This window comes from Solanum verrucosum, unplaced genomic scaffold (assembly GCF_900185275.1).
Source record: "Solanum verrucosum unplaced genomic scaffold, falcon-dt-bn FXZP01000142.1, whole genome shotgun sequence".
Classification (NCBI taxonomy): domain Eukaryota; kingdom Viridiplantae; phylum Streptophyta; class Magnoliopsida; order Solanales; family Solanaceae; genus Solanum; species Solanum verrucosum.
The window spans coordinates 1,211,662-1,283,750 of record NW_026020259.1 but is presented as its reverse complement, the minus strand read 5'-3'; the positions used below and the strand labels follow the sequence as shown (position 1 = coordinate 1,283,750).

General features: G+C 32.3%; 6 protein-coding genes across 9 annotated transcripts; 2 read left to right on the top strand and 4 right to left on the bottom strand.

The window, feature by feature from the left end:
• The first annotated feature begins 12,179 nt into the window (after window positions 1-12,179).
• On the top strand, window positions 12,180-14,769 carry LOC125833401 (protein trichome birefringence-like 3). The gene is made up of 6 exons (XM_049512541.1): window positions 12,180-12,395; window positions 12,463-12,700; window positions 12,806-12,977; window positions 13,083-13,282; window positions 13,386-13,544; window positions 14,434-14,769. Exons 1-6 carry the CDS (start codon window positions 12,212-12,214, stop codon window positions 14,765-14,767), a joined length of 1,287 nt encoding a protein of 428 aa, XP_049368498.1. The 5' UTR covers window positions 12,180-12,211; the 3' UTR covers window positions 14,768-14,769.
• A 3,259-nt stretch (window positions 14,770-18,028) lies between these two features.
• Window positions 18,029-23,175, top strand: LOC125833416 (protein SCO1 homolog 1, mitochondrial). Its single transcript, XM_049512564.1, has 7 exons — window positions 18,029-18,206; window positions 18,303-18,515; window positions 18,963-19,053; window positions 20,527-20,739; window positions 21,361-21,450; window positions 21,540-21,672; window positions 23,043-23,175. The coding sequence occupies exons 1-7, from the start codon at window positions 18,054-18,056 to the stop codon at window positions 23,158-23,160; spliced, it is 1,011 nt and encodes a 336-aa protein (XP_049368521.1). The 5' UTR covers window positions 18,029-18,053; the 3' UTR covers window positions 23,161-23,175.
• An 852-nt stretch (window positions 23,176-24,027) lies between these two features.
• LOC125833392 (uncharacterized) lies at window positions 24,028-32,839 on the bottom strand. 4 transcript variants are annotated; one of them, XM_049512532.1, is made up of 3 exons: window positions 32,824-32,839; window positions 29,562-31,237; window positions 28,879-29,483 (listed from the first exon to the last, which is right to left on the bottom strand). In XM_049512532.1, the coding sequence occupies exons 2-3, from the start codon at window positions 31,198-31,200 to the stop codon at window positions 29,047-29,049; spliced, it is 2,076 nt and encodes a 691-aa protein (XP_049368489.1). In that variant the 5' UTR covers window positions 31,201-31,237; window positions 32,824-32,839; the 3' UTR covers window positions 28,879-29,046. The 4 variants fall into 4 exon arrangements, with proteins under 4 accessions (XP_049368491.1, XP_049368489.1, XP_049368490.1 ...); XM_049512533.1 differs by lacking the exon at window positions 32,824-32,839 and adding an exon at window positions 31,655-31,671; XM_049512534.1 differs by lacking the exons at window positions 28,879-29,483; window positions 32,824-32,839 and adding an exon at window positions 24,028-24,429 and having other exon boundaries at window positions 29,562-31,332.
• Window positions 32,840-34,660: 1,821 nt separating this feature from the next.
• Window positions 34,661-35,014, bottom strand: LOC125833376 (uncharacterized). The gene has a single exon (XM_049512516.1). It carries the CDS (start codon window positions 35,012-35,014, stop codon window positions 34,661-34,663), a length of 354 nt encoding a protein of 117 aa, XP_049368473.1.
• A 19,336-nt stretch (window positions 35,015-54,350) lies between these two features.
• Window positions 54,351-57,270, bottom strand: LOC125833415 (type I inositol polyphosphate 5-phosphatase 8-like). Its single transcript, XM_049512562.1, has 6 exons — window positions 57,166-57,270; window positions 56,481-56,931; window positions 56,223-56,395; window positions 56,028-56,136; window positions 55,733-55,881; window positions 54,351-54,500 (listed from the first exon to the last, which is right to left on the bottom strand). Exons 1-6 carry the CDS (start codon window positions 57,267-57,269, stop codon window positions 54,362-54,364), a joined length of 1,125 nt encoding a protein of 374 aa, XP_049368519.1. The 5' UTR covers window position 57,270; the 3' UTR covers window positions 54,351-54,361.
• A 1,204-nt stretch (window positions 57,271-58,474) lies between these two features.
• On the bottom strand, window positions 58,475-60,208 carry LOC125833375 (type I inositol polyphosphate 5-phosphatase 8-like). Its single transcript, XM_049512515.1, has 4 exons — window positions 60,162-60,208; window positions 59,720-59,804; window positions 59,546-59,626; window positions 58,475-58,557 (listed from the first exon to the last, which is right to left on the bottom strand). The coding sequence occupies exons 1-4, from the start codon at window positions 60,186-60,188 to the stop codon at window positions 58,475-58,477; spliced, it is 276 nt and encodes a 91-aa protein (XP_049368472.1). The 5' UTR covers window positions 60,189-60,208.
• Window positions 60,209-72,089: the final 11,881 nt, after the last annotated feature.

Below are 72,089 nucleotides of genomic sequence, written 5' to 3'. Positions count from 1 at the left end.
ACACAACAATCATAATGTCATAAAAACACAAAAATTGATTACATTGCTTCGTATCACAAAATATCTCTAAAACACCATCGATAGAGTTATTGTTGATCATTTGTTCATATTAACTTTAAAATCAAGGAATATAATAACAAATATTTATTATACTTCAACTCGTATGTATTAGGAAATAATTTTTTAAATTTTTTATTAGAAACATTTTTAATCATTATTTGAAAAAATAATAATGACAAGGTCATATGATAGTTATATATATATATATATATATATATATATATATATATATGACATCTATTATCAGTTAAAAAGAATACAAGGTAATTCTATTTAAATTGATAAAAAGATATTACGAAGAAAAAAGATTACTTTCTACTTTTGGTTAAAGGGATTTTAAAAGAAAAGTATATATGAAAAATGTTCTACAAAAATAATATTTTTTTGGAAAAATAACGTGCTTTAAAATAAAATAAATAATGTTTATTAGGAAAAGAACATTTTTGTCTAAAAAGTAATAATAGGGGCATTTTTGGACCAGACTACTAAGGGATAAGGGTCTGAAAAATACCCCAACTTTGGTCGGATTTGTTGTTACGATACTAAACTTTCATGAGGACCTATTACCTCCCTAGACTATTTAATACCGTATTTTTTACCCCCTGAACTATTTAATAGTGTATTTTAAAGGTATATATGTGCCCACGTGGACACATTACTATTTATAATTTTGAATAATTTTTTATGTCCACGTGGGCAAATATATATGTTTAAAATACGGTATTAAATAGTCTAGGGAGGTAATAGGTCCTCATGAAAGTTTAGTATCGCAACAGCAAATTCGACCAAAGTTGAGGTACTTTCACACCCTTATCCCAACTATTAACGAATGACATTTTTATTCAATTTCGCATAGTTTATTAAAGACATGTTTTTACTCTTTTCCATAAATAATTCAGTATAAAGAGAAAAAAAATCTTCCTAGCCAATGAGGGGCACTATATTTTGTTTATGGATACAAATTTTACACAAAATGTGATGGTAGTGCAAGATCAATAATGAGCAATGAAATTTGTATCTCAAATTCAAATTTTGGTGATTACTATGCATATATAAAAGAGATTATACAAGTGAAATATTGTGAAGCACCATTAAAGCAAAATGTATTATACAAATATGAATGATTTGATCTAACTATGGATGTTGGTGTTAAAGTCATAATCAGTACAAATTAATTGATATTAACCATCATCGTCGATATAAAATATATGAAACTTTAATTATTGTGCTGCAAGCAATTGAAGTGTGTTATGTGCCTATCAAGAAAAAGGACAAGGATGATTGGGCAACTGTTTTCACGACCCAAAAATCAAGTGTGATGCCACGGTTCTTATCCCATCAAGACAAGTCAACCTGAATAACCATCTACAAGGAACTAAGAAAACATTACGCGGAATCCATAAATATAAACATATAACCTTCTCCAAAACTTGGTGTCACGTGAACAAGCGATTAGATAATAATACATATTCGATGAAAGAACAAGTATGAATGTCTTTGGTTCTAGAATAGCATAATGACATAATATAAGGGTTTGTGACGTCTGCCGGAGAAACTAGTAGGTACCTCACGTACTACTAAGAGTAAGCCTCAAATACTGATGCAAAAGGATGATCAGGTAGTATCGGGTCCGTAACATATACAAGTGTAGAAAAGCAAGGGAGTGACTACCAAAATAACATCGGTACTTAGCAAGTATCCCTAGCTGACCCTGAACAAAGTGGTGGCGAACACCCTAAACCCTAACACACCATCCGAACCTCTGAATACTACAATTTTCACAGATATAAAAAACAACTCATCCTAGACATTGCAATAGTATCAAAGAATATAACACAATAGAAGTAACTCAGCAGATAAGCAACACCATCTAACTTCCAACAATATCAATTCAACTTCCTTGATTTACTAGTCACGATAATAACAAACTCACTCATAGACATCAATCATTGATAATGGGGTGCAGTTCGATTTAAATGTCATAGAAAATGATGCATGTCTATTCTATCGATACACACCCGCTGCTCAGCGGCTAGTCGGGACCATGAAGGACATACAATCCATGCACTTCAGATCGTATCTCTGATCATGTCAAATCATATCACATGATACCTCAAATCATATCACATCCTCTTTGTCATTCTTTTTTTCATCAATTCCATGTTGTATCAGCTCATATAAGAGTCTCAGCACCAATGTAAATAACAAGTTCATACGCATAATGATAGGATGACAAGTTTCACATCAATAACCAACCATACCAATCATGGCATATCATCAATAAAGGATCATAATAGTCATTCATAAAAATAATTATTAGCGGCAATGAATTAATTGCCGCTAAATATGTATTTTTATTGGCAATTAGCACTATTTGTATATGTCCCTAAAGCCTTTAGCGACATTGATTCTAATGGCACTTAACTAATACCGGTAAAGACTTTAGCACTCTTTATTAATGTCTATATTTATTGCTGCTAAAATTTATTTTTGTTGTAGTGTAGCTCAATCAGTGCAATTAACCCCACATACTTGACATTAGTGTTTGGGCAGTACTCGCTACATTGTCCAAACATACATCCTCACAATTCATCATTACTCCCAATCACAAAAATAATGCACAGAAAGGCCAACACACTTCGTAAAAGAGTCAAAGAGGTTCACTTGCCTTAAAGTGAAGAAATCAAATCGGGGCTTGAGCTTAGCCTTTACGCTGAGCCTCAGAATTCGCACAATCTAATCAAATATAGAATCCTCAAAAGAAAAATATGAAGAACGATACCTAAAATATTATTTTCTGAAAACCAAGTTCAAAATGATCCAATAGGTCAAATCCTAACTCTAAGGACAAATCTGAAATTTTTATTGGAAAAAATGTTACCCAAAAATTTAGGAACTCACACACAAAATTGCATTGAAAAACGGGTTATCAATCATCCCCAAAATACTAAAACACAAGATCAAAGTTCATGCTAAAAATCCTCAATACCCGGGTTCAAAATTCTGACTTAAATCTGAAATACTTCTTTGAAAAATATCTTACACATGCTTAGGGAAGTTCAAATATGAAATCTCATTGAAAATGGAGTTAAAATCGACCTCGAAATCCTCAATTTATCAAACTTTAACTTTACAAGGAAAACCTCAAATTTTCAAGCATATACGCGCTTCATATGATGAAAATAATTGATAGATCAATAAGTCTATATGGAATTCAGTTTACCCATAAGGATCCTAAATATATTTTTTTTATCAAAAACTGAGTGCAAACCGATAAAACCTCATTCCCCCTCCCCCCCCCCCCCAAGAATCTCACGGATAAGGAAATAAAATTAGATGAAGAAATCATGAGAGAATGCCAAAATGAGGATTGGATACTAACCCCTAAATTAAATCGAGAAGAACTCCACAAGAATCACTTCATTCTGAGCTCTAGAACTCCCAATATGCTCAAAATACCAAATAAACATAGTTTCAAATCTTAAATATCCGTCTGAAATCTTAAATATCCGTCCATCAGAATTTATGAAAACCAACAACTTTAATTTCAATAAAAGGGTTGTAACTTCCTCATACGATAGCAAAATGTCCCGATTATTTTTTCTATGTCTTAAATAATGATACGGATCTACTCTCGCTTGCCTTGTCAAATATTATTTTTGCTCGATAAACCAAATATGTTACTAGCTTGGAAATGATATTTCAGACTCAATGAATCATCAAAATACCTAAACAAAGTCACCTTAACCCAATGTTGACCAAAGTCAACTTTAACTTGATAAATTTCCAAATAAGGACATGAAACTCATCCAAAAGTTTTGGGAACTACATCAAACCTTCAACTAAACTAAATACCATCTTTCGTACCTAGTGGATTCATCAAAACTCAAAAATGACATTTTTAGCATCAAACATTGACGACTAAAGTCAAACTTTAGCCTTAATTATTCCTACATCTCATCTAATGACTCTAAATCAAACCAAAAAACATTGGGATCCAAACCAATAATACATCTAGACCAAAAACCACATTCCAGAGCTAACAAAATTGTCGGAATTCCATTATGAGTTTGTTATCACCAAATGTTGACTTTGGTCAACTATTTTATGCTTTCAACTTTCAAAACACAAAATTCTTTCAAAACTCATCTAAATACCTCATGACCTGAGTGAATAGTCCTACTAACACCAAAAGCCACATTTCGGAGCTAATGAAACTAACAAAATTTCATTCCGATACTTAGAACTCCAAATGTTGACTAAAGTCAACCATTTCAACTTTATATCAAAATATCTTCAGAACATAGAGAGTTGGGAAACTTCTGTATATTGCTCAAAATGTGTTAATCAGTTCTATACAGTACATACGTATATATACAAGTATAAACTGACTTAAGCTTAACTAACTAATGGAAAGAATCTTCTAACAGAATAACAGAATTAATATCTAGCCACTAACTATATGACATCTGTACAAACTATAACCACTTAGACAGCTCAGCTCATCAGCCACTTTCTTTCATATGCTCAATACCCCCCTTCAAGCTAGGTGGTATGAAGATGTTCTTCATTCCTAGCTTGGAAACTAAGTGATCATGTGGCAGCTTGCTCAGGCCTTTGGTAAGTATGTCTGCAGGTTGTTCAACAGAAGACAAATGCAGAGTATGTACAAGCTCACTTTGTATCTTCTCTCTAATGAAATGGCAATCTATGTCAATGTGTTTTGTTCTCTCATGGAACACAGGGTTTGCTGCTATTTGTAAAGCAACATTGCTGTCACAATGCAGTCTCACTAGCAAATTCATTTCAACACCTAATTCTCTGAACAATCCAATTAACCAAACAACTTCAGCTACTGTAGATGCCAAGCTTCTGTCCTCCGCCTCTGCTGAGCTTCTAAACACAATAGGTTGTTTCTTGGACTTCCAAGAGATTAATGAATTACCAAACATAATCATGTACCCAGTGATGAATCTTCTGGTGTTGATACAGGACCCCCAATCAGCATCACAAAAACCTTGAAGAATGTTGGTTTGTTTAGCAGACAACAAGACACCAAAACTAGGTGCTTGTTTTACATATCTTACTACTCGAAGAGCTGCCTCCATGTGTGATGACTTAGGAGCATGCATAAACTGACTAAGACTTTGTATAGCAAAGGCAATATCAGGTCTAGTAATTGTAAGGTACAGTAGTCTTCCAACAAGTCTTTGATAACCACCTGGATCCAGCAGAGTATGGCCATTATTAAGCTTGAAATAATTATCAAAATCTATGGTGGTCAGTTTCTAGTTGACCTCTACTGGTGTAGCACATGGTTTTGATCCACTCATTCTGGAGTCTGATATAAGTTCCATGGCATATTTCCTTTGATGCATAAGTATGCCTTCTGAGTTGCTTACAAACTCTATACCAAGGAAATATCTGAGATCTCCTAGGTCTTTGATTTTGAAATTACTTTTCAGGACATGTTTAGCATTGTCTATCAACTTTTTGCTACTTCTTGTAATCAACAGATCATCTACATAAATCAATACTATCACAATTCTTTCTGTTGTCCTTTTGGTCATCAATGAATAATCCAAATGAACCCTGCTTTGAGCAAGGCATTTGTGAGTTTCACATTCCATTGCCTAGATGTTTGTTTCAAGCCATAAAGTGACTTAAGTAGTCTGCAAACTTGATCCCTCACTGTTATCATTGTTGAATCCTAGTGGTAATTGCATATAGACTTCCTCTTGTAGATCTTCTTGTAAAAAGGCATTATCTACATCTACCTGTTAAATGCTCCATCCATTTGTTGCAGCCAAAGAAATTACAGACCTCACAGTCACCATTTTTACAACTGGAGAAAAAGTTTCTTGGTTGTCAAGACCCTCCTTTTGATTGTAACCTTTTTCTACCAATCTGGCCTTAAACCTTTCTATAGCACTATCAATCTTATACTTTATCTTGAAGACCCATTTGCAATCAATGGCCTTGTTACCTGGTGGCAAAGAAACTACTTTCCAAGTCCCATTATTCTGTAAAGCCTTAATTTTAGACTTCATTGCTTCAACCCATCTTTTATCCAAGATGGCATGTTCATAAGATTGTGGCTCAGTCTCTATAGACATCTGAGCAATAAAATTCTGATAGGAGACAGCCAGGTTATCATAAGTAACACTATCTTCAATGGGGTATAAACAAGAGTTTGCAGATTTTGAACTTGGTTTTGTGATGAAATCTTTCTGCCAGATAGGTGGTCTACTAACTCTTGTTGATGTTCTCCTTGCTGGTGGTTGCCCAAATAGATCTATGGAGCTTCCAGCTTCAACCATTGTCTCAGTTGTAATTGGATCAATAAGTGGTGTACTATCACATTCTTCAAGCCTTGCAACTGGAACTTCTTCAGTAATTTCAGTTGGGAAATTTCTGTATATTGCTCAAAACGTGTTAATCACTTCTATACAGTACATGCGTATATATACAAGTATAAACTGACTTAAGCTTAACTAACTAATGGAAAGAATCTTCTAACAGAATAACAGAATTAATATCTAGCCACTAACTATATGACACCTATACAAACTGTAACCACTTAGACAGCTCAGCTCATCAGCCACTTTCTTCCATATGCTCAATATACTTTAAAACCTTCAAAAATCAAAATCTTTTTCAAAACTCTTAGCTTTTCACTCCGGTTCCCAAACCAATCATACCAATGGACCAAAAATGACTCGGTACAACTTTCAGGAAGGAGTAAAATGATATTTTTTTAAAAAAAATTCAAAAATGACCTTCGAAATCATTATAACTGTATTGAAAATCAAATCTCAAAATGTTGTTGAATTACTCAATGAGGAAGTGGCGACAACTCTAGATTGAATGTTCAATGTCAAATTAAAAAAGTTGAAGTCCACGAGATAAATATGAATATTTTCATTGATAAAAATATACGTTTACATGATCCAAATAAGGGTGTAATTGAAATAGATTAACCCATTAATGATGGGTTGTTATCATAGCATCATCAAATACAAGAAGATTCAAACTGAGGAGGATGAAGAAGCATTCAAAGAAGACATAGATAGTAACTAGTGCTTGATAAAAATGTACTATTGATTATATCTTTATTGTGTTTTGTATGTAGCAATATGTGTTGAAATATTATCATTTTCTTAGTTTTTGCCTTTTAATTTAGGATGATTAAAGTCAAAATAAGTAACTCTTGATTTTTATGTATGTGTGTTCTATAATTGAGCATCATCATCTTTTATTTGTACAACGATATCGATAGCTTATGCATTATTCATTAAGTTATGTTGTTTATATTAGACTAGCTAGCAATATAAGGGAGTTAAACATAATTGGAGTTATATTATAAGAATTATAAGATCCAAAATGATACAAAACAAATTTATTTTCTTTTGAATGAATTGTTTTTTTTCTTTTTTTGCATAAATCATTTATTTTATTTTTGTTTATGATTAATAACCGAACCAATCCGAATCGAAATCGATAACAATTAAATCAATAAATATATATTATATTTGGTTTAATTTGATTTTATGAATTTAAAAATCGATTAAATTAATTTGATTTGATTTTGATCAATAATCGACCTAAATCGATCCGTGAACGATATTGTATTTCTCATTTCAACCTTCAATTAAATTCATTTGAGCACTATTTTATTGAACTAGGAAACCTTTTTCCTACACAGTTTAACTAACTTTGAGTCATTTGGTGTGCCAAATGTCTGGTCGATCTATTCATTGACAACCAATATTAACACAACATAAATGATTATTTGACTATGTTGCATGTATAATTATACGTCTTGTCTGTTTTGATAATACAGAATCATCTATACATTTGGAGCAATAAAAATGAAACATCTCCTCTTTACTAACAAGAAGAGAATTTATTTTATTGGCCACTTATAAGTAAACCGTTAGAGTTAGTCATTTAGATTATAGAGTTATAGTTTGAAATCACTCGCTGAAGTTAGTAAAGTTTTTGAAATCCTATACACTGTTAATTGTGATTTGTACTCCCTTGAACAAGAAATTTTTTTAGTAACAACACTTGATGGATGTGGATTTTTTTAAGAATAGTTGATAGACGCTTGATGTTGTAGATGTTTTGGACTTTAAAGTATATGATTTGAATTTTGCTATCTATTTTGAACTTTAATAAATTAATATTTTATATAAATGTGTATTTTGTTAAAAAATATTTAGTAATTGACATTCAATATGTTTCAAAAGGTGTTTTAAATTTTAAAAAAAATTAAGAAAAATAGTAACAAGGCTGTATTCCGTGGCTATACGTTATTTCTTTAGTATTGGAAAAGGGATAACAAGAAATTATTTGTTCTTTGCATTATCAAAATTAAAAATATAAAAACTAAGAGGAATAATTCCAACATAAACCCCAAAATCTTGAACCTAAAGACTAAAGAGATTATCAATTCCATTTATTTAAATATAAACTGTGATTTACCCCAAAAATTAATAATTATGCTACCTAACATTTAAATTATAATGTAGTTGGTTGGTATGTTATCTTTCTTGTTTTTTCAATCAATTGTCTGCAAATCATGACTCATTGATTCCCCAAAGATAATGATACTGTATTAGGTTACGTTCCACGTTTATTATTATTAATTAATTAATAATTCATTTTCCTTGTTTTTTCTTAGTCAATATTGAAATTTGTACAACTTAGTAAAAAAGATTTTGAAAATTGTTACTTCTATTATATAGTTCAGACGTCTTAATCATAATAAAAATAAACGGAACTTAAAGTGTTTCTATTATGAATAGAGCAAAGAAAGAGTTATATTCTATTTGTACTAATTATAATTGTAATTTTACAATGCATCACTTGATTGTAAGGTTCAAATCTTATTATTTCCTTTCCACATTTTTTTTAAAAAAATCACACACAAACTCCACATTAGAAAAAAAAAACATATATAGGAAGGTTACGTTTTAATTTTTATTTTTTTTATAAGTAGTTAGTGATCAATTTTGACTTGTGAGTTGTGATAGCAAGTTACAAGAGAAGTATTGAAAATACCTCTATATATTTAGTGTGAATTATTAGTTTCATCGGCTTTAAAAATACCGTCTATTTGACTAATTGAACTTAAATACACCCATGATCTTGCATCATGAGTGAAATACACCCCTAAATTCTCGCCAAATTTAGGGGTGTTTTCAACACTTCTCTCATTTTTTATAAAGAGTCTCACGCTCCTATTTGAGACCACTTGCTATGTCATGTGAAAGATCAGGGGTGTATTTAAGTTCAATTAGTCAAGTTGAAGGATGTTTATAGGGTTGTCAATAGTTCGAGGACGAAACTATATAAGAACTCACGCCACATTTAGGGATGTTTTCAATACTTATCTCTTACAACAATAACAATTATATAATTATTGTATCTTATTAGGATAAAAATAATAATATTTGAAGGCACTAGTTACATTGTGTTGCGGAAAAAACCCAAACCAAAAAATTGGGATTAATAAATCAAATGATTTGATTTGAAAATATCAAATCAAATCAATCTATGTACACACTTTACCTACAAGTGAAGTATTGAGAAAGTGAAACGTACACCGACCTTACCTCTATAAAGAGTTTAATAACATATTGCATTCCATATTTAACATATTATTTAATGTTTATCAGAGATTTGCATGAGATTATTTAATAAATGACTTAATTATGTAAATATTTTTATATCATCACTGCAAAATTCAAATATATACAACCTCATAATATTGAATGTTGATGGTGCAACGTCATAAATTGGACCCACCTTAATTAGTTGCTGATTAAGGACTCATATGATCTCACTACACCAATAGAAAAAGTTTATTGTTTATATATCAAACAAATATAAATGCACAATATATATTTGCACATAAAATTTTATCATCATGATTAATTAGTATACATTCTAACCTCATTTTATCACCTAGCAATGATTTTCTTTTCTCAGAAACACCTAACCATAATTGTCGAGATGACTTCAGATAGGAGGGTGTAGGAGAGTGTGAAGAGCGTTGATAAATGTAGTGTTGAAGTGTGACCATCTCAATAATGAGATTCGATTTCAGGACCTTTGCCTGCTCTGATACCATGTTGAAGTATGTGACCATCTCATTTAAAAGTTTAAGCTACTAGAGAGAGCACACTTTTTATTTGTTATTGATATTCTCAACATGTAAAAAGTTAGTAGGTAGTCGAATGTTGTCTTAGTATATATTAATCTTTTCTTGTAGTCTTTGGCTTAGTGATAGTTTAGAGTATCATATCTATTGTATTATTAGCCTATTCATGTAATCTTTGGCTTTTGGTATCTGTTATTATCTGTTGTTTACTATATTTAGGTGGTCCAACCTCGTTATTGATGCTACAGTTCCTTACATATATGGGAAACTAGGGTGTTCCATCTTGCTATGGTTGTTATGTCTAGGTCAGGGCCATGAGGATTTGGTTGAGATGAATGATTGCAAGGAAGAGTGTTTGATTATAATGTCTATTTAATAGAAGATCAAATCAAAGGGAATGATTAGACTGATTCTCAGATTAGGAAATAGTGATAACTTTAATCTGTTAAATTATTTGTCTTTTAACAAATGACTAGTTAATAATTACTCACTAACACTCTAAAAACAAAAAACAAAAAAAAACATATAATTTGCCAGTCAGAATTAGATGCTTCTCTAATAGTTAAGCTCTTTGCATGATTGATATGTGCATCTCACTTGTTTCATTATTAAATGATCTTCAATCTCTAGTTCAATTTGCAAGCATATTCTACCTAATAATACATGGAAATGTTGTCACCAGTGGCGGAGCAAGAAATTTCTAGCTGAGGATTCAAAAACTACAAACTTGCATAGTGTGTGAATACGCCTACCTACGAAGGAGATTCAACGGTTCACATATACACAAAAATGTTTGCTTTATCCTACTTGAATAGTGTAGTTTCCTAGCGAAGCTGATTCAATTGAACCCCCTTCAAAACACTATAGTTTCGCCAATTCATGAAGAACCTACTCAAATTCTGTTTTCAAGTGAAAATTCAGAACCTAATCAATTTTGGTGGACTAAGTTACCTGATCCCTTAACTGGTGAGAGATAGCAAGCATCCAGTGAAATAGTCAAGATGCGCCTAAGCTGATCCGAGATTTCCTAGAAAATTGGCAGAAATACATCCCTAATTATGTCTGTGAATGTCATTCTCCAAGTAGCATGTAAAAAAATACATGTATTGCAGATCCCAAATGAAGCAACAGTTTTGACAAATAAGTTGAACCTGTTGTAGCAGAAACATCTACTAATGCTAATGACTGTAAATGCAAGGCATAGACTTATGAGACAGAATGATGGAGACATACGACAGCTAAAAATTGACATCACTACACCAAAAAACCTTTACGCACCTACTGATTGGTTCTGCTGAAAGTAACACAACAGTGGGTGGACTTTTTTTATATTAGTTTTTCTTTTACGACCGTAGTGTCCGAATCAACTTTCGTGCACTTCAACTAATTCCACAAGATATCTGCCACCAACAACAGGCAGTGGCGGAGCCACCTTACAATCAGGGGTTCATCCGAACCCCCTTCGGCGGAAAATTATATTATTTATACATGGTTAAAATAATTTTTTAGGTATATATAGTAGATGTCGAACCCCCTTTGGCTATTTTGTGTGTCTATTTTTTAGATTTTGAACCCCCTTATTGAAAATTCTGGCTCAGCCCCTGGCAACAGGTACCAAGTAACTCTATCCACCAAGGCTAGGACAGATGGTAAGAAACACCTAGTGTTTTTGTCTCCGCTGGAATTCAAACCAAAACCTCATGGCTCTCAACCACTTTATTGACCACTAGCCAACACTCTTGTGCTTTTTAACTTAGTTTTTTTTTTTTCCATCACAACAATATTTTTATTGCACACATGATTCATAAGAAGGATCAATATTTTGGAGCTTTTTGCCAACTTTCTAATAAATTATAATGTCCAACCATACATGACTTAAACTTTACTCCTACTCAAAAATCTATTAAAACAGAAAGCCACCAAAAGCTTATTTCATGTCAGTCCTCATCATTCTGGTGCACTTACATTAAGCATTCTTTCATCATGGGATGGGCAAAATATGCCAGAGGAAAGCTATCTTTGCCTGTTATCACAGGAATCTTCTGTGCACTAACATTCACTGTTTTATTGTACACTGAAAGGATTACAACTTCTTCTTCTGGTTTTCATTTTGGGATCAAAACTTGTCCGAGACGAAATGCTGCAAAGTTGAAAAAACACCATACAGGTGCATCTGCAGCTTCTTTATTTATTCAATCTAATTTTTTGCTGTAATGCTAAATGTGGCTTAACAGGTGTTAGAGAATTGAAGAGCAGTCCACTAGACAATCCAACAGATGATAGGTTCGTATTTGATCCCGAAGAATGCAGCCTCAATAACGGAAAATGGGTGTTCAATACTTCGATTAAGCCATTATACACAGATAGAACTTGTCCATATATTGACAGACAATATTCTTGTACTAAGAATGGACGAGATGATTCTGATTATCTTCACTGGGAATGGCGGCCTGATGACTGCATCTTGCCAAGGTTGGATTCATGCAAATGAAACAGATATATAGTACTGTCATTAGCTGTTATATCGATTATTGATACTACAACATGTTAAACTAAATTCTTAACAATGAAATGCAGGTTTGATCCGAAGATTGCCCTTAGAAAACTCCAAGGAAAGAGGATAATGTTTGTGGGGGACTCAATACAGAGAAATATGTGGGAATCTTTTGTGTGTTTGGTTCAATCTGTGATCCCAGAAGGCGAAAAGTCTATGAAACTAGGTCGGGTTTATTCCGTCTTCAAAGCTAAGGTAATCAATCATCAAGTCCAAAAAAAAAATCTATGCTTTTTCAAGAAAAGTTTAACTATTTCCAAGAATTTGCTTTTGTTTGCTAAACATTTCGACATTCCTTAGGAATACAATGCCAGCATTGAATTCTACTGGGCACCATTCTTGGTTGAGTCAAACACAGATATTCATATAATAGCTGATTCAAAACAGAGAATCATTAAAGTGGATTCCATCGCGGAGCGTGCCAAACAGTGGTTAGGAGTAGATATCCTTGTTTTCAATACTTATGTTTGGTGGATGAGTGGAGTTAAGGCCAAGGCATTGTAAGTAACTGAATTCATTTTCCCAAAAGAATGTCGAAAGAAATGAACTTCTACTTGAATTTTTCTCAAATGGCTTAAGAAATGTTTCGAAAAAAAAATGCAGATGGGGAGAGTTTGCAAATGGAGAAGAGGGATATGAAGAATTCGATACCCCCATTCCTTACAAGCTAGCATTGAGGACATGGGCGAATTGGATTGATTCAACAATTGATACTAATAAAACAAAGGTGTTCTTTACCACCATGTCACCTACGCACCAAAGGTACGCTTTAAAAGTACTTTCAAGCCCCAAAAATAACACACATTACCTTTTCTCCAGAGGCGGATTCAGGATTTTAAGATGATGGGTGCACTATTATAAAAAGGTTGATCTATGATATAAATTTGATCGATTCGACATTTAGGTTCTTACTACTGAAAATCGTTAAAATTTTAAAATTATAGGTCTAAAATTAATATATATATATATATTGAATTAATTAAAATGCCAAAAGTGCTACCAATTACCACTTAGAGAAGTGTTATCTAATTTTAGAAAGAAAAATAAAACAAGATAAATATAAAATTCAAATTTCTAACCTCTCGGAGAGAGGTGCACCCAGTCATAATCGCGTTATGTGATACTCCGAGTGTGGGTTCACACATTTATATTTCAATATTTTTTAAAAATATAACACTACTATATATAATCTCGGGAGGGGACCATGGGTTCACGTGAACCCGGTGACCCGCTTAGATACGCCTCTGCCTGTTTCACCCTACATTATACTCCGAAGAAACTCATTATTCATACTCTTGTTGTTAGCTAGTCGTCTCGTATTTTCCCTTACCTAAAGTATAATGGAGGGTAATTTTAATCCATTTTTGATGTATTTTACCACGTGCAATCTACCGTCCATGTTGGAGCTCTATTAAAGTCAAAATTCGAGAGGATTGGTTAATAGTAAGGATGTGAATCTCTCCATAGTATAACGGAGGCTAAAATTAAGATATTTCATATAGCAGAGGAGTTAAATTGAACTCAGAAGACCAAGCCAATCTCAATTAAAAAAACAACACTTACTACAACTACAAACGTGAACATATGCTTTCTCATTAGACTATTATATTATTTGAGCTCAAAACTTACTGCATCATTTTTTGAAATTCAGAAATGAAGATTGGGGGAATATGAACGGTACGAGGTGTTTCAACGAGACAAGACCAGTGATGAAGAAGGGGCATTGGGGAGTTGGTTCAAACAAAGATTTGATGAAGGCAGTAGTTGATGTAATAGGAAGGATGAAAGTTCCTGTTACTGTTCTTAACATAACACAATTATCTGAGTACAGAATTGATGGACATGCTTCGGTTTACGGTGAATTAGGAGGCAAATTGTTAACTGATAAGCAGAAAGCAGATCCTTCGAATTTCGCAGATTGTATACATTGGTGTTTGCCTGGAGTTCCTGATACTTGGAATAGAATGCTTTATGCATATTTGTAGCAAAAAAAAACAATATGGAGAACAAGAAAAAAGAATGTAAAAACTCTCATGTTAGAAAAAAACATACTTTGTTTTTTGTTTTTGCTTCTTTTTGTTGCAAAATTGTATGAATTTCTTGCAAGTAAATTGAATCAATATGGCAAAGTAAATGAAAGTTACCAGGTTTGAAAATGTAATTTAAGTTGTTGAAACTCAAGCCCATCAAATTGTATAGAAAGTATTGATTTGTAAATAAAGGGAAAAAAACAATGAATAATTTTCATGATCAAACGAGTCCTTGATTTAAATTTTACAATTGAATAAAGGGTAAAGGGTCAAATATGCCTCTAAACTATTCGAAAAGGTCTAAATATACCCTCCGTTTAAAGTTTGGCTCACTCGTGCCCTCGCCGTCCACCTTTTCATCTAGCTATGCCCAGTGGCGGACCCAAGATTTTTGCTGAGGGGTTCAAAGTATAAAGAAGAAGTTCAGGTAGTAACACAAGTGTGCGGTGAGCGTAGTAGCCCCTCGGCATGCTCTATGTACAAGAATCATAAAATATTTCATTGGTTCATAAAAGTAAAGACTAAACTAATCAAAGATATCGAGGACAAAGATACATTGATAAGAATTTTAACGGATCAACTGTATTACATAAATTAATTCCTAAAACGCGTGAAAATTAAATGATGAAAAAGGAAGCGAGACAGGGAAGAAAGATATTTACTTTATCATGCTAAATCTAACTTACTTTATTATACCATATTAAACATTTCTTTCTACTTTTATCATGCTCCATCGAGCATTCTTTAAATTTCTTGTGTTTTTATACTTTTATTTTGTAATGTTTTACTTTAGTTTTCACTTTTTAAAATTTTTAAATTTGTATCCATTCAATCACATATTACTATGAAAATCGTCAAGATTCTCTAAAAATATGTAAGAATAGAGTTACTAATATTATAATGCATATTCAAAAGATAAATAAATAACATCGTCAATTTTTTAGTTCATATAGTTCAATTTACTAGGTTAGTCATAATTTGTAAAAACGACAAATAACGAATAAATCAAATAAGTTTAGTTTTCATCCCTCTAAAATAGAATTAAAATATAAAATAATTTCATGAATTCTATAAATTAATATTTTTAAAAGGGTGTTAATGATATTTAAGTTTCTTCATTAAATTACATCTAATTTACCTTTTAAAATATATATATATATATATATATTATATTTCTATCTCAATTTCTAGTTAAATATAATTCATCATATTTAAAAGATTTTTAATTTCAAGTTAGTAAATGAAAAAGAGTTACGTTGAAACAACATGAATAGTAGATATAAAAATAATAAATATAAAAAGAATGTGTCTAATAAATTTAAACAAAAACAAATTAAAAAGAAGAAATGAAATAAAAGGAAAAAATAATGAAAAAGAAGAAGAAGGTCTAAGCCCAAAAGTTCCATTTTCCAAGCATTAAAAAAATAGGGGAAAAATGTTGCCGAAGGGATTTGAACTCGTCACCAAGGGGCGCACATCTTGAACCACTTATCCACTGAGCCAAGCCTTTACTTTGTTTTCAAGGGGTTCATTTTAATATGTATACCCATAAAAATCAGAATTTGACGATATATATATATATATAGTGTAATTTTTTGACGAGGGGGTTCACCCGTCCACCTAGGTCTACCCCTGGATATGCCCTTCTGGGAGTTAGTTTTCCTGCTAGACATATCCAACTCATTTTCCATTTATTTAAATGTCACATGGAATTGTCATGTCATTTTGACTTTTACCACATGACATTTTAGGGGCATAATTGATCCCTTTCCATTTTCATATAAATGTCATGTGGTAAAGCTAAAATGACATGACAATTCCATGTGACATTTAAATAAATGGAAAATGAGCTGGATATGTCCAGCATGCAAACTAATGCCCAGAAGGGCATATCTAGACGAAAAGTTGGACGGCGAGGGCACGAGTCAGCCAAACTTTAAACAGAGGGTATATCTAGACCTTTTCGAATAGTTTAGGAGCATATTTGACCCTTTATCCTTGAATAAATAAAGAACAGGATTACACCATTTCTGAAGTTACAATCAACGTACTTCCTCATATAAATAACTACCGTCTAACTTTGTTATAATAACGATTCATTATAATAACATTTCAAAATAGTAGCATGATTTTCTTTGGAACCAATTTGTCATGTTATATTTTACTCTTTTATAATACTATATTTTTATCGTTAATGGTATATAGTCTTTGTAAAATTCTCCCTATAACAGTGATACATAAATATTATGGGACAATATTATGTGTAAAAATAAAATATTATAATACTTATAGTAACCATTATGAATGTCATACGCATAATAAATTTCCAATAAATAAATATATAAATTTAAATAGTATGATTATAACTTCACTAAAAAAGACTACTGATGTTTGTTTTTTTTCGTTCATTTTCATTTTAGTTTTTGAGAAATCCCTTCAATAGGTCTTTGTTTTTTTTGTTATTTTTCTAGCTTTCCTTTGTGTCGTTTTGTTTTTGAATTGGATTTTGGACGTAAATAAAAAAGGTGTTTGGATCAATTTCGATTGAAAAATTAAATAAATTTTACTTAATTTTAAAACACTAAATATGTGAAATTGTATATAGATTTCATAGTTGTTACTTGTTACTTTAATTAATTTCAACTTAAATATCAGTATAATAATTTATTAATGCCTTTTATCCAAACACTTGTAAGAGGAGTAACCGGCCTAACCTTCCCAAATCTCAAATTATAGTTCAAATAAGAACAGAGATAACTCGATATTTTAGTCCATTTCAAAATACTAAAATATTATATTATAATTATAAGTCTATAACTTTAATTAATTTCAAAAAATTTAAATATTAAAATAATAATTTTTGAACAATAAATAAGTTTTTTTTTTAATTATTTCTAATAAGTTATAAGATATTTTTAATCAATAAATAAGTGCAATAAGGAGTAAATATGAGTACCTGGTGGTCTTGAGTTCGAGTCTCCTTGGATATGTAGTCTCCTATGTTAGAGAACGTTTAACCCTCAATATGAGACTTTTCAATATGAATTCGGATTTAAATCATTTAATCGGGTTTCAATGTACATAGGAGACACCAAATGGAAAAAAAACAATACATTTTCGAATTATTTTTAATATACTGTATTAAATAACCACAAGAAAATCGAAAAGCTTCTGTTCTGCGGTTTTGGTAGGGTTTTGAGTTCTTTGTACTTTTCAACAAGCTTTCATCCTGCAAATAGCAATGGCGAAAGCAATATCAAGAAATCAATACATTCGCTATCTCTATCACTCCATTTCTTCCCAGCAATGCCGTTCAACCAAGCCTTCATTTCATCTTTTCCACAGCCTTTCAAATGCACCCACCACACCCAAATCTTTACCCTTTTCTCCATTGGTTAGTCTTTCCTTTCTACTCATTTTTCTTTTCTTTCGAATCAAGTTTATCTTTTTCTAGTTTCTGATTAATGGGTTTCTTTTTCTTTGATTACAGGCTATGCGTTTGGATCGATTGGAAAATGGGTTCATTTCTTATAGGTTTCTGTGCACCTCAAGTTCTAGTAATCAATCGAATTCCGGGTCGGGTGGATCCTCTGCTGGAGCGAATTCTGGGTCTGGTGGATCTTCTACCGGAACTAATACTGGAAACCGTGAGAGCTCTGGTGGTTCTCAGAAGACTGAACAGGGAAAGTCTATTCGGGGTAGTGTAAGTTCTTTTCTTTATTCACAAACATATACTCCCTCCATTTTACTTCAGTTAAGAAAATGAAATAATTTATCACTCAATTCCTAATTTATCCTTATGCGCAAAATTAGTAACATATATATGTATGCATATTGAGTTTGAAGGTAGTGTGTTTGGAAAACCTGCAGACTAACACTTGCATCTGGGCTATGTTATTTGTTATGTTTTGGCCAAGGTTATATTTTGATTATATAGAGCTGTTGTTATTTACTGAATTAATTGGGTAGTGAGCTTGTGTGATTGCAAGTTCCATTTTTCCTGTTCTGCTTTGGATAGCTGCATTTTTTTTTATGGATAATATAGTATGGATGCAAATGCAACTTCATCTGTTTATAGGAGGGTGTCAAAGATTTTTTATTTCTGTTGTTCCATAGATTCTGTGATTGATAAGTAATATTTGATATGCAGCCTGTTTCATGGATGAGCTTCTTTCTACTTCTTTGCACTGGAGCAGGATTGGTTTTCTATTATGACAGGGAAAAGAGACGGCATATTGAAGGTAGATTACTATGGTGAGTTGTATTAGTTTTAGGAAAAGAACTGTGGTAGGCTAATCACGTAAGAACATCGGTGAAACGCAGCTTGACAGTAGATTTTTATGGGCTCATTAGACTTTGGGTTTGAAAACACTGTGGAGGATGATAATTTTTTACATTTTAATTTGTGTTTATAATAGCACGTGTCTGATTAGGCTGCTAGTTACCTATCAGTATGTATGCATTTAGGTTTCTGGTTGTAGTACTGCCTCGCTCCAAGTATAGTGCGACAATGGTTGTGTGTGTGTATAGGCAGATATGTTGGAATGTAGAGTCAGTACTTGAACAATGGATTTCAAAAGTCAACTTTTACTTGCTCCTTGTTTTTTTGGAGAATGAAACTTTTGCTTGTTCCTTTTGTCAAATATAAGTTTAAATAACAAATCACATCACTTCTGGAGCAATAATTTAGCATCTATCTATTTGTCATGTGTATAAGGGCCTCCGCTGCAAAATCTCTGATTATGCTTGTTCTTTGGTCCACAACTAAACTTTTGTGCTCATGAAAGGAAAAAACACATGCTGGAAATTGTTTTTGAGGATTTTAGGTTTTGCAAAGAAATAGTGTGGTGTAGTTTTTCCTTTGTCTTCCTTTGATAGGGTAAGTGTGCATTTTCAGTAGTATTTAATATCGGTAAAACACTGTTAAATGGTCACATTTATTGAAATTATCATCATAGGTTTTGGCTTAGTGTTACTCACAATCAGTGTTATCAAAGGTGAAAAGCGCAAAATAGCTCTAAGGTCCGTGGGGGCTTTAAGCGCAAAGCGCAAATAAAGTGGACTTTAATGAAAAAAGGCACTAAGGGAGTAAAAAGTAAAAATGTTTATATTTAGTCCAATACTAATAATTATAAACATGAATGACAAATATATGACCTAACAAATTGAAAAAAATTATGATAAAGTGAAACATCAATTGTTTAGTGTCACTTCTTCGTAAGAGGTTCATTGGCAAGGAAAAGTTTGACTTAGAACCTTGATGACGACACTGAAGCGCGCATAAAGCGAGGTGCAGTGCTCAACACGTTTTGAGCCTCGCTTCAGGGCTTAAGCGCGCTTTTGATAAGACTGCTCACAATAGTATCTCTATTTAATGGAACAAAACCATTTTTTAGGTTTAAATACTCATTTTATGAAATTTAACTTTGTACAAGGATAGGCCAGACGAGGTGCTTCATCTTTTAGTTCAAATAACAAACAATTGTATTTACTAATATTTTTCTGACCCTGTATTGATAAGATTGATTATTCAAATAAAGTCAAGGACCAATATATTACTCTTCCCTTTTGTTTCTTTTGTTCAGGAAGTCTTAAGTTGTGTGTACTGATTTTTTTGAAGATTGTAAGATCATAGGCTACCACATGATTCTTGCCTTGCCTCTAAGTTCCTCTCATTCTAGTTTGCTGATTAAGCTTGTTACCTATTGTTACAGATATCACCAATGCTTCAACTTCCGTAAAGCAAGGACCTTCAGTAGGAAAAGCAGCCATTGGTGGTCCATTTAGTCTTATTGACCATAATGGAAAACCAGTAACTGAGAAAGACTTCTTTGGCAAGTGGACAGTTGTATATTTTGGTTTCACTCACTGTCCAGATATATGTCCGGATGAGCTACAAAAACTCGCTGCTGCAGTTGATAAAATTAGTAAGCCTTCTCATCATAGTTCTGTGCCTAAAATGGATGAAGTTTTGCATGGTTATTGTGATTGATCATTTCGTCAACCATGTATTATCTGACATTAGTTTTTCATTCCATTTTACATTTGTCCTTCCTCTTGCCTTTCAAGTTAATGTCTAATTATCCAAGTTTTAATCCAGACTTGATTACCAATTTGTTTGGTCAGATGTAGGCAATAATAACAGAACTAAAAGGACATTCCAATTGTCAATGTTTGATTCAGTGAAGAAAAACTGATGGTGCATTAGTATCATGTGAACTAAGTAAGAGCATGAAGTGCATAAACTCTAACAGTATCCTTTTTGTGTGCTTCAATTGTCACTCCATTTTGTACATGAAAATGTTCAAACTGATTTAATATTCTCCTAAAGGGAACATCTGATCGTTCAGCTACATAGGGGGAGAAGTTGTTAGCTAGTGTCGTAGCAGACTACAATAAGGCAGCTACTGACTGTATGATTCCAGTTTTTTGTTGTGAGAGAAAAGCCCACAAGTTATAAGCTTTAGCTGTCATGATGTCTTTTTCCTTTTAATTTAAGCATACAGAGATGTATTAATCTTCTAATTTATAATTTATTCAATATGCAGAGGAGACGTCTGGAATTGAAATAGTACCTGTATTTATCTCAGTTGATCCTGAAAGAGATACAGTTGAGCAAGTAGGCGAATATGTTAAAGGTGTGTTTCAGATTGAACTGATTATATATTGTGCATTAATTAGATATACTTGTAATGTTGCAACCGACAATTTTGCACTCAATGTTTAGAGTTCCACCCAAACTTGATTGGCCTCACTGCTAGCCCAGAAGAAATAAAGAAAACAGCACGTGCTTATCGGGTTTACTATATGAAGACAGAAGAAGAAGGCTCAGACTACCTTGTTGATCACTCTATAGTCATGTATGTTTTACTTGATCCTTCTTATTCTAGTATGATTGCACATGTCAGTTTTGATTGCCTTGCAAGTTCAATATCTACAACCTGTATCAACACGGGAACACCTCTAATATTTCTGCAAAGTGGTCGTTCCTTGCAGGATTAATGATATCCTGCATACATAGTCTTTTAAATTTCGAACACCTTTAATGATATATAATATGGTGCTTTAGATGACGTCATTCACATATTTATGGATCATTCAAATTTATACATGTATACCGGTAATACCATAAACAGTAAGCATAAGAAAAATAACTTTATTACAGTGGTAAGAATTTTCATTATCTTTTATCCTCCATGTACCTTCCATCTGGAAAGCACTACTTATAGTGGTTGTAGCCCTTCAGTTTCCATTTGATCACTTCAAATGTATGCCTGCTTTAGGACCTATGTGTGTGATCAAAGTCTTGTAGAGTTGGATAGTTCCTGATGGAGACCACTGAATAAAGAAGTAACCTATATGTGGAATGGAGTGGAAATATAGTTCAAGTTGGAAGTGGTAGCTGGCGAGTGAGCTCAAAGAGGTGTTAGCTTTGACATACCCTTTGAGAAATCCACTCACCCCTAGGAAGTAAGAGGTGTTTTCACTAAATTACACTTAATTAAATAGTACCTATTTAATATGGTTTCTTGAGTATGTAAAAACTCATTTATCTTAATAAGGGTAGATTTGGTAAAAATAATTAATATCTTCTTGTTTATGTAAAAAATCATTTTTGGACTAAATGTAAGATATAAAAACACCATGTAATATGGACTGGAGGGAGTAGTTTGTATTTCTGTTTACTGGCAGATAACTGTCTCCTTAGCCCGCTGAGATGATATATTGATGGACAAATCACCGTTTGACCATGACTACGATTTTGAATATTTGAAGATAATTTCATGTAAGTATTTGTTTATCAATTTGGTTCTTTGTTTGAAAAGTAGAGTTGTAGGAGCACTTCAATTTTTTTCTCACGGAACTTTTAACTTTTTATCCATGTCCAAACACCAGCAAATCCAAATACTGTTTCACCTTAGACTTCAATTGCTCATTTCTTCAAATTTCAACCAAATCATATGTCAAAATGCTTGAGGCTTTTAGCATATCAAAGGTTTTTTGCAAAATATTATTATGATCCATCTTGTAACTTGATGTGAAGTTCCAGCCTAAAGTTATTCTTTGAGATATTTTATGTCTTCTAAAAGTTGAAATCTTATGACATCTCTTCAAAGGATCTATATTGTTATCAAAAGGCTTGGATTGTCAATGGCTCTGATTTCAAAAGAGAGTATGTGGATGGTACTATAGCATGGAAATTTGATGAGGTTGATGATACAATTTGCAGGTATCTTATGGATCCTAAGATGGAATTTGTGAAGTTTTTTGGGAAGAACAATGACGTTGACATGCTTACCGATGGAATAATTAAGGAGATAAAGCAATACAAGAAAGTCAAGGCATAATACTCTTGGCTCTTCCGAGATGCCTTCTTCACTGGCCAAATTGTCTAGCTGTTGCTAGAACATTGAGCATTGCATTCAGTGGAAATTTTGTGTACACAGTAAAGAAATTTTGAGTATTTTAGGTCTTATACGATATCTGAGAAAAAAAAGTTGATATCCAGCTTTCATTTATTTGAAGAAAACTGTTGCAGTTTGATAGACCATAATCCTAAATTAGGAATAGACTTTGCTCTCTAAGGTATTTGTTAGTCTACTGGCATTACCCTCGGCAACTAATAAGTACACATTGTTGTCTTCAATAATATGAGATTTATATTATACAATGCATTTTGCAGTTCCCCAGTAGTTTCAGAATGTTGTCAATTTCTGGTTTGATCTAATGAACTCTGTGTTATTCACTTGTGGCCGAACTGCTAATGTTCATGATGATTTGGTCAATTTGTTATCCCTAATGCAAGGATATAGTGAGCAGAGGGACTTCTGAAACTTTAGGTCCACTTTTTTTGTGAGACAAAAAGAAGCCTCGCATGAATAGTGTCAGTTGTGTAAGATACATAATCAAGTATTTTGAGAATTCCCTATGGTTACGTATTACACTGTTTGTTCGAAAGAATAAGTTGTATCCTGGTTTACTTTATTTTGCTTCATGATATTATCCCATCAACTCCTAGATTTTTCATCCACATATCTGGAAATCAAAAGGATGGATATGTAAGAAAACAAATGCAAATTGAGACCAAAGATGTCAAAATTAATCACAAAGATTCAAAATGTCATGGTATTAATAACTATCACAAACTGGACATAACTCATACATAGAGACTCAATTGCCACTTCACATTACATTTGTTATTCTATTAACAATTATCTCCCTCTTCCTTCTTTACATGAATAATAGGTCCTTCAACACAATACTTCCCTTTTCCATTTCTGCTTCCCAATTCTAAGTCCATCCATATCAATTCAGTGTTTTCAGACACCAGATTAGGCCCTTTTCCAACTATCCACTCATCCATGGGGTCAACAACTTATATGTATTGTCATTGCTTACATCTGGATCGAAAGCTTGTAATTGCAAATTACAATGGACGAATACCAAGTCCTGCAGCCTCTGCTTCTCTATCGGGTTCATCCCTTCTGTAAGTAATGTCTCAACCAAGCTTCTTTTCAGCCTATAATGTGAAGCACCATTGCATGTCTGACTAAGTATTCGAACAGCAAGCATTTGCAGCTCAGGACACTGACCTCCATATTGTGACCACCAAAGTGCTGCAACCAAAACTTACAGGTTAACATATGAATTATATGTCAAGATGAAAATAGCAGAAAATGTATAAATCATACCACCTGGGGAAGTATTTGATAGTTTATCTTTGAAACTTCCAAGATGAAACGTGCCCACGATACTCATCAATTTGCTGTGTGATCAAATGCTGTATATGGTGATCTTCTATCATGCGAACAACACAACAACAAAGACCACAAGAAACTTCCACATCAGTGTAGAAATTGCTTGAGTAAAAAAGGGTTGGGTTCAAAAAGTAACCCGCAGCATGTAGATGACTATGGAGGTATTCGTCCCATATGTCATCTACGGCTTTCCAGAATCTTGCATAATGGGATTCTTTGTGTTTGAATTCCTTTTTGATGGTATCTTTAGCTTGATCAAGTGTATCATATATAAAACCAACTTGTGGCTTATTACTACAGTCTAGCAATTTTATAACTTCTACCAGGGGAATGGTTGCCTTTACAGCCATCAATGCCTCGCTCCAGAAGGATTGATCCTCAACCATATCTGACATTCTTTTACCCTCACCCGTAGAGGCCAAGACTGAGCTATGCCAATCAGAAGATCGAAACATCCTAATTAAGCATTCCTTCTGTGATACAATGTTCTCCAGAGTCAAAAAGGGCACAATGAACCTTATTTTTGAAGACTTTACGAGCTCATCAGGACAAGCATCTCTTAGAAGCTTCAGGACAGTAGCATGGCTGTAAATAAATTGTGTGAGTGTTTTTGCCTTCTCCAAAACTTCATGTATCGGGTCTATCTTCGTGAACTTCTGTAACATAAGTTCCATGCAATGATAAGCATCTACTGCCCAAAAAAATGTCTTATGTTTTTCCATTAGTTTCTTGCCTGCTTCCATCATGCAAGCAGATGTCGAGTATACAACAATTTGGACCACAGTTTCAACTCCAATATCCTCAAGAACTTCCTCAAAGAATAATAGCATGGCATCAACATTGTCATTGAAAGATGAAATATCTGATGACCGAAGATAAATGGTGCCCCTCGGGCAGTACACTAGGATATTAATCAGATTTCGACTGTTTAAATCTATCCATCCATCTAGCAAGATACTACACCCTGTGCTTGCCCATGAATTTCTGATATCTGTTACATACTGTTGCATCTCTTTCACTGCATCCTGAAGGATCCAACCTTTCAACTCATCACAACTAGGGAATTTTATTGTCTCCCCAGGACTAAGGGTGGCTTTTACCATCCTTTGGAAGCTAGGTAACCTGATAGCATCAAAGTCGATTCCTGCTTCATAAAAAAATCTCACTATAGATTTCGAGATATCTTGTGAGGATGAATCTGCAACACAACTACCAGCTACTTTTGAATTCACTCCGTTATGCTTTTTATTTCCACTTTCAGAACTCTGAGTGATATCTGTCTTATTTGGTTCACCATCACCATCTCGGGGGCACAAGTTCCTTTTCAAAGGAAGATTTGTGTGGTTTAGTTGCTCATCTTCCTTGCTTAAATTGCCATTTTTCTTCTCAAGTACCTCAGCTTTCAGTGCTTCTTTTACAAGTGTAGGAGCGTTCAAGCAGGGAATTACATTTCCACGAATGCCTCCTAAGTGGTATTTAAGCCGGGTAAACCCTGAAACAACTTTACTACAATAGTTGCACTTGATTTTCTTACTGCCACACCATGTTGTTGAACATCAATTTTATCTTGAGCCATTTCCCGCATTTATATTGACTCTTCTTCAACTGCAAAACAATGATCCATGAGCTGTTAGACCATCTTAAAGATTGAGAAACAGGAGCATGCATAACTTCCATTCCTTCATTTCAGTTAAAACAGTGACTAACAAAACCAGAGTCTGTTTCAAGTGAATAGCAAACTCCCCTGATTCCTATTTATCAATCCTGATCCTAATAAAGCATGACATCAATCATCATTAAGAACACACAGGAAAAAAAACAGTCAAATGCGCTATGGTTTCTTTTTAAGAAACAAGAAATCCTCGAGGGTCAGTTCGAAACTCATGGATAATGGGTACAATACATTTCTAGCAGTAAATCCTCTCACATAAGTGTGTATTCGCGCATAAAGTAAATACATAAACAAACAAGAGTAACTACGCACAAGTTTAACATATTTGATGTGAGCAATACACACTTAAAAGTGTGGCCTAGCAATTCATGAAGTGGATGAAAATCATAGATACAAAAATGCACTAGATAATTTCTTCCCATCTGCTTAAGCTTTTGAAGGCAAAACAAGCTAGGGAGACACCATTGTTATAAGAATTAGGAAAAATATGAGCATTATTATGCAATTTGGAAGCTTATAACTATGAAATAGTCTTTGCTTTTCTTATAGGCTTATAACTTGGCCCAATTTATAATTTATTCAACCACCCTTGCTAGCAATAACAATTTTTTCCGTCTTAACAAGTTCTAATATAACACAAACTTCTATTCTTATTACTCTCTCCAAGCCAACTTGTTTGTCTAGTTTTGACTTACACGAAATTTGAGAAAGTAGAGAAAAGCTTTTGAATCTTGTCATCTTAAACTAAAAATATGTGGAACGTGCCAAAATTTCCTTTAATCTTGTGTTCTTAAACATGTTAGATGGAAAGTTAGTATCATAGGGTTGTCAAAAAGGAAAGAGACATTCTTTATTAAACGAACTAAAAAGGAAAGCCTTATATTTTTTTGTTTTGATAATCGTGGTGTCCGGTTAGTTTTGCACAGAGCTCGATTCATTTCATGGAGCACTGCTACCTCCCATCTGCATAGATACCAACTAATATTATGCACTTGAATAGATTACCTAATATTTTTGCATCCAATGGTACACACTCTCAGACTACATAAACAAATTGTCTTGTTCCTCCTATTACTGCATCTTAAAACTCATTCTTGACGAAAATATAACGAAATAAAAAGGGGGGATTTTGATATTCAATAGTTGTGAATACAAAGAAGTGTATTCTGCTAGTGAAAATCTACAAAGAGCAAGTGAAAAAAGCTAAAAAGGCCCCTCCATTCCTACAGTCTGAAATGAAAGCAGATAAAAGAGCAGCGTACTTCATGAACTAAAGAAAACAGAATCACAAGCAAATAATGACATAAAATTCAACAAGATGAAGGAAAAAGGGTAATATCAGTTATATGAAGAGTGCAGCATTAGTAGAGTCATTTTTGTTGATTTCTAAGGAAAGAAAGCCAATAAGTATGAGTAATGAACCTGAGTAAAAAAAGGGGTTTTGGGAATAGTACTCATAGTAGTACATACTCTGCTCTGCTCTGACTCTGAAAAAGGGACTGTGCTCCTTTCTTTCTACTGCCAAGTGTTGCTCCACTTTCATATGAGTACAATTTTGTCTTTTCTATTTCACTGGAAAATGTATTGGCATTTTCTCATTGGTGTTACTGAAGAGGAAAGGTTAGTCCAAAAAAAGAAACAATTTTTCCTCCCATATTTTAGGAAACTCATAATTCTTATTATAGTTTAGAAGAACTTTGTCCTAATAAATTTGAGAAAAGATAATATTATTCAAGTTTGGAAACATATTTTACTTATAGGTTTGAGACTACTGAGGAAAGCAATATACAGAATACACAATGTAGTCCAAAGGCCATGAAAGCATTGTAAACTTGTTCTCTTTTTTTCACGGGAAAACTCTCTCTGCTTTTGCTGGGAGGAGTAGGCCTAACCGAACCTTATTAAACCCTTATGTTATATTCTTCTTCTCTATTTTCTTTGTTTGTGATTGTGTGCTAGTAAATCCAGGATATTTCCGCGACACACCCAAATAAGATTTAAGTAAAGATACCTTTGAAGTTTGTATATCTTTGCTAAAAATGTGATGCATATATACTGTCATTTTTTAACAAGAATATATCCGTTCTAAATCGCAATGTTGGGGCTTTACACTTTCCCCATTAAAGATTGAAAGCTAAGACTAACGGCTTAGAGGTAGTTTGGTTACCGGTATGAGATACCAAGGATATCTCATGGGTGCTTATTGGTTACTTTGGTCTGTGTATAATTAATTTGATTTCGATTTTCAGTTTGTAAACATGTTAAACTGATAATCAAACCAATAGATATTTATTAATGATTTTCGGTTAGTGATCCTTAACTGTTCAATTTTTTATTTGACTGATAAGAAAATGTTTTTCTAATTTTAATATCGAAATTCGGACCCCTTTTGGTTAAAAAACACTCTTTCCATTAGTCTAAAATTTTAGTTCTAAAGTTCAAATTGTGTGTAGGCAAAACACTCTCACTGTTCTGTTTATTCAAACTTTCAATAAAGGTAACATTTCCATGAAAACTATGTTGACATTCAATTGCAAATATTTTCTATTTTAAGTGCATAATAATTGTTGATTACTGCACTCAACTGTACAAAGAGAAACAAATTAATTTCAAGTTGAAAATATCTTCAAGCTCTAAAGCTAATATTTCCTTTGAATTTTCATTTGAGCAGAAATCTCAAATACAAAAAAGAGAGCAGAGAATAAGAACTTTAGGCTTGATGTCTTGTTCACAAATTACTTTGTTCATGTCACTACTTGAGAAAGACTCATTACCAATACACATTTGCTACTCTATATATACATTTATCTTCCTCCTTCCTCTTCCTCTTCCTCTTCCTCCTCCGCTTCCTCCTTTACATAAATAACAGCTCTTTCAACACAAGCTTTTTCCTTTCCGTTTCTGCTTGCCAGTTCCAAGTCCATCCATGTAAGTTGAGTGTTTTCAGGCACCAAATTTGGCTCTTTTCCGACTATCCACTCATCCATGGGGTCAACAACATAATCTGTATTGTCATTGCTTCCATCTGGATCAAAAGCTTGTAATTGCAAATTACAATGGACAAATACCAAGTCCTGCAGCCTCTGCTTCTCTATCGGATTCATACCTTCTGTATGTAATGTCTCGACCAAGCTCCTTTTCAGCCTATAATGTGAAGCACCATTGCATGTCTGACTAAGGGTTCGAACAGCAAGCCTTTGAAGTTCGGGAAACTGAACTCCATATTGTGACCACCAAAGTGCTGCAACCATAACTTACAGGTTAACATATGAAGTATATGTCAAGATGAAAATAACAGAAAATGTATAAATCATACCACCTGGGGAAATATTTGATAGTTTATCTTTGAAACTTCCAAAATGAAACGTGCCCCTCCCCATGCGATACTCATCAATTTGCAGTGTGATTAAATCCTGTATATGACGATCTTCGGCCATGCGAACAACACAACAACAAAGACCACAGGAAACTTCCACATCAGTGTAGAAATCGCTCGAGTAAAAAAGGGTTGGGTTCAAAAAGTAACCCGCAGCATGAAGATGACTGTGGAGGTATTCGTCCCATATGTCATCAATGGCTGTCCAGAATTTTGCATAAAGGGATTTCTTGTCTTGGAACTCCTTTTTGATGGTCTCTTTAGCTTGATCTAATGTGTCATATATAAAACCAACTTGTGGCTTATTAGTACCATCGAGTAACTTCATAACTTCCACCAGGGGAATGGTTGCTTTTACTGCCATCAAAGCCTCACTCCAAAATGATTCATCTTTAACCATATTTGATATTCGTTTACCCTCATTCGTAGAAGCCGTGATTGAGGTACGCCAATCAGAAGACTGAAACATCCTAATTAAGCAGTCTTTCTGTGAGACAATGTTTTCCAGAGTCAAAAAGGGCACAATTGACCTAATCTTTGAAGACTTCACAAGCTCATCTGGACAAGCATCTCTTAGAAGTTTCAGGGCAGTAGCATGGCTGTAAATAAATTGTGTGAGTGTCTTTGCCTTCTCCAAAGCTTCTTGTATCGGGTCTATCTTCGTGAAATTCTGTAACATAAGTTCCATGCAATGAGAAGCATCTACTGTCCAAAAAACTGTCTTACATTTTTCCATTAGCTTCTTGCCTACTTCCATCATGCAGGCAGACGTTGAGTATGCAACTATTTGGACCACAGTTTCAACTCCAACTTCCTCCAGAACTTCCTCAAAGAATAATAGCATGGCATCAACATTCCCATTGAAAGATGAAATATCTGATGATCGAAGATAAATGGTACCCCTTGGGCAGTACACTAGGATATTAATCAGATTTCGACCGTTTGAATCTATCCATCCATCTAGCAAGATGCTGCATCCGGTGCTTGCCCATGAATTTCTAATTTCCGTTACATACTGTTGCATCTCTTTCACTGCATCCTGAAGGATCCATCCTCTCAACTCCTGACAACTGGGGAATTTTACCGTCTTCCCAGGACTAAGGGTGGCTTTTACCATCCTTTGGAAGCTAGGTAGCCTGATAGCATCAAAGTCGATTCCTGCTTCATAAAAAAATCTCCCTATAGATTTTGAAATCTCTTGTGAGGATGAATCTACAACAGAAGTACCAGCTACTTTTGAATTCACACCATTATGTTTTTTATTTACACTTTCAGAAGTCTTATTTGGTTCACCATCTCGAGGGCACCAATTCCTCTTCAAAGGAAGGTTTGGGTGCTGAAGTTGCCCAACTTCCTTGATTAAATTTCCATTTTTCTTATTAAGTATCTCAGCTTCAAGTGCTTCTTTCACAAGTATAGGAGTCTCCAAGCAAGGAGTTACATCTCCACGAATGCCTCCTAAGTGTTGTTTAAGCCGACTAAAACCAGAAACAACTTTACCACAATAGTTGCACTTAACTTTTGACTTCTTCTGATCAACTGGCACACCATGTTGATGAATATCAATTTTATCTCTAGTCATTTCCCACGTTTATATTGCGTGATCTTCAACTGCAAAACTACAATCCATGAGTTGTTAAGACCTCTTTAAACTGGAGAGCACCCATAACTTTCATTCCGAAAATGTGTGAAGTTATAAGATCCTTGATATCAGTTAAACAATAACCAAATAAACGGTGCAGAAAACAGAACAAATATTCAATCATGATTGTAATGAAAAATGCAAGTGCCAACTTAATCTGAAGTATGGCATCATAAAAAATACAACAAAAAGAACTATATGGCATGGCATTTAATAATACCCAATAAAGATTTTATAACCGCTTAGTCGAATCTTCATCTACATTGAAAAAAAGTTTTCCTGAATGTTCTACATCATTAAATTAACAAAAGAGGAAATTTTGACATTGTCACTATATTAAAGAAGGATACTGTATCGAACATCCAAAAAGAACAATTTCTAGTGTGTTATTTACCTTTCCTCTGCTAGGATTTGTACATGAGACCTCACGGTTGTCAATCCACAAAGCACACCCTTGGGCGCAAGAAGCATATAACATATTAGAACGAGGAAATAAATGACGCCTAACTTATGGAGATATAGATGAGACTTAATTAGATGAGCAGAACTGAATTATGAGCCAAATGGCTTTATTACACAAAACAAGACCACACCACAGAGTCCAAAAGATAAACAAGCAAAGAGGTAAGTATACTCTTTAACTTTTAGTCTTTACCAATCTTGATGTGAGCTATATCCAAAATGGGAAAAAATATGCATTATAGGCATCAAAGGGTGTGATCTAGCGGTTTCAATGAAGACGATGACAACCACGGAAGATCATCAGGGTTCAAATCCTAGTAGAGACAGAAAAAAACACTAACCATACTTTCCATCTTGATTATTTGACCACTCCTAGCTTTCAATACCAATTTCTTCCATGTTCAATATAACACTAAGTTAAAGTATCATCATTAATACTTCTGATAAGTAACACAGCCTTTTAATACATTTCTATAACTATTTAACTGCTATTGAGAGAGACCATCCAATTAAAGGAGGAAATTATATCACTTTCACTCATTTATCCAAAAATATAAAATACAATGCCAAAATAGGAGCAAAAACCTTGACTTTTTTTAAACCAAACACAATCTTACTACAACTAAAAACTCATTTTTAAAGAAAAAAAGGAAGTAGAAAGGGTAGAAACAACAAAAAAAAGAAAAAAAGTACTCACTCAGTGCCCTTTTAGTTGTAAAGTTATATTAGATTATCTATAAATTCGACATTTTAAACTAAAAATTTAGATATTCAAAAACTATAGAAAAAGTACTATAAATTACAATCTTTTGTATATATCAATACACATAAAAAAAATTATCGTAAAATACTAGTCAAAGTTTTTATCTTCGACTGAAAAAAAAAAAGAAACCATGACACAAGAAACAGAAGTTGGCATTCAACAATTTTACAAATTCTTGAAAAAAAAGGGGTAACAAGTAAAGTCCTCATGAAACTGTTTTTGCTCTCTTTGAAGAACAAAGAGAGCAAAATCAGAAGCAAATAATCAAAGAAACCTAAAAAGATCACAACTTTGGAAAGATTAATAAACAACAAAGAAAGGGGTTAATGCAATTTTACCAGTATGAAGAACTACAGAAGTAGTGTCAGTTTTGCTTGCTGATTTCTGTTTCTATTTGATCAGAGAAGAAAAGGGAAAGCTAAGAAGTATAAAATGTGAAAAAGGGGTGCGGAGAAATCAAGAAATAGTGCCATTGATGCTTTTTCTCACTCTACTGTCACTCTAATATTGGCTTAATACAATTTTGTCTCTGTGTTTCTTTGGAAAATGGATTGGCATTTTGTGATAGGAGTAACGGAAGAGGAAAGGTTTTTAAAACAAAATGACAAAAACAGAAAGAGAAAAAGAAAAAGCTTTACTGCAAACTTGCAATTAATACACTCTGACGTTATTTTACTCACAAAATGATAACAGTGGTGTCTTATATGTTCAAAAGGTAGGGTCAAAATACTAGTAGTTTGTTTTAATTTATATATATGATAGTAATTTGATTTGATAAGAAATTTAAGAGATATTTATATGTCTATAATTATTTCATTAAATGTGTGATGTTTCAATTATTATCTGAATATTTTATTATTATTTTTAGTATATTATAATTTTAAAATAACATATTAAAAGTTGAATATTTACGTAGTAATTAGAATAAATTTTATCATAATGTACTATTTATTTAGTTATATTTCATCAATAATTTTACTTTTATTTGAATTATCTATTAATATGTTTAATTAGGACTGCGTATCGGTCGGCTCGATTCACTTTTAAGTTATCAGTTTATAGACATGCTAAACTGTTATAAAATTTCAAAAATTGGTTTATCGGTTGTTGATCGTAATCAGTTTAGTTATTGATTTAATCATTAAGATCTGACATAAAAGCTAATAATTGAAAATCACTTAAAAACAAAGTGGCAAATCAAATGAACCATGTACATCAAATATTGACACATTATAGAATAATGAAAGTTTGAGACAACTAAAGACATTATGGTATAATTCTTAGTGTGTAGTCTATTAAGAAGTGCTATCTACATGATGAACCTCTAACTAGGCAATAACACAAAATTTCAAACTAATTCAACTACATCTAACTTAGCTTGGTTGCCTATCAAAGTCAGATTGCCACTTGTGATTGAATATTTACAATTAGTACCAATGTTGCATCATATCCTTTAAAGAGTTAATTTTCGTCCAATATCAATTACTCTCTGCTGGTGTTGTATGAATTCAAATTCTGTCTACTTTGAAGCAACCATTTCATCCGCGATGACTCCTTATTTACAACTAATCGAAATCTTAATTGCATACAGAAGCCTTTTATATTCAATTCACCCTGCCTCTTTGGTAAGTATGTTTTATCCCAGGATACTTTTCCTTTGTTCCCTAATGCCTCCCCACATGTATTATCTACATACAGTTCTTTCCCACCTCCTTCATTACACTTTGAGGAAGAAAAACTTAGCCTCAAAAGCTATGGATTGAAAACGGGACATCCAGAAGTCACTTGAAACCAGCTCTTTGCATAAGAGAGTTGTATAGAATATTTGTTTTCAATCCTGCTTGTTATCTTGTCTACTAATTGATGACATTCAAATTTACTTTACCTTTTAGATGTGAGGGGATTCCCTAAGTATCTAACGGGAAACCCCTTTGTGTGAAACCATTAGTATCTTGAAGCTATTGTTTCACAGGTGGTTCAGTTATTGCTGGACTTTTATTCCATGCATGTTGTCCAAAAGTCCTATTGCAGCATTGAAATGAACTAAAGCTTCCATAACTTTAGATATAAATTTGATATCTCCTTTGCACAACTCCCAACTCACTATGTCATATGTCTTCTTGAGGTCTATCTTCGTAGTCAACCTATTTTAAAGCCTCAACAGGTCATGACAAATTAAATCTGAGTATTATGCACCATTGATCTTCTGTGCACAAATGCAACTTGATATTCTGCTATTACATGGTTCACAACCTCTTTGAGTCTAGTCCTAATTAGTTTTGAAATGCATTTGTGAATTACTGCATTACAACATGCAATTGGTCTAAACTGACTTGCATGTTCTGGAACTTCCATCTTTTGAATGAGTGCAATGTTGGTGATATTCACTTGCCTCAACAATCGCTCATTCTGAAAGAACTCCAAGACTATTTCTGTCATATCTCTATCCACTATCCTCCATGTCACTTTTGAGAAGGCACTTCCATAACCATCAGGCACTGGGCTGTTTGTTTTGTCAATCTTAGACATGACCCATGATACTGACTATGGCTATATTTGTATGTTGTCTTGTTTTACTTACCTGTTCATCTTTCGTATAATTGGAGATGACCGATAATCCTACCAGTACACTCTGGATTTTAATAAATGTTATCAAAGTTTGTGTACTCAATGATAAATAATACAAAGCCGAATGAATTAGCAAAATATTAGTATTATTAGATATGATAAATAATTTAAGAATTTGAAAAACTCACATAACAGAAATTGTTACAGTTGTAGGTGAAGGATCTATGCAAATTTTATGAGAATGACTTGAACCTATTCACCTGAAGAGTAAAACGATTTTATAGAGCCAAGTAGAAGATACATGACATGAATGTTAAAATATTTTACTGCACACATGCACCCTGAATGTTCATGATGAGCTGAAAAGGAATTAAAAGAGTGATAAAGAACAGAGAATAATTAAAAATAATCCTTCCATTCAAGGAGCAGAGAAGAACAGAGAGAATTAAAGCTAAATTTAGAATCTTATCACAACAGTTGTGCAAGTAAATAAAATTGTCTACTCTTCCGCTTCTGTAATTAACTTTTTCCTTTCCTTTTGTGCTTGCCTATTCCAAGTCCAAGTCCATCCATGTAAGTTGACTGTTTTCAGACACCAAATTTGGCCCTTCTCCGACTATCCACTCAGACATCCTCTGCAATCTCATTTTCTCCTTCCGGATCAAATTGCAAATTACAATGGACAAATACCAAGTCACTCAGCCTCTGCTGCTCTATCTGATTCCTCCCTTTTCTATGTAACATCTCGACCAACCTCCTTAGAAGCTCGGCCTCAGGGAAAGCATCTCTTAGAAGCTTCAGGACCGTAGCATGGCTGTAGATAAATTGGACCAACATTTTTGCCTTCTCCAAAGCTTCTTTTATCTTTGTTACTTCCTGTAACATCAGTTCCATGCAATATGAAGCATCTATGCTCCAAAACACTGTCTTGCATCTGTCCATCAGTTTCTTGCCTGCTTCCATCATCCAACCAGATGTCGTGTATGCAACAATTTGGACGACATTTTCAACTCCAGAATCTCCTCGAGAAATATATAATAGCATGGCATCGACATTCCTACTGAAAGATGATATATCTGATGATCAAAGATAAATGGTACCCCTCGGGCAGTACACTAGGATATTAATCAGATTTCGATTGTTTAAATCTATCCATCCATCCATCTAGCAAGATACTACACCCTGTGCTTGCCCATGATTTTCTGATTTCCGTTACATACTGTTTGTTGCATCTCTTGCACTGCATCCTCAAGGATCCAACCTTTCAATTAGGGAATTTTATTGTCTGCCCGGGACTAAGGGTGGCTTTAACCATCCTTTGGAAGCTAGGTGATCTGAAAGCATCAAAGTCGATTCCTGCTTCATAAAAAAATCTCCCTGTAGATTTTGAAATCTCTTATGAGGATTGAAAACTCTTCTTAGCAAGAATCTCAGCATTAAATGCTTCTTTCACAGGCATAGGAGCCTCCGAGCAAGGAGTTACATTTCCACGAATACCTGCTAAGTGGAGCTTAAGCCTATGAAAGCCAGAAACAATTTTAGCACAGTACTTGCACCTAGCTTTAATTGACTTATAATTCTCATCAACTACTTCATCGCCATGATCACAAATATTAATTTCCTCTAGAGCCATTTCCATCGTTTATATATATTGAGTGTTCTTCAACTGCAAAAAAGCCAGTCCATGAGTTATTAAGACATGTTTAAACTAGAGAGTACCCATAACTTACAATCTTACTAACTAGGAATAGATCATAACACTTTAATAACCCTAGAATATCATGTAACCACGTATTACCTTGGGTTCACTTCTATCTTCCTAATGCTTAAGGATAGCTTATATCTAATGACTTAGTCACCGTTCATCGTCTAACCTATAAATCAAATTTATATAATACTTGAACCATCACCCTTATTGAAAATTCATAAACTTAAATTCTTACCTATGTTATTTTATGCCTACAAGATCAATTCCATAAAATAAGCATAACTAACCCCACACTATCCTTTATTTCCATCTTGGTGATCATTCACATTTCAAATGTAGCATGAACCGAACATGCATAAGAATCCGACTTAACATAAAAGGGTCAGAGTCGCTACTTAATTTTTTAGTAAAAAATCCTAAGTTTTTCAAAAGATTTAAACAGATAAAATCACTTGAAAATAAAAGGGTTCAAAGTTCAATGTACATTCCGAGAAGGTGTTAGGCCCTCACAATGTTCGCTAACTTGCGGTTGACCAACGATTTGACCAAAATGACTAATTTTAGAAATAAAATAAAATAAAATAATAATACTAATAAATTAAGTAATAAAATCCATATTTTATGGGAAGAGAGATAAACTAAAGGGAATTTTTTTTTATTATTATTTTATTTTATTTTATTTTAAAAGGTAATCAATTCACATGTTGTAAGACAACTAAAACAAAATAAAACTAAGTAATAGATAAGAATATGAATATTTAAATTCGAACGTAAAACTAGACATGGCTATTTTTTGGGAATTAATTAAGTTAAAACCAAATCACATAAAAGGGTTAGAGAGTTAATACAATCAAATACACAATAGCAATAACAAGAGGATGCCCAAATTTGGGCCAAATCTATTTGGACTTTAGGCCCATTTTCGCCCCAAATACCTGCGTATACTAAGGGTGTATATCGATGTATATAGGCCATATTTCGATACATTACTTTGTATATCGAACTGTATATCAAATGTAGACATCCCACTTCAAATTTCCATCACCTGTATCGTCATTCCAGACCCGTATGTCGCTGTTTTTTCTATGTATACTTGTGTATACATCATGTATACTGCCCTCTTTTGGGTTTTTTAGGACCTGAAAATTCAGTTTCCAGCTCCCGGCATTTCACATTCTGCCCTGTACGTCCGATAACTGGCTGACTCGATGATGAAAAGATATTTGAGCCTTTATGGCTCAATTCGGGAATGCAAAGGGAAGAGAGTCCATCGTGGACTCGGAAGGAATTCATTCATGCACAACAAAAGATAGAAATTAGTATGAAAAAAAAGAAGATAAAATTTCAAATGGTAAGGAAGTAAATAAATAGAATATTTTATATTTTATTATTATTATTATTATTATTATTATTATTTTATTACTATTATTATTGAAAGTAATAGTAAGTAGCCAAACGAATTGTGAGACAATCTAGCTTCTCAAATATGTCAAAAGAGACACCATTACAGTAGCACACCCAAAGCAAGCAAAAGACTTAAATGTTAGCATTCTACTAAGATACTTCTTGAAACTATCTTTCAAAGGGAGTAATTGGACAAGTACAACAATCAAAGAGTCGCTTCTATAGCTCGTACACAATCCGAAAAAAAATAAAAAATATTTTTTCTCAAGTAGCCACAAAGCGAGGAAAGCTTCACTTAACACAATAAAAGGGATAAAATTCCATACTCCTCTCCAAATAACCTTTTAAGAGCTCATGCTAAACACTTTGCAATGGTTAATGGGGAAGAGACTTAGGACCCCATGGCTGCAAGTTTTAAGAATTACTAAGGAACGATGATGCATTTTTGCTTCAAACAGTGAAGAAAAAGAAAGGGAGCAAAGTAGGACATAATAAGCAAAAAATAAAATAAAAAAAATAAAATGACCTATCAACATGAAGGAAAATTGATATCACAACCTATGGCATAGACTTTATAAACTGTCAAATATGAATAGAAAAATTAAAACTTAATATCGACAACTCTAATAAATAGATGGTAAATGGAAAAGGCATGTTTTAGCATCTTTCAAAGGCATCAACTCGATGACAGGATCACAATACAACTAAAGGGGCGGAGGATATTACTCGAGCAAAACAAGATAGGGATCCAGTCAATTTTCAGAACCAAATTAAGTTATATCAAGACCAAGAAAAACTAAATCAGAAGCAGTTCAGCATTTTACATACCACCGCTCATAACGTTCTTTAATTCCAAAACGAATAGAGAAAAGCTAAGAGTATAGAAACTACACCTCTTTTGGAGCAGCGAATGGAGGCTAGACGAGCAGGGGGCAGCGACCTCTTCCACACGGATTCCGATTCGAGCAACAGACTAATAAATCCAAATAAAAACCCAATGAAGAAACCTCCAGAAATATAGAACTAGAGAATCTCTCTAGGGATTCCTCAACTGTAAGAGTCAATTCCTAAAACCTTTGGTAAGCTATTTTATAAGTGAACTATGATCAACTTCTTATACCCTTTCCCGATATCTTTCTCTCCCCCCCCCCCCCCAACAGTGAATAGATGAAATTATATAGAAGGGAAATTAGGTTGGAAAAATGGGGGGGGGGGAGGCGGAGGGGGAGGGATTCAAAACGGACAGAAACTAGGGTCCAAATTTGAAATTAAAAATCAAAAATCTTTCACCCTTTCGGGGAAACACCTTTTTCCTAAAGTTTCAACCCTTTTCGGAAGAGAAAAGGGAAAATTGACGCTCCGGATCAAAGAATTGTCCTTGGGCGTCGATGTGGCTCCATCTCAAAGCCACAAGGACGGACTCACAGCTGCTGGCAGATGCTTTTGTTGTTGCGCTTGTATTGGTGTGAGAGGGATGGGAGGAAGACGACACATCAATTGGATTTGAGTCACTGGTGCGCGCGATTGGACTGGAATCGCTACTGGATTTGCAGCGTACTGGTTTGGGTTTGATTTTCTGGGTTTGTTTGCAATTCCACTCGCTGAGGAAGAAGAGCACGCGTATGGGAGTGGGTCGGGTATTGTTTTGGTATTGTAAAGTTGCTGCTGAGTCTGCCTTTTCTTTTTAGTATAGTGTTATTGGTCTTGTTAGAAGAATTGGGTTGGGCTGGGAATTAAGAGTGGGCCTGCTGGAAGAGTTAGAGAAAAGGCCCAAAATTGGTCCAAAAAAAGGTCCAAGAAGGTAAGTTAGATTGGAATTAGGAAATGACTTCACGGATTGCAAATTCGGCCAATTTAGCCAAAATCGGATGAATATTCGTGAATTCGGCTAAAAACTAAATAGGATGAATTAATACAAATTAATTATGAGCTTCTTATTTTTAAACAAAATAAAATAATTAACTTAAAAATATAAGTATTAATTAACCTAGCCAATTGACCAACTATTTAAGTAAAATTAAAATCTTTTTGAGACGATTTTCGAATATTCATAAAAATACTAATTATATACAAAACTATATAAAAGACATATTATTATTTAAAAATTATAAAAAGTGACAAACCATTTGAAATAACTTGCAAACTATATATATATATATATATATATATATATATATATATATATATTTTACCTTTTATATAAATTATTTTTAATTGTTTTAAATCATTTAAAATTGAAGAAGCTCGAAATGATTACTTCATATTGTGGAGGTCCAAAATTGGGTATCAACAACTGTCCCTCGTTTGACTTGGATTGATGAAAGAAATTCGAAGCAAATGATATTGACGAATTCAATTTTGACCGACCACATCTTCATCCTTTAGAAAAGAATTTTTGGTGCGGACTTTAGGAATTATGGCCGAATCCGAAAATGGGTTTCCTACATATCTCAAGCAATATGAGAATTCATGCCACTTGTAGTTCGATACGCTTGATTTGACGCATGATTTTGAAAGGATTCAAAGTCATCCCGATATCGAATTATGAAGACACCGAAATGCTCGGGAGTAGGATTTAAGAGAGAAAGTTGGAATACAGCCAAATTTTCAACACTGATCCCGCCTACATATCCCTTAACTTAGGAAATCAAGATGTTTGTAGCGACTCGATCGGTTGAAAAGAAAACCTCTTATGCCAAGACAACCTTCGGTTGGGAGGAATGACAAAATAAGCTGAGTATGAAAAAGAGGCTTGCAACCTCTTAGTCATTAATGTGGTGCACTTCACACCCATAATTAAGAACTTACACGGACATAATTTCCAAAGCTCTTGGTGCATTGTCACTCGGATTGGAAAGCTGCTTCCGGTGAAAACCAAAATTTTTCGGATGCGAAATTGAAACCGATAAAACTAAAGAAAAACCCACATGTCTTCTGATAAGGGTGTGGTTTGATTGTGGTGGAAGTCGCTCCTCTGCTCGCGTCCTAAGAGTTTGGTACTCATCTTTGGATTATGTCTCAGTTCGCTGCTAAGAAAAATACCACGTTGTGTTGCATCCCTTCTGATGTCGTCCGCACCTGTGACTTGTTTTGAGAATTCATCATCTCGGATGCTCTCGATAAAGACTGAGATAAAACTCATTAGCATAGAAATATAATTCAAATTGGGAGATAATGTCTTTTACCGTGTAGACACTTAACTGCTCCCCTCAAATAATTGACGTCAGTTTTCTTTCAATTTGATGTTGAGCAAATAATGCTTATATCTCATATTTGCATTATAATTCTTCAATGCACTTTTCTTTTGATATCGAAATAATAAAATATAGACTGATGTAATATGTTGATGGCCCTCTTGATGACGTTCTTGCAAATGAAAATAATGATAATGATTCTTCATCGGTAAGATGACGATAATGATAGGATGATGTTGCTCCATCGATAGGATGATGATGATGCTAAAATGATGTTGCTTCATCGATAGGATGATGATGTTGATGCTCCATTGCTAGGATGATAAAAATCCATTGGTAGAGTGATGATGATACATTTGTAGGATGATGCTACTTCATCCATAGGATGATAATGCTTCATCGATAAAATAATGATTAACAATGATCCATTGATAGGATAATATTGATAAAGATCCATTGGTAGGATGATGATAATAGAGATCCATCGGGAAGATGATGAAGATCCGTCAATAAGACAATGTTGATCTATTAGTAGGATAATGATGATGATAGAATGATGTTGTTCCATCGATAGGATGATGATGTTGATGCTCCATTGATAGAATGATAAAAGTCCATTGGTAAAATGATGTTGATCCATCTGTAGGATGATGCTACTTCATCGATAGGATGGTAATGCTTCATCGATAAAGTGATGATTAACAATGATCCATTAATAGGATAATATTGATGAAGATCCATTGGTAGGATGATGATAATAGAGATCCATCGGGAGAATGATGATGAAGATCCGTCGGTAGGACAATGTTGATCCATTGGTAGGATAATGATGATGATCCGTTGGTAGGATAATGATAATGAAGATCTGTCAATAGGATGATAAATATCCGTTGGTAGGATAATGTTGTTCCATTGGTAGGATAATGTTGATGATCCATTGGTAGGATAATGTTGATCCATTAGTACGATAATGATAATGAAGATCCGTTGGAAGTATGATAATATTCCATTGATAAAATAACGATGATGTCCCTATGGGTAATGGTATTATCTCATTTGATAATACTCTAGGAATGTCTATCCGGGGTGGTAAAGACGATGTCCCTCTGGGTAGTTCACATTACCACATCTTATATCGACGGAATTCATGAATATTCTTCAAACGTTCTTAATGCTGAAAAATGTAATCTCGTGTCATTAAAGATGCTTGTATATGTTGAGAGTGATGCTTTCACTTGTTCCCATTTTGAACACTTTGTTTTGGTTGGGACTTATGCTTTGCTGGAAATTTAAACGAGGTGTTGTTGCTCGTATTCTAAACTCTTTCTTTTTCTTCTGAAAAACTTAAATGACTTTCCTGCATCCACATAAAAGTCAATTTTGGGGAGCTTCTCGCCCTTTTGACTTCTTCATATTCATTTAATGGAGAAATATGACGAACTTGAGGCAATCCTATAGACCTGCATCCACAGAAAAATTGTTAGTTTTTAAAACAAACTGATCTGTTTTGACTTCTTCAATCGCTTCCTCATTGTCTTGCTATCTTCAGTTAATCGCTCTAATCTCTTGCTTCTCGATAGACAAGACAAAAAAATTATGCAAAAATATTTGAAATATGGATAAAATCTTTAAGAAAAAGGTTTTCAAAAGCTGTAATTGAAAAAAGGTCACTGTCAAGTGTCATGTCACGTCAAGCTTAAATGAACGTCATTGGTTTGAAACTTCGGTGTATCCGATAGTTTGTTCTGGAGAATTCAAAAATCCTTAAAGATTGGGAAATTTCTGACATGGTTCTCCCAAAATCTACTATAATCGGGATGTTTTGTAGTTGACTCTGAAATTCAAAGGTGTCGGAGATTGCTGCAGTTGACTATGAACTTTAACGGTGCCAGAGATCATTTGAAGCCAGCTTTAAACGTCTAATATGCTCGAAATATTCAAAATTGACTACAAACTTCTAGTGATGCTTGAACAAATTTTTGGGGCCATCCTAGAAGTTTCTATCCCAGTTAGATGTCTTGAAGTATTTTTCGAACAGTTGATATATGACTTGTAGAATTTTTGAGACCCTCTCAAAAATTCTGTCTCAGTTGCAACACTCAATGTATCTTCAGTCTTGACTTATTGGAGAGATCCTATTTTTGAGAATTTTTTAGTCTGTCTCGAAAATTCTGTCCCAGTTTCTATTACAAAGAAAAATAAGAATCATATGGGAGATATGACCGAGCTGTCGTGGCGCCTACGTATCTCACTATTGAGAATTCAGGTCGAACATAGTTTAAATACAAAGAAAACATTAAAAAGGGATAAAGGGGTGACCGAGGTCGACATAGGCCGCCTACGTATCTCATTCTTGAGAATTCAGGTCAGACGTAGTTCATTACAGAGGGATAAATTCTAAGCATAAACGATTACAAACAAATAAATGTGGTTACAAGGAAAAGATAGAAATTGATTCTTCAAATATATTATCTTTTGGCAGCATTTAAGTAGATCGATAACTTGTGAGATCCAATGTTCGTGCTCAACCATGTGATGTCATCAAACAAATGTATCGATGTGTTCTCCAAGCAAACTGATGAGTTCTCTTTCCTGTGTTTTTGTCAGATAGGCACCAATTTTAATTTCTTTGATGCATTCATCATTTTTCTGATTCACTATTTTGATCTCTTCTGAATTCGGCTTATCGTGACTTGTGAACTGTCTAAACTCCTCAACCAGGTGTTTGGGTACCATGATCTTCTCGTTGTAGCCCTCAAATTCCTCCGGATCTATCCCATTTTGTCCATTCAGCTTGTGACATGACATGATACAGACAAATTTGAAAATATTTTCACTGTTCATAGATAAATACTGTTACATAGCAAATATAAAGCAAGTATAGCAATTTTTTGCAATAAAGGAGTTTTTCATTTGAAATAAGAAAATAAGAACTTTGGCCATGATAATAAATCATTTTGCCTTTTTTTTTTTAAAATTAGGAGGGAGATTAAAATGTATTGAGGCAAAATAGAGTAAAAGATGGGTCCCGAGACTCATTCGAAATACCGCCAATTTAGAAATAACATAAAAAATGTTTATGTCTACCAAGATGAGCGAGGAATCAAGAGCGAAGTGGATGTCCAATTAGGCATTTTCTCATTTGACTCATTGTCTGGTATTTTTTTTCACCCTTGTAGGGGTCTAAACTGATCGGAATCAGTTTTAGCCATTCCTAAAGAGCTTAGGGTTTTTTTGAGAGAAGTTCAAGAGGAGAAAAAGAAGAACGTTCAAGATTATTGCAAGCTTTGAGGATTTTCACCAAAAACTTAGTTCTTTCGAGGTATGTAAGCTTTCATAGTGATGAGTTTGTTAACCCTCATGCCAATCATGTGATTTTCATCCATAATTTCGTTCTTGAGGTTGGTTTATTTGAATTCTTGAGAAATTCTTAAGGTTGTAGCTTCATTCTTTAACAATGGAGTCCTGTTGACTTCTTGAGGTGAGGGTTTTGAGAATGAGTATTGTTCTTGATTGAATTTGAGTGGATTTTTGATTAATTTAGTTGGGTTTATGAATTCAAATGAGTTTGGGAGGAAATCATTCGATTCTAAATGAGTTAGACCTTGAATTGAGCAAGAAAAAATCGTCAAAAATCTGGGTAGAGGGGTGGGGCAGTGCGTTGGTATAGCCCCCAAACTACTATTCAGTAGTCTGGGGCCTAGTGCACTGCGCCACCCAATTCACCCCAGACTTCCTTCAGTAGTTTTGGGGCTGGCACCCTGTACCACTCAGTGTACCAGGGTCGTTGAGTATTCTACCCCTCTGTCCTTCTTTCTGTGAGAGTTCCCTCAAATTGTACCCATGTTCTCTCCTTGATTTCCAAACTTAAAATCTTCACTAATAATTGAGAGATCCTATATATCCTAATCATAACTCTTGAATATTCAAGGTAAAGTTAAGAGGAAAGTTTGAGAAAGTCATTTCTGAATAATTTTGAGAAGTTTTTTACAATCTTTTAAAACTTGTTTTAAGACTTGAGTAAATGAGTATGAGGAAGAGGAGAGTTGAGTCCATATTTCAAAATGAGTATAACGGAATTAAGTATTCCCAAGTGTAAACATTTTACATGTAAAATGAGAGGAAACATCAATTTCTAAACGAGTTCATGATGAGTTTTTGAGTATTATCTCTTTTGAAAGAACCTTTTGAGCAATTATCTCAAATTGAAGAGGAGACATGTTTTTAAACATATGGATATAAGTTACATATTATTAGGAGTATTATTGAGCACCGATATGAGGATCAGTTCAAAGAACTCAAAATTCTCATAAACCATGTATGCCAACATGGGTAAAGGATTATAATTTTTAGATGATTCCTTATTGCTTTTAAGCATAGCTTAGTGGTTCCACTTAGTTGAGGATGGTCTATACTCCGGTAAGGTGTTCAGGCAATATGGGTGAGACCTTGTATCATCACGTAGCTCATACCGATGGTTGTCGATTAGAGAATCTCCCAAAAAAGAGTAAAGAGTTATTATTGTATTTTTATACATTTTGAGTTAATGTCTATTGTTTACAAAGTTGTATTACTGCATATTATTATCATTGCTTTATTATTGAGTTGAGTTAAGTATTCTTGAGTCGAGTTGAGTTAAGTTGAGACGAGGTGAGTATGTTCTTCCAATCTATCAATTCAAGTTTATATGTTATGTTTTCAATGTTCCCCTTACATGCTCGTACATTCAATATACTGACATCATTTGGCTTGCATCGTTTCATGAGGCAGATACAGATATTCAAGATCGTCACCAGGCGCTACGTTGATCTCATCACATTCCAACTAGCTTTGGTGAGCCTCCTTTCTTTTTGGAGGGCTTCACATAATGGTTTTGATTTATTAGGATGCCGTGGGTCTCATCCCAACTTGCATCATAGTATTTAAAAGCCTCATAGACAGTAGTAGTTTAGGAGTCTTTTCTCTTTTCTCTTGTTATGTTTTAAAGAGTTGAATTGTTCAGCATGTTTATTGAATATTTTTGTTTATGTTGAGTTAAACTATTATCATTTATGACATCCTTATGAGTTGAGTTTGCCTTTAAGGTTCCTATTTCACTTGAGTAAGTCTTTCGCTGAGTAGTGATCCAAGTCAAGGGTTTGCTTGTGGACCAACGACCGTTCTCTAGTATCGGCCACGTCTAGAGTGTAATCTCGGGGAGTGACACACATCCACCCACTCTTATTGACTCAGCGTTGTAACACCTTACAAATCTCAGCCAGTTAGTGATATTGTCTTCTTTGGGCCTAGACCCATAAACCTTTAAAATATGTCACTAAGGTGTATGTCCTGCTTACTTATATACCCAACATTTATCTTATATTTTACCAATTGGAACTTCTTATCTTAAGCTAGGTGTCACATCCACCCACTCTTATTGACTCAGCATCGTAACACCTCGTAACTCTATTTTTAAATATGATTCTTTTATTGTAAGTATATAAGCTTGAGTCGAGGGCGTCCTACTTGTGATTATGTGTAAAGGGTCCTTCCTATGTGTGGAAAGTGTATTGGAAGTGGTTTAGGGTCATAAGAGACTTTTGATCTAGTACTTAGTCAAGTTCAAAACCTTTCTACTAGCTAGATTTTTCGCATTAGTTCATGCAAGGGTCAACTTCAAACAATCATATCTCTCCTTATATAATGAGTTGGGTTTCTCATGACCTATCAAATTAAAGTACTATGATTTTTATTTCTAAAAAATCCACTAAGTTTGTCTCATTTAGAGTTCGGAGTAAAATGTTATGATAATTTTACCAGAGTCTACCATAATAGAATTTTTAGAGTCAGTGACCTATGAACCTCATTTCCCAGTCGTAGATGGAAGTATGACCCATACTATTCGCTCGTGGAAAAAATTCCTGAAAGTCATTTTTTAGGTATAATTCCAGCGGACCCAATTACAGTTTGTAGAAGCATCTACATGCCATTGTTTGGGCCCGTAGAATGAAGTTCTGAAACTCAACATTTCAGTTTGCCTTTCATAGATAGGACCTACAGTTCGTAGATCATACTGTGGCCTGTAGATGGCCTCGTGGAAGATTTCTGACAACTTTTAAATTAGGGTTTCTTTTATCTTTTCCTCTTTTCCTAAGTTTAAGTCATGACATTACGCATATCCTAAAATGAGTTTTCACTCTTAAGACTTAGTTTTTACACTTTTAACTCCCTTAAACTCAGAAATTACCATAAGCAAGGCAAAATCTAGGGTTTCAAGTCTTTGAAGCAAGTTCTTCTTTCAAATATCAATCTCTCAGGTATGTAAGGCTTCAATGGGAGTATAGCTTCACTTTCATGCCTAAAGTACTTTGATGTTCAAGAATATTACTATATTCCTAGAATCAAAGCTAGTGTTTTTTATGAAATTATGATCTTTTTTATATAAATTATGTTTTCATTGTTTCACTTTGATTTGGAAACCTTATGGTACTGATTTAGTATGATTTTTATGGTCATTCAAACTCTTATGACTTTTAAGCATGATAACAAGCATGATGTAATTACAACCTAAATACAAGTTATTTTAAGATATGACTTTTGACCTTAGCCTCATATATGATTCAAGATAATTATAGGTTTATATACCTATGAGATATATATATATATAAGCATGATAACAAGCATGATGTAATTACAACCTAAATACAAGTTATTTTAAGATATGACTTTTGACCTTAGCCTCATATATGATTCAAGATAATTAGAGGTTTATATACCTATGAGATTTATATATATATATATATATATATATATTGTTTTGGGAGGTCTATTTAATACCGAAAGGACGCGTGTTTAAAAAATCCCAAGTCCCAAAACTACGCACCAGCGTAGGATTATGTTTCATCTCTTTGTGAGTTGACCTTCTTGCCCTGCGAGGCTCGTATTAGTGGATCCACATATGATCTTTATTATTGCTATAGTTTCATTTGTTATAGGTATTTTTGTTTTTATAATTCGTTTGTCCATAAACAAACAGTGTAAGTATATACAAATATTGTATTTATACATTTAGGAATTTTTCATAACTTATACAAATCAAATGTATCAACAAGATAATTATATACAAGCTAGGGTAAACATATTCAAAATTCTTGATTTATACAATTAGGAGCCAAATTATACAAATTATGGTTGTGGCCACATAAATATGACCATATGTTAGTGGCGAAAAGTAATTTCTTCAAACCATAGCTATTAACTTACTAAGTATATGGTTACTTAATCGCATAATTTTTCCTTAGAAAATCTACACAACTAGACAAACATAAGTCTTATATTTACTCCTTAAGACCCTACTTTAAAATAATTACCTTCCAAATCTATTGTATTATTTTATTAGCTAATTTACATAGTTATATCCAGTCCGTTATTTCACTGTCACGACTCAAAGTACACCTTAAATGTGACATGGCATATTAGAGCCCGAGAGGCCCTACGCAAGCCAATTAGCATACATCATACAAGATAATAGAGTTAAAGAGTTTAAAAGATAGTTTATATCATAAATGTTTGACAAAGCGAAGAGGAAGTCTAACATAGTCTCAAAGTCATCTATTACATCAAGAGTGATTGGAACATAACTCATACATCACATACAATCTAGAAAAGTAAAGACAATAAGAAATAAAGGGTTTGTCCTCTAAACATGAGGACTCATCACTTCTCAAAAGCTACTAGAGTGATCACTAGCCATGAAAACGCAGAATTGAAACGTCGGACCCTACATTTGGGAAAAAATGTAGGCAAGAGTATGTGTTAGTACAAAGAATGTACCAAGTATAATAGCAATGCATAAGAGTTAAAAAATCATGCTAATAGGACTTTTCATGACATGCAAAGACCAAGTTAAAACATAAGATAAGAGGTTAGAAACATAATCGAGATCCTGGTCAATGCAAGTGAAATCATCTTTAAAACACATATGAGATACTTCTAAAAGTAACCTTAGTTCATTATTGTGGGAAGTAACCATAACCGACATATAGAACATGTGAGTTAAAGAGTACTGGGACTCGACATTCTAAATCATTGGAGCTTGCCACCGACGGTCCGTGGTCCGACTGACAGACCGTTGGTGGTTCTGTCTCTAGTGGCACCAGACTCTAAAATCCTGCAATTTATCTTTTTTTTAAACTTGAGGCGTTACATTTCACGCATACTTAGAAATTGTAACCGACTAATTTTTTCCTCTCCTCTATATAATCAATATTTCTCTCTCATGCTATGACTCCACCAATTTATCATGACTTATTTTTAAGTTCGTCAAGTTCAAATAAGAGATTTTAATCATTTTAATGATTATTCATATCAAGTAATGATGTTAGTTAATAGTAAGTGTATCTACACATTTCTTCTTCCAATGGCAACATGTAACACCTCGCACCTAGAAACAACTATAAAGAGTTTAAAATATGAAAATATTGATTTTTGGAAAGAATAAGAAAATCTGAAAATTTTGTCCAAGTTAAGAAAGTGAGTTTTGGTCATTTTCAAACGGCCATAACTCCTAGCTCAGGATGAGTTAGGAGCATATCTTGATATGGTTGCAAATCCCTTGGAGAGATCTTTCCAACTCCGCCAAGTTTGTACGATTTCAACATCGTATGAGTGAGATATGCCTTCCGGAAGTTGGCCTGTTGGATTGAGGAAAGTCTCAATCCGGATTTAGGGAAGGGCAAAGTAGTTTTTTCTCTAATTAATTTCCTAATTCGTTTTTAGGGATTTATTGGGGTAAAAACATGACTTAGTCAGTTTGGAGAATTGAGAAATACACTTAGGGCTTGGAGAAAAGAAGAAAGAAAGGGAGAAAAGCCAAGATTTCGCCAAGAACGTCAAGCGTTTGAAGTGGAATTCATCGAGGGTGATGCCTATTAAGGTATGTGAGATATTTTAGTGATGGGTTAGTTCACCCACACACCAACTTGTTTCAATTCAGCAATTTTGGGTTGTTCATATGTAAAATGGTGAAGTTCTTGAAGGACATAATTAAGTTCTTGATTGGTTGTGTTGTTGAAGTTTCTTGTGGATTTGATTTGTGGTTCCAAGTGAATTTTCAAGTTAAATTTGTTGTATGTTGAGGGTACTATTGATCCTAAGTGTTTGGGGAACGAACCATTGAAGTTTAGAGGGTTTAGAGATGAAAAACGAATGAGAGAAATTGGGTATTTTTTGGGCAAAGGCTTGGGGCGCCGCGCCTGCCAGAGCCCCACAGGCAGCCCTCTGAAGTTTGAGGGCTGGTGCCCCGCGCCAGGGACACCAGTTCTCCCCATTCGTTCCCCATCTTTTCGTACTAGTTCCTAAGTGATGTACCTATGTTTCCTAGTTGATTCTAACACTCTAAGGTACATCTAAACATCATGAAATCATCCATAAACATGAGATCATGAACCTTGAATCCATAATCCAATTCAAGGAAAGTTAAGATCAAAGTCAAAAGAAGTTAAGAGTCAAGTCTAGTAGTTAAGAAGCAAGTCAAAGCAAAGTTTCTTAAAATTTTCAAGAGTCTTTAACAATGTTCTAACTTCGTTTTAAGACTCAAGTTTTCAAGTTAAGCAAAGAGTAAAGAGTTGAGTCCATTTCTCAAAAAGTTATAAAGGAACTAAGTATTCCCAAAGAGTTTATAAATGTTTTCACATTTGAGCAAGAAAAGGAAACATTGATTCCAAGAGAGCTTTTAAGCTAACTTTTGAGTAATTATCTCAATTCAAAGAAAGAGTTTTGTTTTTACAAACATATGAGCTAAGTATATTTTGGGAGTAGTATTGAGCACCGATATGGGGATGCGAGTTCATATTAACTCAAGTCTCTATAAACCATGTAGCCATCATGGGTAGTAAATGATCATACTTTTTAGATGACTCCTTAAGATGCTTTTAACATAGACTAGTGGATCCACTAAGTTAATCGTTCTATATGACGGCAAAGTATAGGACAGTTCTGGCAGCATGGGCAAGACGTTGTATCACCACTTAGGCTCATAGTGGTGGTTGTTGATTAGAGAATCTCCCACAAAAGTTATATTACTTTTATATTAAAGTAAAGTTGAGTTTGTTATTGTTTTATCTTTAACGAACTAAGTTGTTTACATTGTTTTACAAGCTTTATATATATTGCATGTGTCTTATTGCTTTATATTGAGTTTAGTTGTTCATGAGTTAAACAAAGCCAAGGTAAGTGTTCTTTTGTACTCCTTACAAGCTTAAGTTGTGGTTCAGCTTTCCAACTCGCATACTGGTACATTCAATGTACTGATGCCAGTTGGCATGCATCTTATTATGATGCAGATACAGGTAACCAGGATCAGCATCCAGCACGCCGTTGATCCAGTTGAGCACTCCAGAGTCTGTGGTGAGCCTTCTTATATTTCGGAGGACTCTGTTATTTCGTTTTCCTAGTTTTGCTTTATTAGGATGTTGTGGGGGCTGTCCCAACATCCATCTCAGTATTATAGAGGCTTCATAAACAGTCAGACAGTTAGTATTGAGTCTCTCATTTAAGTATTTACAGATACTTTGTTTTTAGACATAAGTTGCTATTTTGGCTAAGATGTTATCATTTAAACTATTGCATTGAGTTTATTCTGTTGAGTTAAGTCTTCCGCTGAGTTAAGTAAGCTAGGCCAAGGGTCCGCTTGGGGGCCAGCGATAGTCTCCGAGTGTCGGTCCCGCCCAGGGTGTAGACTCAGGGCGTGACACAACATTGTTGCTGAATGACAGTCATCGAAACATAAAGTATCATATAGGTATGTGATTTCTTTAACGTATCTATTGTATCATAATACACCATGTATCATTTTTTAGAGTCATTCCCCATTCATGCGGGGGATTGTTAGGTTTTAAAAGGTGTGAACGGAAAAGGACGGGTTGTAACTTTTCTGAAAGTTTTTGAAGGATTGTGACTTTTCTAAAGAGTTGCGATTTTTTCAAAAGGTTATGACTTTTACAAAGGGTTGTGACTTTTTCAAAGGGTTATAAATTTTTCAAAGGGTTGTGATCATACTACCCTTTGTTGTTTATAAATAAAGCGGTTTTCTCTCATTATTCAATAACGAATTTTCTGAACTTATTCTTATTATGCACAAATAAATTCTAATGTATTTTATTATCATTGGGTGGTTCGCTGACACCATGATTTTAGGTACCAATACACTGGTGAGTGAGATTGTTCTATCTTTAGAGGATATGTTCCATTAATCTGGGATATATGTGGGAATATTTTTTTTAAGGACACATTGTACATTCAGTAACCTCGATTTTCTTCTTTTCGGTGTTGTTTCTGATTTGTTGCAGATTATATTTTCTTTATTGATTTGAACTTTCTGATTTTGAAAATATACTTTAAACTTTGTTGTTTTTTATGAAGTTCTACAAAGTTATTGTTCTAAAGTATCTTAGTAATGTAGATTAAAGGGAAAAGGATAAATATACCCCCCAAACTATTGCAAATGGTATCTAAATACCCTCTAATATACTTTATGGACATGGATGCCCTTATCGTCTAACTGTTGGAGTGTATATATCTTTGGACTAACTGAGGGACACGTGTCATGATCTTAACGGCCTATCCAAATTTAATTTAATTTTTATCCATAATTAAAAAATCGACCCAAATAATTTAAGATTAGCACCAAATTATAACCCCAAACCTTCAATAGACTATCTTCTCGAATCTTTTCCTTCCAAAAAGAGAAGGTTAGAGGTTGTTTTTTTAGTTAAATATCATATTGCTACCCTAATTTAAGATGATTATCATCAACAAAGTAAGATTTACTAAACTCTTTTCAGACATAACAAAGGACACAAATAGAAACTCTTTGAATGTATGGGTAGAACCTCAGGGATTTCTCAGTCGATGGAACTGAGATTGATTTTTTTTTTTGAATTACAAAGTGTCTTCTTGGCCGCCACTGTTGAAGTTCTGTAAGGAGAGCTAGAGGTGTGCTCGCCGGAGTTGGTGGAACAGTGGTGAGGGAGAGATGATTGTGTGGTGGTCAGGTTTCGTGGTGGTCGAAGGGTCGCGGCCTCGCTAGTTTCACCGGAGCAAGGGCGACTGGGTGTGGTATAACTGGTTCGTGGAGTCTTTGGTTGTTTAAACTAGAGAAGAAAGGGAAATGAGATTTATTTAGGCGAGTGTCTTAAAATTATTTGGTGGGTTTTTAATTATTCGGGTCGATTTTTTAATTATGGATAAAAATTAAATAAAATATGGATAGGTCGTTAAAATCATAACATGTATCCCTCCTTTAGGTCAAAGGGTATATACACTCCAAAAATTAGACGATAAAGGTATTAGTGTCCTAAAAGTATAACTGAGGGTATTTAAAGGTCATTAACAATAATTCGAGGATATATTTATCATTTGTTCTCTAAATTAAATAATAGTAATGATCTAAAGAAACAATACCTATAGATTCATGATCCACGCTACTTTTTCGGCATTTAGAAACCACTCCATAGAAATTGATATTACAAAATTGACGAGGCCCATAGGCTCTTGTTCCCTCAAGTTCCTCAACTAATATTTCAACAAAAATTATAAAAAAAAAAAAAAAAACCTCCTTTTTACATGTGCTTAATTAGGCCTTCCAACTTTACTTTTCTTCTTATCCCAATTGCCCAAACTCAAACACACAAAAAAAAATAAAAAAAATTAGAGAATCGTAATTTAAAAAAATATATATTGCTGCAAAAAGTTGAGCTTCGTTTCTCAAACCAATTGCTATTATCAACAGAGCCATGGCAATATGAACATCATTTCTTGATAGCCACGTGTCAAAACCCCATTACGTTTGCCATAGAGCACGCCGTGACCCGCATGTCACTTTATCATAATCCACTATGTGCAATCCACTCAAACGGGCCGGGTCCACATATCGGACTGTCAGTAGCTATAACGGGTTGAGTTGCGCTGAGTTGTTGTGTTTATTTGAAAGATTTCGGGCTAAAGGTGGTAAAATATTATTTTTTACTGTGGTAATTTTTGGGTAATATTATTATTTACAGAGAAAAGTGAATAAACTGGTCTGTGATCTGAGAATTTTGATTCACCTCTAACATAACATATTTGCTTTAGTCCTTCACCTTTCCATAATATCCTGTCACACCTGTTATTTTAAGAAAAAAACTATGTTTCAGTACAAATTTTTTTCCTCATAAAGGAGTAAAATAGGGTACTAGCATGCAAAAATAAACAACATAAAAGCATTTTAAGTCCAAGAATCCTGGAAAAGAAAAAGGTTGAGTAGAAAGGCTAAAAATTGCAACTTTTTTGACAAGCCAAGTACTATGAAAAAAAGTGTGGAACAAAATCTAATAGGTTTATTGCCTATGTGCAATTAATTAAGCAACAACAAAATAGTAGTTTCAATGTGCAATTAATTAAGCAAAATTTGAGATTACTATGATTGATTATTTGTGTAGTAGCATAATTGGCATTGGAAAATTTTGGATGGTCTTCAACTAATGATGTTCAAATAATGTGAATAGTTTTCTCACTACCACTATAAAGAGTTATGCTGAAATAAATAAGATTTGTCTATCTTTATTCAGAATACTCATATTTTAGTTTTGAATACTGAAAAAATCATGTTACAAAATGGTGACATGAATTTGAACTAATCGAAACCTTTAATACCACTATCACATACTAACATCGAGTGGGAAACATAAAGGCATTCCAACCACCACAAACCACCACCACACCCCCACCCCTATTAGAATATGTTTCAAGATTAACTATATTTAGTATTTGGTGTAACAGAACAAAGAGATAATGTAGATTAGTGTTTGGGCCTACAAGGTAGACTTCTTGAGTGGGAAAACCATCAATATTAGTTAAATTTCTACATATGTTTAAGAATAAAGTTGACATAACATTTAGCATAAGATTATTGTTATTGGTGCAAACTTATATATATATATGGTCGGTGCATCAACCCCCCACCCCACCATACAAAATGTTGAAAAAATAAAACCTATTGAAGTGAATCCTTCCCTAATTTCTACATCTTTGACTTGGACTTTCAAGAATGTAGTATAGTATGGAATATTAGTCAATTGAAAAAATGATCGTACAAAAGTTATTTACAATATACAACTAAATAGAGTTCATTAATGGAATCATGTTAATCTAGAACTTTCTACACAGACTAGGAAACAGGCATGATGACCAACACTTGCTTTCTAGACTCTTTTATTTATTAGTAAAATCTACAACATCGGTTGATTAATGTTTCATATGCATGCACCTCATTAATATATAAAAATTTGAAATTAGCTACGGACTTTGTCGATAATAGCCTGAAATATTAAAATAGAGTAAATTAAGAAAATTTACCAGGCAGGGGTCCTTGTCTTTTCCTTGGATGTACATGTATGAGCAACATAATGGTCAGAATTATAGAGGTATTTGTATGTTGGTGCAAAGTAAATTCTTCCTTCCTTCCAACCATTAAATATTCTTCCTGCTCTTTGCTCTATCCTTAACTGTCATAACATATTTTTAAAAAAGAAATAAATTAACATTCATTTTGAAGCTCAATAGAAAAAAACATATATATAACTTATAAGTAATAGACTAACAGATAATATAAACATCATGAGTTGTTCTATAAAAAAATCTATTATCGTACCTGATCTTTCTCCAGAAGTGTTTCCCAATCACTATTTTTAACCAATTCGTACGTGTCCTCGCAACCCGATGCAAGACGATAATTCAAATCTCCAAGCCAAATTATCTTGCTACATTAACAAAAGATATACATTAGTCATTGCACAACATTGTTACTATATGTGTTATGTATCGTTCCAATTTTATTATCACGTACTCATGATCCAAAATGTGAGATTTTCCTATATCGGAGAATCTTGTTTTCTTCAATATCTCCATGACATGAGAATTTCTTTTAATCTCATCGCCTTCTTTTTCTCCAGATGCCAAATGAGTACAAACGAAACAAAATGTCTTGTGGTGCAATGTCATACTGATCGATATCGAACCCTATCGAGAGAAAAAAAAATACATATGTTACAATGTCCATATATAAATAAAAATTCAATATCTTACGAGTTAATTTAATTTGTACCTTATTTCCAAGATAGCCCATGATACCTGTTCCAACACATGAAACCTTCAAATTGGTAATGTGTTGATACAAGTCTTTACGAGTCCATATGCACAAAAATAACCCAACCATTTGTTTGCTTGCGGCTAAGCAATATTTACTATTTTTCCCTTGGCTAGAAGAGTTATAATAATATCGATTTGATAAGCACTTTGGACTAGGAGATACGTCGTGGTTCAGCCTCTCCCAGTCCGAGAAGCTGACCCTTGGTTTCAGACTAGATTGTTGGTAGTGCAAGTCATCAAGGGACGGGAGCTCGGAGTTAGGGGTGTTGTTGTAATTAGGAGAAAGATCGGAGGTGTTTGTGTCATTGTTCAAAGTTTGGCGAATCAACGATAGCCACTTGGAAGCTGGTCCACTGTCCTCTGGACCTAGTACATTGCCTGCATTTAGAGGGACAATTTCCTGGAACCTGTTCATAGCAGGACTTGGTTAGAATATGCAAGCAATTTTACACGGTTTATCGAGGTTGATGCATATAATTCAAGAATGTCATGAGTTATATAAATAGCTAAATTTTACATGTAACAGACACTTGAAAACATTCACAAAATTATTTTTAAAATTGAGTTTAAAATATTAGATTAAAATTATAAGTTTGAATATTCAATCAGAACAGTTATATATCTAAATAAAATTTACGTACCCGAGGACATAAATATCGGCTGGTGCACTAGAATTCAACCAATCAGCCAAGTTCAATTCTTCTTGTGGTGACTTGCCTCCTACATTCCATGTCCCCACGAACATCCTATTCATTATTTTTACATCATAAGAATAATAATTTTTCAAGAGACAAAGCACATCCAAAAATAAATATATATATCAAAGTCACCAATTAATTGCATGTAAGTTCAACTCTCACTATCACTACTTTGGATCACTTTTGAAATATTATTTTGAAAAAAAAAAAGAATTAATTCAAGAAATTTATTTCACTTCTATCCTTCACAACTAGAGTGTAAACAAGATAATATGCACGAAAACAAGAATTTGATAGGCCTGATAGTACTAATCTCGTTACATGATAATGAACGTTTAACTCAACTCAAAAAACTAAAAAGAGTGAATTTTCTCAAAAGATAAATCGTCCATTTCATCCAACAATTGTTGGATTACTAATCATCACCTACATGTACTTGTGCATATTACACTACATTACATCACATGAAGATTAATCATCAAATGGATTAAATAATTTCTAAGTTAACTAAAAAGGTGTTGTAGTATCTATTTAGAAAGCCTATGGAAACCAGCTAACTATAGTTTCACATGGCCCAAAAAAGTACTTAAGCATAATATGCGGCTTCTGGTTCAATGTTCTGGCTTTATTAATTCCAAATTTATTCTCTCTTACATTAATTAATCAAATTATAAGATCTAATCATGAACTATAACATGGTTATGCATCAAATTCTACACTTTTTTTGGGAAATTTCATAAATATACACTACTTGTCTACTTCCTCCGTCTTTTATTGGTTGATCACTTTCTTTTTTACACGTATATTAAAAAATTATAAATAAGAAAATAATTTTACTGATTCACCCGTTAAAAAATTTGGAATTTCACAAACAAATGTGACCACTTTTATAAAAAAATTAATTGCAAGGACAATATAAGAAAAATTTAATTAATGTTTTCTTGATTGAGTAAAGTGATCAACTAATATGGACAATTATTTATGGTAAGATGATCAACTAATATGAAACGGAATGCGTAGTTGTCATGTTAGTTCTCAATTAAAATAATCAAAGAGAGAATTAATAATTTTTTCAGCTTTGCCCTTAACATTAATTATTCTAGAATTAAGAGACACAAATATATAGATAAAGATTAAAGATTAAGAAAGGATATATTGATCAAATAATATTCCTTAATTATTATTTTTAGGTCTATGTCAAATTTTATCATGACAACTAAAAAGAAACAATGGAATATTTGTTTTTGTTGGTTTACCTGAGGTTTTGATGAGTGGAAGTCTTTTCACTCAATATTGGCTCTTCAATTCCTCCATTTCTTTCCATCAACCACCTTTCTGCTTCTCAAAAATATGAAATATAACAACTCATAGTTTAGTTTCTTATTTATCAAAATAATAATTGCATCAGAATTTGAAAAAAAAAATGATCTGCAAATTATAAATTTAAACGAAAGAAAAATAAACATAATAAAACAATTATGCAATTATTTTACCCAACTTTAATGTAATATTTTACTGATTTCATGTGAAAGGGTAATATTGCTAAAAGAACATTTGTAATAAATCATAAAATCGATCTCTTCCCATTTGTACTTTTATATAAATTAGTTTTGTAATCTTTTACAAAATTTCTTTAATTTTCTTTGTCTTTTTCACGAGATCTCTTTTTATTTTTACACATTAGAAATAAAAAAAAAATAACAAGCAATAGATCTTTTTAGGATTATTTTTTTTCAATTGAAATTATAAATTGCTGCATATTGAATTTTTTTTCCATACTTTCATTATAAATAATATAAAGAGCAATACAAACTTCATCTTTAACCAAATACACTAAAATTAAATAAAAATTATTCATCAATTAATCTAGTGTAAATAATAGATATTTTGATTGAGTTATAACTAACAAAAAAAAAAAAAAAGTAAAAATATTATCATAACCACAAGCTATTCCATAGATTGCCTTTGAGCCTAGTCAACAAATTTGGCTAATTAATTTTATTTTATCGTTTCACTTTGTAATCTCCTCTTCCATATTTTCTTTTTTCGTATAATTGTATCCATAAATTAAAAAAATAAAAACAAACTAGAGCCTAGGTAAGGCCACATACACGTGGCACAAGGAGAAGCAATGATTAGATATTAACCCATAATAGTGATTATATTATACGTCAAATCACATTATTAAAAAAGTCCATCAAATCAACGGCAAAGATGCATACAGTTCATTTATGATTCTATCAAAACCAAAATAAAAAGCTGCAATTCACCGGAAATATTTTTAAAAAAAATAAAAACTCCTCCGATCACCGGAGATTCTTACCCGATAATTCCTCCGGCACGACGGCGCAACTCCCGTCGTCGGAGCAACTCTTTCTTCTTCTTTCACCTCTACCACCCATCACTAAAGAAAAAAAAAATCTTACTTTCATACATAATAAAAAAAAATATACATTAAAAAAAAGTTGAAAATTTTCAATAAATGTGAAAATATTACCATCTATTATTTGATCGGAATGAAATTCCTCAGATTTGCTCCTCATATTCAACCATTTCCTAACTACCACTTTAGTCCACGAAGACTGCAAAAAAAAAAAAAGGTTAAGATCAACTCATTAGATTTTCAAGAACCCACTACTGTGTGTATAACATAAGCGGAACCAAGATTTTTATTAAGACACAAAATACACAAACTCAAGCAATTTTTACAACCTCTTAACTCTTATCTTATGTCAGGACGATGTTAATACTTGTATATATATTTATTAACACGCTCAACACCCATTGTACAAGGCCCTTATTGTCTGATGGGGGCCTATCTCTATATTTTTTTTTCATACTCGATACGTCTAATTAACGGAGGAGCAGTCTATTTAATGCGTAAAACATACTAAATATCCAACTGATCAAACAAAAAGAAAGGGTAAAAAAAATTATACCTTGGATAACTTTTGCTCTGTTTTCATGGCCACCAATGAAGCTGGAAAAAAAAAATGAAGAAGATGGTATTAATATTTTCATTTATAAGATATGTATTTAAGTCAACATAAGAACACAAAAGAAAATTTGAAATATATATATATATATTATCAACTATACATAGTTTAGTGCTATAAATAAGTCATTAATGAAGTTTTCAACGATGGAATTAAAATTATAAAAAACCCATTTGCAGGAGATTTAGAGACAGCTACTAAGAAAGAAGAGTAAACACAAAGAAACCAACCCAAAAATAATTAAATTTTCAAAAAAAGTTGTTAAATAATCCTACTTTTTTATGTTTTTTTCTTTTGGTTTAATGAACTTTACAGAATGGAATACAGAGTGGAGATATAAACATTTTTTTTTCACTTTGAACAAGTTTATAAGAATAAAAAATAAATTGTTCAAAATGAAAACCCATGTGAGATATTAAGATTCTGAACTCAAAAATCAGTGAAGAATTTGTATACCCATACCCAAGTAAAGTTCCAAGAAAAAAAAAAACAGAGTAAGAGAGGAGAGAAAAACAGAGTAATAAAATTGGTGTTTTTTTTTCTTTTTTTGGTAAAGAGTGAATGGCATTGATGATTATTTTGACAATACTTACATATATTGATTGATAGAATATCTTGATTTTTGAAAGGAAGTGAAAGACATATAATTTTTGTTGATGAAGAGAAAAGAGAGTATTTTTTTTTTTTAGTTGTAATTCATATTTATGGATCTTTCCTTTTCAGTTGTGTTTTTTGCACAGAGAAAGAAAAGGAAAATATTGGTTGGTCTATGAAATGAAAAGGAAAATATTGAAGCTTGACTTTACCTCGGAAAAGCAAAAAGCTTTAATTGGTTCTCTATTTATATAATGATGGAGAAGGAGAAAAGGATATTCATGTCAATAAAAAAGATTGTAGGGGTTAGAAAGGTAATTTAATTTAATTTGGACATTTTATTATTTTGATTTCCTAAAAAAAATCAATCAATGTCCCATACTTGCGTTAAAATCCTAACTAATTTGAAATCGCACTGTGTAGATAAATCTAAGAGAAAGAAGAGTGGAGCTAGGAATTGCACGAAGGGTGTTCAGAAATTGTACAACAAAAGCTCTTTTTTTTTTAAAAATGAGGAAATTGTTGCTTGCAAGATTCAAACACTTGCTCATTTGAGGCATTTGAAATCGTTGGGCTACAATAGCATGTTGTAATAAAAATGTTCAAAATATGTCATTTAATCAATTCATGTACTCCTCTGTCGTATTTTATGTGGCACTTTTTGGATCTCGAGATTCAAACAAGTCTATCTTTGACTATAAGTTTTTCATAGATCCTTTTAACATTTTGAATTATTAATCATTGTGACTTATATTACTTTTTACGTAGTTTACAAATATGTAAATTTCATTTCAAAAAATTTGAAGATTTCATACGCAAATTTCCGGTCAAAGTTAAATTGTTTAACTCTCAAAAAACAAAAAGTTTCACATAAATTGGGACAAAGAGAATATCATTTTACTTATATATACGATTTTTTTTCCGACGAAGGGTGTCCTAACAATCATGTTGCTCCGCCCCTGACTCCCTAGCAAGTTTGTTAAAATATCTTAGGCTTAAACTCAAAATCTTTGACTAACAGTGAAAGGATCATATCCAGTTCATTACTCAATGTCTCAAATGTGTATTACAATGTCACTAATTTAGATTCATGCATGTCATTATAAGGCTCATTTAAGGTGAAAGCAATGGTAGTGTATAGGGGTATGCATACGATTTTTCGGTTTGGTTTTGTACTATTTTAATTGAATTTTTTTATTTTTGATTTTGAAGAAGTGTAACTCAATCTGAACCAAAATAAATTTGGGTTGGTTTGATTTTTCTCTTTTCGGTTTGATTTTTTGGTTTAATCCAAAACCAAATCGAAAATCCAAAAAACCAATCCAAAATAGAATTTGATTTGTTTTTTCGGTTTAATACAAATAATGCACACCCATGATAGTGTAAGAATTTTAAAAAGGATATTCAAAAACATATCTTATATCAAGGAGATTCAACATTAATATATTTGTCATAATTAAATTATTTTTACCTTATTTATATAGTTAATTTCTCAACAAATGAGGTTTATTCACCTCTCTACCTCTACCTCTATCTCTACCTCCACCAATGTTGAAAGTGCTAGATCTATAACATGATATTTTCTACGTTTAAGAGTCGCGTTCAAAACCTCTAATTAATGAAAGAATGATTTTATCCATTCCACCAAGACTCTATTTTATTAGTTAAATAAACATAGACATGATTTTAGTTAAACATAGACATGAAATTTGTTTATGTGTTATTGGTTGATTGGTTGTGATTTGAGCCATAGAATGGAGTTGTGTGTAGAGGGGGTTTGTCTTTTTTTGGTTTATTTTAAAATATTTTGCTTGATTATTTACTGCCATAAATTCGAAACTGATTGGCTTTAATTATTTTAATTAAATAAAGGAGAATTATTGGATTGTTTTTTGTTAGTACTAGTAATTAAGGTTGACTAAAGATTTTCTAAAGATTCTTAAGCAATCTGTGTCAAATTATATTTGTCTCTCTCAACTATAAAATGAAGCATGCCTTATATTTGAAGTCATTTTTATTGAAAACAAACAAATAGAAGTTCTATTCATTAATGAAACAAATTTTCTTACAAAGTCAACATAATTATAATATTACTTCAAGAAAATCGCAATGATAAATATTAAGTTTTCCACAAAACTACAATCGTTATGAGATATTATAACTTGCCTTTTCCAAAATCTGTTTTCCGATATAATACCATAATAAAAAAGAAGACATGAATTTAAATATATACACTAATATATAAAATATTTATATAATTAGGTCATGAAGATAAAAATTAATTATATAATAAAAATAGTATTAAACCTGATATAACATGTTAAAATATATATAATAGTGTAAAAGAATTCTATTGTAGATGCATATTCTTTAAATCCAAAAAGTGTGTATATATATATATATATATATATATATAGTAGAAAGGAATATGGTTCTTCTAGCTATTTTCCAGCTATTTAAAGAGATTACTAAATGAGGAATATACTATATTATTATATGCTTTTCACTGTTCAGGTCATTAGGTAAACATTACTATATATATTTAATCAATAGAAGCATTATGAACATTTTACATGTGTTATTAGTATTGTAACATTGCCTCTAATCATTTTTTAAAACTTTTATTTGGTGAAATTTTCTTCACTTATATGATTTTCGATTTACTCAAAAAGTGATCTTTAAATTGTGGTGTAAATATATCTTTTGAATAAAACATCATATGAGAAAAAAATATTTAGACGATTAGTTAAATTTGTAAGTTATTACAGATAGTTAAATTCGTTTTTCATCTTATTCCATTAATTATCACATTGGTATGGCTTTACCGTGTTGAATTAACAACATAATTAGCAAATAAACTTTTGAATAAATATTCCTTTGTTCCACTTTAGATGGCTCAATTAATTTTACTGGTCATCATTAAATAATTTGCTTTTGTTAATACAACTATTTTTGCATTGATTCATTAATGTATTCTTTTACCAAAAATAAAAAAAAAGATACTATTATTCTTACACGTGAGAATTATTTTTTTTAAAAAGTACTTAATTAAGAGAATATCTTGACTATATATTAACAGAAGAAAAAAAGTTTGATCACATTGTTGAAGACAATTTTGTACAGTAATTTAGGTTGAAAACGCTTTACAAATATATATTATGATTTTTTAAATTAAAAATGTTAAATCAACAGCAAAATTTGGATTCCTCAGCCCTTACTCAAATCACAGATGTCTGGGTTTGAGCTCTTAAAAAAGAAAAAAATATCGTCAAGAACAATACCTCCGATATAAACCCAATAATGCACGAATTCTAATATAATTAAGCTCTAATATAAATATTGTACCCGAAGAGAAACAAAAAATAAAAAAATTTAATAAAAGAGGGTGACGATGTAGATTATAGATTCATGAACTGAGAAAATTAATTGTTTTCTTTCAGCCAACAAATGGTGACGATGATTAGATTGTGTTTAATTAAATTAATTAACCGGATCAGACACTTGTTAAGGTTACTTATAATTTACGTTAATTTAAGTTGAAAAAGTGATTTGTCCTACAATAAATACGAGTACTATAATATTTGTATATTTTTATAGACATGTATATGTCATACATTGAAATTTTTTCACATTTTCATCTGAAAAAAGTTTATTTATTTATTTTAAAAAAATTAACCTTTTTTATGTTAAAATAAAAGAATATGATTATGCAATTGTATTTGAGCAACCAAACATGACATTGAAAATTACTCTATATTTACGTTAGTAACAAACAAATGTCTTTGTAATTACTCCTTCGATCCTAATTTATTTGATGTATTTTTCTTTTAGTTTGTTTTTAAAAAATTAATTTTTTTCTATATTTAAAAATTATTTAATTCTAATATTTTTATTTTATTCTTAATAAAATAATTTATAATCACATAAATATTTATGACTTATTTAAACTATAAACTACAAATACCGTCTTACTTTCTTTCTTAAATAAGTTTCCAATAATAATAAAAAAAAGCATCATATGAATCAAGATAGAGGGAGTATTAAGAATCCATTTGGATTGACTTAAAAAATAGTTTTTTTAGTGAAAAAATAAAAAGTCAAACTTAAATGACTTTTTAAGTCAAAAAATAAAAATAGGGAGAGACATGTTTTTCGTTTTTAACTTTGTTAAAGTCATTTTTAACTTATGTTAAGTTGTTTTTAATTTTTTCAAACACTTCTAAAAACTAAAAATGACTTAAACGTAGTTTAACTAACTTTTAAGTCAATCCAAATAGGCTCTAAATTGTGTAATTACTATTTACTGCTCTCTCCATCTCAAAATAAGTGATATTTTAGAGAAAAAAAGGTATTTACATTAAACAATCAATAAATACAATATATAATTTCTTGAGAAATGAACACTATTAAAAAAAATGGAATTTAAGAATATAATTGAAAAAACATATAATTTTTTGTCTTAAATTCTTAGTCCGTAAAATTGCATTAATAAAAAAATGAAAATATAGAAATAATATATTTTTAAAAAAAGTATGGATGTGAATTCATGATTAAATAAATTGAGAAAGACAATGTTTTGTTTGAGCCAACAAGATGTGACGAGGATTAGATTGTGTTTAGTTTAAATTAATAAAACAGATCAGACACTTGTCAAGACAACTAATTTTAAACCATAATTAAAGTTGAAAAATGTGCTTAATAGTTAATACTATGAATTTAACAGTGAAAGTGAATCCAGTAGTAATCTAGTTAACCACTTAATTATAATTTTAAGATAATTTCAATGGTTTACTTTTGAGTTTTTTTATAATTGATTTAGATTAAACGTGTCGAACATAGAACAATACACCCCTCAAATTTAATTGGGATAAATTCAAATAATTAACACGAATCAGTGACTAGGCTAATCAATTTACCGTAAATTTTATTTAAGATTATAGTTTATTTATTATTGGATATTTTAAAATATATTTGCCTGATGAGGTAAGTTTATTTTTTTCTGGCTTTGTGAAAAGGTAAACACCTGGGAAATTAACAATTTTCTTATGATATCACTTCGTCCAAGTGTTTAATTTTGAAATGATTTGGTGGATTTCTTTTAAGTTTTTCTATGATTTGGTTCCTACACTTACAACATGTCTCATAATCCTAGCAGAAGACAGGTACTTATTTTATTTATTTATTTATTAAAAAAAAGATGGTGGGTTGGGGGGATAGACAAATTCAAGATAAGTGTAAAGCCTCATAATTTTTAATTAAAGGCTTATTTGGATTTAATTATGACTCAAATGAATAGACCAATGTATTAATTAACAAGCCAGATGAAAGGTGTTACGTTTGTGGTCGATTGATTAGTGTGTTAGCAAAAATCATGTATGAATCAATTTGTGTATTAGTAATATTTTGTTTGGTGTACTTCTTTCTGTTATGTATAACTAATTATTAAGCATTATATTGTGTATTAAGATATGTATTATTAGTACCATGAATTTATTGTTGGGATATATACTATTAACCATGTGTTAAGAAATAATATTTATTATAGAATAAATATTTGCTCAATTTTAATAGATCATATATTCGTTTATGGTGTCTGTTTACTTATATAGTAGATAATTTAGTGTGTAGAGTTTTAGCTTATACACAGAGGATTAAATCATCGATTCTTATAAGTATAAAGTTTTTTGTTCACAATCTATGATAGAAATTGGACATGCCATCGGTACGATTGTAGCACAAGATTATATGTAATTTATCTTGACTATGGGAACGGTGTAGTTCCAACTTCTTGTGCTAGTGCATTTTGTATGTATTGAACGGGACCGAGTAGAGATAGTTGTTTTAGACTGACTGACTGACAAAACATATTCTCTAAACTATTAAATGTACTTATATTCTTAATCCTGATATAACTATTATGATCTGTATATATTAATTATCGTTTTGATTTATTAAAAGGTGAGATTCTGAGATGGGTCAATATGCCTGATAAGTTGGATGATAATAATATATATTGGTGACATAATAAGTTAGTTGATGGAATCCATGTCTCGTTATACAGATTGATTGATATGCCTTTTTGAGAAACTTATAAGTTTTCATCGTGTCAAACCTTGCAAGTGGATTTATGAATCCGACACATGAAATAAGTTAAGTAGTGCTCTAAAGGAAATTAATCATTAAGTTAAATTCGTCAGTAATTTAATTTATTGATTAGTATGTGAAATCTTAACATGGGGAATTACATAAGTGTTTAATGGGGAATTACGAAAAATAAATAGAGGAGTGCAATTACGAATTTCTAGTGGAATGATTTGTAATTTATTATGGTAAGAATAATTCAAATTAATTATTTGGAATTATTTCCATAATAGGAAGCCTCAGTAATTAATTTTGTGGTCCCTCCAGTGCCCATATTTAACTAGAACTCAGAATCCTATTTCTTAGAGGAAAAAGGAGTAGGCGTGTGTTTTCTTCTCCTTTTTGGATTGGGGAAGAAATCTCTATAAATAGAGATTCTCCTAACCCAGAAAAAGATGGATTAGTTTTCTATTCGATACTTCCCCACCCAAGTATTGAGAGAGTTCGAAAGTGAACTTGGGATCACTGTGGAAGATCATAGTTGTTGTCTAACTTGGGGATCTGCTTGAAGGTCTGTCTAACTTGGGGATTCGCTTGAAGGTATCTGCTCACGTTTTAAGAGGTATTTATCGATTTAAATTTCAGCAAGTTTATGTGTTCTAGCATAAACGGTATTGGTTATCTATAATTCATGTAAGCCGTAAGATTTTGGTATGCTTCCGTTGTGCATATATATATCCCAACATTTATAGGAAAGGAATAAAAAATGTACTATCTTAATTACATTTCGAGGGGGAAAATATTATTCCCTCCCATTTCAAAAAATATATTTATTTCTCTTTTTTATAATTTCTTATTTGTAACTATGCAAATGGCATGTTTAATTTTGTAATTTTTAAAGACACTCAATACATTCTTTGTCGACTTAAAAAATCTATCAAAAACAATATTTCTACCTCTAAGTTAGGGATAAGATTTGTGGACGTTCTATTCTTTCAAGATTCAATATTGTGAGATTATATTGAAAATATTAAATAGATTGAGCGAATGACTAACCTTTTATTAATTAAAAAAGTAGACAAAAATAATTGGGAAAAATAAAATAAAACGATAAAAAGTCCTTTTCATTTACCAAAAAAAAGGTGAAATTAAAGTGGAGTCAATTAATGGAGCACATAGCAATGCGTATACTTCACTTGTTTCGTCCATTAAGCGTAAGCCACATACGTGCTTCTCTTTTTGCGATATTTATTTCATATTATTTGATCCTCGTCTGTTTTTTTAAGAAAACATTAATTAAAAATATATTTATTAAATTTAACCTTATTAATAATATTTTAATATTTTAAATTCGATTATTATTTTTGCATATAATTATTTGATATTAAACATAATATGAGAATAAAAAAAATTCTTAATTTGTTAAATTAAAATAAAAGGTTGGCTTTTGCTTAGCATATGCCCAACTTTACTATATTTATGAACATTTTAGTGACATATAATATTGCCAAAGTTTTGTTTTATAAGGAAATTGTATAGAGTTTAGTAACACCACGAGTTTTTAATGGATGGACAAAACTCAATTGATCTCAACAAGTGGTTGATAGGAAAACTTGTGTAGGACGTTCCTAATAGTGATACCTAAAGGAGGATATTATGTTTGGAATTCATTTTTTTTATGCGATATATAAATTTAATGAGTATATAAATATATTAAAATTATATAATAAATAGCAAATCTGAACTCATTAGTTTAAAAATGCAATAGGGTTAATATTAAAAAAAACTTAAGAAATCGTGTAAAATTAGACTTTGGACTTAACTCGTATTTCAAAAACTAATTTTAAATTAGTCTTTGAACTTAACTCACACTTCAAAACCTAGTTGGAATGGAGGAAAATTGTTTAAACCTTATAAGGAAGTCGAACTCCACCCTCCACCCCCACTCCTACTCCTTATGCTAGGATTTGAACATTCTTTTATTCGGAGTTTCATTATCTGATTCAAACTTAAAAAAGTTAGCTCAAAGGAAAAAGGATTGTACAAGTCTTATAAAGAGACCTTGTAGACCTTTTTTCACCGATGTGGGAGTTTCTTCCCTTCATCGGGATGTATTAGAAAAAATAAAATAATGTATGTTTTGGCTTTGTGTATTACTAATAATATTATGTTTGATACACTTACTCAAATTATGTAGAATGAATGTACACTTTATTTGATATTATATATATATGATTAATACGAGACAAATGTATAGTATTAGCAATATATTTTACAAGGGTTTTTAATGCTCGCATGCATTAGCATCAATCAAAGACACAATTATTCGTCAAAAAAATTCACATCGCTTTCACTATACTTTGTGAAAGAATTTTTGTAAGCAAAAATACTCCTCTGTTTAGAAGAATGTATGCAATACATGCTATTTTTTATACACCAAATAAAACCGTTCAATTAAAAAAAAATCAACATGACTAATGCTAGTATAATAGCATTGCTAATTATGTCAACATTACTTATAATACCTTCTACTCCTGTATACTTAATGATGAAATAACTCTTAAAAATTAAATTCATTATTTCCACCTATAATGATACCCAAAAATTGAAGGGCCATAAAAAATATTTACTAGTACTAGGCAGTACGGGATTAACAATTTATGAGTAGGGTTTTAAATGCTTACACACGAACTCACTTTAATGAGATATTATGAATTGACTTCTTTTAAATGTTTTTAAGCTAAAATAATTTTTAAGTATTTTTAAAGTGTTTGAATAAGTCAAAAAATGTTTATAAGTATTTAATTTTAAGCAAAAATATTTAAAATAGGTTAAAAATCATAAATTAAAATTTTTAACTTATTAGACTTATAAATCAAAAGCGAAAAGTAAATTCAAGCAGACTCTAATCAACTGATCCATCGATTTGATAGTGAAAACCATCTTGAATTGTTTTAATATACTAAATGGGCCGTATGATTGGAAACAAATTATTTCGAATAAGTTATTCTAAAATAAGTTATTTCACCATATATATATATATAATAACTTATTGCATCACTATAATATAAATGGTTGGATAAATATTTCAAGGACTACAAATGTTAAATAAAATAATTCTGCATTTTATCTCTAAAATTATTATACTTTATATCTTACACTAAACAACTCCTAATAGCTCGAGGACATTAAAGGAAGTACATGATCTCAAAAACACCACGTGTAGAAATGTTATGCTATCAATATAATTTTACGTAATGTAAAACTTTTTACCTATGGTAAGGACGAGGGACATAGTCATTTGATTGAGAACAAGCTATCCAGGATTAGTTATCCTGAGGTTAGCTATCCTGGGATAACTTATTCCACCATATATATGAGATAACTTATTCTATCAATATGATATAAATGGCGGGATAAATTATCCCAAACATGGCAACCAAACCAAATATAAATTTTTTATCTTATTACTATTTATTTTTATCCCTCACACCAAACGACCCCTAGAGTGTTGAATATGAGTTCGACAATATCTAATATTTTTATTCAAAATTCGTATTGGTCTTAAAATTTTATTAAATATATATAAATTGTTATTTTAATAATACTAACTTATTAAATTGAAATCTAAAATTATATAAATTTTAAATTTTAATTCTGCCTATAAATTAATAATTCCTGGATAAAATATGGTGTTATTATATCGAGGCCTTATCAGTAGTACGTAGCTAGCTACAGCCTACATATAGTAGTTGAGGATACATTAAACTTTGATGTTACAAATCCATGGGGTCTCTTCTTTTTTTTTACAGCAAAATAAATCCAAGTAATGATTAAATATTATTGGCAAAGCATGAAAGCACAACTAGTATATTACTCTTATTAAAGTGCATCTCATAATAAATACCCACAGGTAAAAAAAATAAGAAGTTTTACCTAGTATAATTAAGTTTTCTTTACCATGTTAATTTTGCAGGTTATCATTGTGTTAATACACTTTGTAAAATGTTTATTTTTGACCCTTAAATTAATTTGACCAATTTTAATTGGGCAATCACTAACTCAAACTTTTAATTTTTACTATAATTTTAAAATGAAGTAACATGATTATATAAATATTTCTATTATTGATATATAATAAATTAAAACGTTGATAAGAATGAATAATTCTCTTATGTTATCACCAAGAGAAATGTAATGCATGAATATTGGCTGGCTAGGCTCCTACCTATGCCTCATCCTTAATTTTAATTGCCAAATTAGGCTAAACATTAAAACAAATAATTGCTATAATTATTGGTTTTACCTTAAAAAGACACAATTTCCTCAGAAGAAATCTACTCTTTATTTTCTTTTTCTTTTTAAAGATTGGAAATGACGGAAGGGACTCACCATTAATGTAAAAGTTCAAATAATTAATTAATTGAGCTATTAAATTTTTTTTTATATAAATAATCTTTTTTATTTTAAAAAAATTAGGGACAGGGGAAGGGAAAATGAGAAGAGGGGATTATAAGGTGGGAATCGAACCCTCACCAATAATGTAAAAGTTCAGATAATCAACCAACTAAATTATTTAGATTCTCCCGAAATCAAACTACTTTCTTTCTCTTTTTTTCGAAAAAAAAAAGAGAGGAAGAAACTATTACTAAACAATTGGTTAACTTTGTTTAAAGAGTCTTAATCTCATACCAAATATTTTGATTAAGAGGAGTTGTCAAACATTAGAACAGATTAATGCGCCAATACTTAATTAATTAAGAAATAATGTAATTAAGTCATTATCAACAACCCTTAAATGGCGTGGCCAACTTTGATTGGTTGAAAGGATTCTATAAAATCATGCCAAAACTAACCTAACCCATTATTAGTGTTGACGATTGACCAGAGAAATCTTAAAAAAGAAGAAGATAGATTAGTGCAAAATTAAGATATATTATATTAATTATTATTTGGATTGACTTAGATTACATTACATAAATGCACTTATATTAAAGTAACACCTGATTTTTTTGAGTGTTTCATTGTTTACCAACTTTATGTTCCTTTTTTATAAAATTAATTCCCCAAAAAATAAGAATAAAGACATTGTGTTGAACATATCGAAAATCTTTGACTCAAAAGTGTATTTCAACTATACAAAAAATATTAGAAATTAAAACTTGTCTTTAATTCCAAAAATATAATATATTTATA

Bases quoted from the DNA above. Each gene is read 5' to 3' on its own strand.
- LOC125833415 (XM_049512562.1), bottom strand. From the start codon at position 57,269: ATGTTCGTGGGGACATGGAATGTAGGAGGCAAGTCACCACAAGAAGAA. The intron at 55,882-56,027 runs GTACGATAATAG...ATGTTATGACAG, and splicing joins CACTTCTGGAGAAAGATCAG to TTAAGGATAGAGCAAAGAGC. The intron at 54,501-55,732 runs GTAAATTTTCTT...TTAAAATAACAG, and splicing joins AAGACAAGGACCCCTGCCTG to GTGTGACAGGATATTATGGA.
- LOC125833375 (XM_049512515.1), bottom strand. From the start codon at position 60,188: ATGAAAACAGAGCAAAAGTTATCCAAG. The intron at 59,805-60,161 runs GTATAATTTTTT...TTTTTTTTGCAG, and splicing joins CAGAGCAAAAGTTATCCAAG to TCTTCGTGGACTAAAGTGGT. The intron at 59,627-59,719 runs GTAATATTTTCA...TTTTTTCTTTAG, and splicing joins TTCCGATCAAATAATAGATG to TGATGGGTGGTAGAGGTGAA.
- LOC125833392 (XM_049512532.1), bottom strand. From the start codon at position 31,200: ATGACTAGAGATAAAATTGATATTCATCAACATGGTGTGCCAGTTGAT. The intron at 29,484-29,561 runs GTGGTATGATTT...TTATGGTTGCAG, and splicing joins ACTATCAAATATTTCCCCAG to CACTTTGGTGGTCACAATAT.
- LOC125833401 (XM_049512541.1), top strand. From the start codon at position 12,212: ATGGGATGGGCAAAATATGCCAGAGGAAAGCTATCTTTGCCTGTTATC. The intron at 12,701-12,805 runs GTTGGATTCATG...AATGAAATGCAG, and splicing joins GATGACTGCATCTTGCCAAG to GTTTGATCCGAAGATTGCCC. The intron at 13,283-13,385 runs GTAAGTAACTGA...AAAAAAATGCAG, and splicing joins GGAGTTAAGGCCAAGGCATT to ATGGGGAGAGTTTGCAAATG.
- LOC125833376 (XM_049512516.1), bottom strand. From the start codon at position 35,014: ATGTCTAAGATTGACAAAACAAACAGCCCAGTGCCTGATGGTTATGGA.
- LOC125833416 (XM_049512564.1), top strand. From the start codon at position 18,054: ATGGCGAAAGCAATATCAAGAAATCAATACATTCGCTATCTCTATCAC. The intron at 20,740-21,360 runs GTAAGCCTTCTC...TTCAATATGCAG, and splicing joins TGCTGCAGTTGATAAAATTA to AGGAGACGTCTGGAATTGAA. The intron at 21,451-21,539 runs GTGTGTTTCAGA...CTCAATGTTTAG, and splicing joins AGTAGGCGAATATGTTAAAG to AGTTCCACCCAAACTTGATT.